Source organism: Nelumbo lutea, chromosome 6 (assembly GCF_056320005.1).
Source record: "Nelumbo lutea isolate HS-2025 chromosome 6, American lotus-T2T, whole genome shotgun sequence".
NCBI lineage: Eukaryota > Viridiplantae > Streptophyta > Magnoliopsida > Proteales > Nelumbonaceae > Nelumbo > Nelumbo lutea.
This window is the reverse complement of record NC_142689.1, coordinates 62,720,541-62,787,737: the sequence shown is the minus strand read 5'-3', so window position 1 is coordinate 62,787,737 and position 67,197 is coordinate 62,720,541. Positions and strand designations below refer to the sequence as shown.

The 67,197-nt window shown below is 37.1% G+C and overlaps 3 protein-coding genes and 1 pseudogene across 52 annotated transcripts; 1 reads left to right on the top strand and 3 right to left on the bottom strand.

The window, feature by feature from the left end:
- Positions 1–11,815: 11,815 nt before the first annotated feature.
- Positions 11,816–12,399, bottom strand: LOC148849220 (methyl jasmonate esterase 1 pseudogene; annotated as a pseudogene).
- Positions 12,400–14,302: 1,903 nt separating this feature from the next.
- On the bottom strand, positions 14,303–20,782 carry LOC148849219 (hydroxyproline-rich glycoprotein family protein). The gene is given in 5 exon segments (XM_088948197.1): positions 14,303–15,022; positions 16,366–16,836; positions 19,959–20,051; positions 20,053–20,074; positions 20,295–20,782. Coding segments are annotated over 5 exon segments (1,449 nt in total). The 5' UTR covers positions 20,570–20,782; the 3' UTR covers positions 14,303–14,434.
- Positions 20,783–27,491: 6,709 nt separating this feature from the next.
- Positions 27,492–37,914, top strand: LOC148849217 (uncharacterized). 50 transcript variants are annotated; one of them, XR_016100294.1, is made up of 8 exons: positions 27,492–27,776; positions 28,618–28,687; positions 28,817–28,920; positions 29,272–29,364; positions 32,862–33,264; positions 33,776–33,868; positions 35,123–35,229; positions 37,540–37,914. XR_016100294.1 is itself a non-coding variant. In XM_088948271.1 (7 exons), exons 2-6 carry the CDS (start codon positions 28,628–28,630, stop codon positions 35,165–35,167), a joined length of 405 nt encoding a protein of 134 aa, XP_088804397.1. In that variant the 5' UTR covers positions 27,492–27,776; positions 28,618–28,627; the 3' UTR covers positions 35,168–35,229; positions 37,540–37,914. The 50 variants fall into 50 exon arrangements, 21 of the variants coding, with proteins under 21 accessions (XP_088804397.1, XP_088804399.1, XP_088804403.1 ...); XR_016100287.1 differs by having other exon boundaries at positions 28,618–28,692; XR_016100300.1 differs by lacking the exon at positions 27,492–27,776 and adding an exon at positions 27,876–28,104.
- Positions 31,945–32,216, bottom strand: LOC148849218 (protein SODIUM POTASSIUM ROOT DEFECTIVE 1-like). The gene is made up of 2 exons (XM_088949381.1): positions 32,137–32,216; positions 31,945–32,068 (listed from the first exon to the last, which is right to left on the bottom strand). Exons 1-2 carry the CDS (start codon positions 32,214–32,216, stop codon positions 31,945–31,947), a joined length of 204 nt encoding a protein of 67 aa, XP_088805507.1.
- Positions 37,915–67,197: the final 29,283 nt, after the last annotated feature.

The window sequence follows — 67,197 nt, the reverse complement described above, 5'->3', positions numbered from 1 at the left end:
TAGGTTAATGGGTGAATTCCGACGGAATGGACATAACGTTCATCCCATTATATAATTACATCCCATTAAATTTACTTACAATTATGCACATATGAAAGAGAGAAACATACTAATGAAGATGTGTTCAAAATTTATGGTGTGGATAAGGATATGGGTAGGAAGCTGTGGGCAGAAGATCCGGCCTCGCAACGAAAACAAATTGGGCCTACTATATGCTTTTTCATATAACAAAAACAAAGAAAAAAATTAATTTTCAATTGGTTGTAAGTTGATTCCAACTCACCACCCAGTAATCATAATGAAATGTGACATGACTTAAAAGAGAAAATCCGTTCAGGTCAAAATGTCACCCATTTGGATCTAGAATGGAAAACAAGTGGCTTGTGATAAATTGCAAACAAAAGGTGAAAAGGATTTGACCAGCATTTAACAACCGTCCAATAATATATCTTGTCTTTGTTTATACAGGCACAGACCCTTGAATGATTTCATTCAACTACAATTCATTCATACGCGTTACTCTGTTATTTGACATCTGTTATTTTGAAGGACGATGATTTGTATTATTTTGATCCATTGAATGGGAATCGGACAGCACCTCACACCAATGGAAAATGTTTTCAATGCACCTAGGAGCAAATCCAAATTCCATTGAATTCTTCTTATTTTGGCTTCCAAAAAATCAGAAAATAGAGGTTAACAAAATTAGAAGGTTTAAAATAACTTGAACTTCTAGAATAAGTTGAACTGATTCCTCTAATTTGGTGGGTTTCTTGATGTTTGTCCTACAAATAGAAAGAAAAATTAGGCTGTTTGGGGAGTTTCTTTCATCAAAATTTTTGGGCATTGAGGCAGTTTTTTGATCGATAAACCTCTATTATAAAAGCTTAGTCGTGGGCAAAAATGAAATTTTCAAAAAGTTTAAAGTATTACGTCAATCCTAACTAAAAAAGGGTGTGCATTTGATGATGGGCCCGTTTGGCAAGTTTTTTTGGGAATATTTTCTAGTAGCTTTGATAGTCAAAAAACACATTGAGCTTTTGCATGAAAATCTAAGCGGCATGAAGCTAGTTTAGCATATACATGACTTTCCTTATGTCTTTTTGTGTCTTTCCGCATGAGAATAAAACGTGAAAGACTCGAAAAGTTTCATTTGGAGCTTCCCGAAATCATCCCAAAATGGGCTTCTTGTGTCTTGTCGGCGCTTCGGCTTTTGGCGGCTAGATCTTCCATGAATCAAATGGGAAGAGATCGAAAATCGATCTGCCCGACTTGTAAATAGTTGAAAGCCCATGAAGAAAGACACGCCAAATGGACCCGATATCTTTGAAATATAAAGGGAGATTTAAACAGAGGTTTAATTATTTGACAAAAATCAAATAAATAACAATGCTTTAAAAAATGACGCAAAATCGGAACCATACTAGCCACTGGTTTCTAGGTCGATGGTTCAACCGTCTAGTACAAATAGATGGCCCGTTTTGACAAAAAATTAAGCAAATTAAAAAAATACTTAAAATAAAATAGCCAAAACCATTGAACAGGTCGACAGTTTGACTGCCTGGGTCAAGGTTCGTTGATCAATTCAACGGTTTTTAGCTAAGGAATGGATTTGGGGTAAAACGGAACCAATTGCCTAGACAGTTCCTGGGCAAAATAGTCTGACCATTCGGATCAACGACGGTTCAAAAACATTGATAAATAATTTATGCCATGAAAAATATATGAATTTGGCTCTCAAAGATTTAAAAGGTCTGTAATTTCTTTGGGAGTGATTTGGACATGGAAAAGGGGAACTTTTTTGGAAGAGGTAAGAAGATAGTAAAATATTTTGACTTATACATATCATTGATTTTTTCCCTTTTAGGCACTAGAAATTGTGCACGGGCTTTACACATTACAAATTTTAATGATGATGATGATAGTAAACAATATGTTTTCAAAATTTCTTGCATTATTTTATATTTCTATATCTATAAAAATTATTTTTATTATCACACTTATTTTTGTTTAATATGATGAATATACAATACAATATTAGAGATGTGTTTAAATATTTTCAACAATTTTTTTTTGTATTTTTAGTACTTTATGTGTTTTATCTTTTTACTTTTATTATTATTTAATTATGACATCAATGAGTTGATTCACAACCCAACAAAAACAATTCCAATTTTTGGTTAGTTTTAAATTTATATTTTATTTTTATCCTTAAAACAATTATTCATTATCATATTTATCTTTCTTTAATATAATTATTTAATATATAATTCAATAATAAAAAAAATGAGAGTTAGTACTCTTTATTGGATTACGATGGCTTCGATTCCTTTAGTTGATAAGCCTGAAATCATTATTTAATTGAGATCATTATTCTTGTACCCCTTGTGAATATACACAGAGATTCTGACAAAATAGTTTTCATAATTAAGCCTAACGATAACAATATTACAATCTATCTAACAGATTTCTCAATTATAGTGTGTTCCTATCCAATAACATTATATAATATTTTCTCTAGGTATGAATTTGGATCAGGGGCGATCATGGGCCCGGGCTGGGCCTGATTTTTGCCTGTCTTCTATATAAATATATTAAATGATATATAATATTCATATAATTTTATTTTATAAATTATATAATATAACAGTATATATAATATATAGTTATAATTGCCATATTATAATGTTTATATATAAAATATATAATCTAACATAAAATAGCACACATACATATATTTAAAATACATATATTTAAATATATATAGGCTGCCCAGATGGTCCTAAAAATTTGAACCCAATGATCCTGAACACAAAACCTAAACCCAAACCTACAATTTCTGGGTGGAACTTATGTGGGCTGGGCCGAACTGAAATGATCCATCCCTAATTTGGATTACTAGAGTAGGTTCACTCAACCACCTGTTCTTAGACACGTGCTTCCTTCACAAGGGTTTATTAGAAGTCTAACTGCCCATGAAATCTTATCTTGGGTAAACTTCAAACCCACCCCACCCCACCCCACCCCCCACCCCCAAATTATATATGGGTGTGTCACTAGGAATGACAATGGCGCAGCCCGTTCCCACAAAAATCCCCATTCCTGTCCCCGGTAACAGATACAAGATTATCCCCACCCCCATCCTCACAGGGATCCCTACTTTTTGTGATTTTTTATAATCTCAATCATTTTGTTTTCATTTTGTATTGTTTTATAAAAAATAAAAAAATAATAATAATTAAAATTTACAATTATATTAAAAGATTCTAACATATTGAACCATATTTTTAAAAATATTAATATATATATATATATATTAACAGGGATCCCACAGGGTGGGGATCAGGGTCCCCGTGGAGCGGGGAATGCTCTCCCCATCCCCACCAATGGGGATGAAAATTTCCCCATGTAACAAATTTTGGGATTAACCCCTCCACCTAGAGTAAATTTTAGGATTAACGTACAATATTTCCACGGTAGAATCTGGCTTTTATAATACATGAATTGAAGAGTAAATAATTACCAGATATACACATAGCAATGCTTCAACTTTACATCTTTAGGCTGTGTTTGGTTGCTGTGCAAATTTATTTAAACTAGTACAAATGCATGGAAGTACAAATGTAAAAAAAATGCAAATTCTTGTTTAATTTTGTTTTAGATTTTACTTTATTTTACTTCATATCTTAATTTACTTCATTTATAAATGCAATCATACAAAATAAGCTAAATTTTAAATAAAAAATAAATCAGAATTTACACTTAAATCATTTGCACTTTCATGATCTTGCATCAATTCAAATTTATTTGCATTGCAACCACACACAGCATTAGCATCGATCCCCTGAACCATACTCGTTGCTGCAGGCAAGAACCTGCCATCATACCCAATTTGTTGAACTGATGAAATTGTCACGGAAGGGTCAAAACTTGTGCGATGAAATGCAGCTTGGTTTCTCCCATACCAAAATTTTCAAATGACAAGTCAAATCACAACGATAATGGATCTTTAAACACCTAACCAAGTCAGCAATTTGCATGGATTTTTAGATCTGCATTCATCTTTCTTGAGCGCCGATCAAGTACAATTTCGTTAGAAGAGTTTTGGGATGGAAAATAAGCTTGAACTAGAAAGGTAAGCCCATCTGGAAAGGGATCTTGGCTTGCAACCTCAGCAGTAAGCAATATGGTTTTGAACTGTTATTGACCCGGATTGGCCCGGAAACCATCTAGGCAATCGGTATTTTCACCCCTGACCCGGTCTTTTGTTAAAAATCATTGATTTGGTCAGTAATTTGTTGACACGGGTGGTCAAACTATCTGTTTGACCCATGCAATGGTTTTTGGCTTCTTTTATGTTTTAATTACTTTTTTAAATATCAATGGGTTGTCTGTTCAAACTGGACGATCAAACTATTGATCCAAAAAACTGGTGGGCAAAGCGGTTTTAATTCCGGGTCGGTTTTTAAAATATTGATAAGCAACGTGGTTTGATAGGCATAGTGGAAGATAAACAACTAAGAGACAATGAAAGTCCAAAAGCTAGGTACAACAATTTCAAGAGTGATGATTAGACCTGTTCATGGGCTAGGTAGCCCGATGGGCCGGCCCGGCCCGGCCTGACCCCCAGATAGGCTTGAAGAATTTTAGCCTGTGGGCTTGACCTCGCGCCTAAAAACCCAGCCCAACTTTTTAAAGTTTCTTCTAAACCCTAAATTCCTAAAACCGACAAACCCTTTCCCATTTCCCTCTTTTCATCATCTACTCAGTTCTCCTTATTCTCACTCTCAGACTGTCAAAACTGGCAATGAATTCAGGCACCGTTCACTCTCAGAGGAGAGCTCAGACTCTCAGGAACCAGCGATAACGACGAACTCAGGCACCGTTCTCAGTTCTCCTCACTCTCAGACTCTCAGGAACCCAATCGGGCAACAAACTTAGGCATTGTGCACTCTCAGAGACGAGTTCAGACTCTTAGGAACCAGCGACGACGACGAACTCAGGCATCGTTCTCAATTTTCACTCTCAAACTCTCAAGAATCAAACCGGCGACGAACTCAGGCACTGTTCACTCTCAGAGGCGAGCTCAAACTCTCAGGAACCGACGAAGATGACGAACTCAGGCATCGTTTTCAGTTTTCACTCTTAGACTCTCAGGAACCGAACCGGCGATGAACTCAGGCATTGTTTACTCTTAGAGGCGAACTCAGACTCTCAGGAACCGGTGACGAAAAAAGCAATCACTTAGTTAGGTCAAGCTTCGGGCTCAGGCCCGGGCTTTAATCTTTTTATAAGGGCCGGGCTTGGGCCCGAGTTTTAGGCCCGTTAGTTAGGCCGGGCTTGGGCACAGGCCTAAAAAATTCTGTTAATGAAGAGCAAAAGCCCGATCCGAGTCCAACCCATAAACAGGTCTACTGTTGATGAGAACTATACAAAAGAAAAACTATATAAAAGAAAAGGGAAAATTGAAAACCAAGGTAATTGTCTACACTCGCAATTATTTTTGGAGTATTGGTGAATTTTAAAGAATCCTTCATAGTTATTTATGCTTTCTTCAAAAAATTTTCACTTACAAAGAGGTTGCTCTGAAAAGAGGAGAAATTGTAGAGAACAAAAGGGCAAAACTAAGACAAGCTTATTTTTGTAACTTCTATTTATTGTCAAGTGAACAAAGTAAAGGTGGAAGGAGAGAGAGAGAAAGAGAGAGGGTGAGGGTGAGGTTGGATGTTGTTGAGCTTACTAGCACGTATTTTTGTTTAATTTTTTAACAATTTGAAAATTTTAAGAATAATTAAGGGCAAAAAAGTCTTTTACCCAATTTAATGGCCCAATGTAATGAAAAGGGAATTTTCAATCATTCAAGGGTACTTTAAGTAGGTTTTTAAACTTTAGGTATGTTAGATACTTCAGGGGTCTGTTTAAATAAGTGTATGTCTACCAAAAGCCTTTTGCACCACTGCCACACTTCAGTTTGTAATCTATCTAATGAATGATCCGGTACTAAGTATAGAGAATCAATAATGTTAAATTTATATTTTAAAATCAGTAATGTTAAATTTTCATTATGGAATCAATAATATTAAATTTATATTTATTAATTTTTTAAATAATTATTAAAATTTCAAGAAATATTTATTTCAAAAAATAGTTTTTCAATAATTAATAAAATTTGTAAATATGAAAGTTCAATTATTGATACATTCATTTTGTACTGACTACCAGGTTGATGCAAATCCAAGTTAGACCTAACCCATAAGAAAATGGTTGCTTGAGCCTACAAATATATAGGTATAGCCGGGTTAAGCTATCTATTAATACTAACTTTTATTAATTTCTTAATTGTTAATAGTTGTTAGATAAAAACTTGCTAAATTTTAATATTTTTTATTAAATTTAGTAAGTTTTTATTAATTTTATTTATTAAGTTCCAAATTAATAAAACATGAACTAATTTTAGGGTCCTTTTGATTCACGGACATAATTGAAATTGGAATCAGAATCAAAATCACCTCTTTCTAATGCTTTGTTTGAATTATGGGAATTGGGAGATAGAAGTAGAAAATGTAGGTTGAAATTATAATTTTGAGCATGTTGATGTGTCAAATTCAAGTCAATTTGAATACTCATAGATTTTTAGTTCATTCATTTAGTCGCAATTTGAATATTTTTTTATCCCATGTCTTTATTGAGTAATATAGATTAATAATATATTAATAATTATGAAATCAGTAGTATTATTATTACTATTATTTACTAATAATATATTCTTATTATGTGTGTATTGATTTTGAAATCAGTAATATTAAATTATTATTATTATTATTATTTTATTATTATTATTATTATTATTATTATTATTATTATTATTATTATTATTATTATTATGAAATAATTGATTTTTTATAATTATGATTTTTAGTTACTTCTTGAAATAATAATTGCTTTTATATTTCTTTTAGTTTAACAATAATGGATAATTGAAAGCTTATAATTTAACTTTAACCAAATGAAATATTTATTGGAGAATTGATCATCAGATTAGGGAGCTTGAAGGACAAGTTAAGGATCGCAAGGAGTGGGCCCACCAGAAAGCAATGCAAGCTGCTAGAAAACTGAGCAGTGATCTAACAGAACTTAAGATGCTAAGAATGGAGAGGGAGGAGACTCAACGGCTTAAGAAGGGTAAGCAGGCTCTTGAGGACACAACCATGAATAGGCTCTCAGAGATGGAGAATGCCCTAAGAAAGGCAAGTGGCCAAGTTGACCGTGCAAATGCAGCTGTGAGAAGGCTTGAAACTGAGAATGCAGAGATACGGGCAGAGATGGAAGCTTCCAAGTTATTAATTATAATTATTTATAATAATAATAATATAAATAAGTAACACTAATTATATATTTATAAAATAACTAATATGAATTAATATAAATATAAAATTATTTTATCCTAATTAATAATTAACATTATTAAAATACTTATTAATTATCATTAATTAATTAACATTCCGAAATAATAATTATCATTGTTATAATTAAGGAATTAATTATCAGTATGTAATTATAATCAGTAATTAAATTTTACCAGAAATCATTATTATTACTAATAATTAATTTTAATTAATAATAATAATATTAATATATAATTATATTAATTAATATAAGTATTAATTATAATGACTGATAATAATAATAATAATAATAATATAATTAATTATTTCATATAAATGTATGAATTATAATTTTTTAAAATAATTCTAATATAAATAATTAACATTAAATATTTATTTTCAAAATAATTAATATGAGTTAATATAAAGTTGACTCATCAGTAATTAAGTATTAGTAGTAATTATTATAAGAAATTATTATCAATAATTAATTATTATCAGTGAGTTAATATTATTAGTAGTAATTAATAGCTGAAATTAATTAATTAGAAGTCATTAATTATTATTAGTACTCCTCTCTTTCAAAAAGTTGACTCATCATCATCGTCATCATCAATGACAACAACTTGATAAATACATAATTTGATGAAAATAGGTAAATATCATTAATTTATATTTTGAAAAACTGAACAATAGAAAAATAAAATGGTTAGCATTGCAAATGAAAAATTATTTGGATTTTTGCAAAAAAAAACTATTGAACATAAAAAACCAATTATTCAAAAATAAGGTCGTTAATCAAAGAGTATTTAAGTAATTAAATTTTGCTATTAACATTTTTAATAATAATAATAATTAGTATTATTAATAGATTAATAATATATTAATAATTATGAAATCAGTAATAATAATAAGCATATTATTATTATTAACTAATAATATATTATTATTATGTGTGTATTGATTTTGAAATCAGTAATATTAAAGTATTATTATTATTATTATTATTATTATTATTATTATTATTATTATTATTATTATTATTATTATTATTATTATTATTATTATTATTATTATTATTATTATTACTATTGTTATTATTATTATTATTTTATTTTATTTTATTTTTATTTTTATTTTTATTAAGAAATTAATTTGTTATAAATACAATTTTTAGTTAATTCATAAAATAATATTTCCTTTTATAATTCTTTAAGTTTAACAATATTGAATAATAGAAATTTTTATAATTTAACTTTCACTAAATGAAGTATTTATTGGAGAATAATAATAGAATTAATTATAATAATAGTATTAATTATAATTACTTATAATAATATAATTAATTATTTTGTATAAATGTATGAATTATAATTTCTGATAATAATTATAATATAAATAATTAGCATTAATTTTTTTAAATAATTAATGAGTTAATATAAATATAAAATGATTGTTTCTGAATTATTAATTGCCATTATGAAAATATTTATTAATTATCATTAATTAATCATCATTTCGACTTAATAATGAGCAATATTGTGAGTAATAAATTATCAGTAATTATTATAAGAAATAATTTTCAGTAATTAATTATTATCAGTGAATAATTATTATTAGTAATTAATAGTTGGAATTAATTAATTAGAAGTAGTTAATATTAATTAATTAGTAATTAAAAATAATTATTATTAGTAATTAATAATTGTAATTAATTAATTAGAAGTGGTTAATAGCTGGAATTAATTAATTAGTTTAGTAGTTAACATTAATTAATAACACAGTTTCCTTTTTTTTAGGAAATGATTGAAAGTGGGAGCTTCCCACTTCTCAGTGGTAGGCTCCACTCTCCATGTTAGTAGGCTCTTTTCTTGAACTACCACTAATTAGAATTTGACACATGTCTAGTGGGATCTGTTCTTGAACTACCACTAATCAGAATTTGACACATGTTCATTTTGTTTAAATCTTTGGAATGACAGGTGTCTGAATGTAAATGAACCACATGTCTGACTATAAATAGCTTTGGCCTAAAATCATTACTTTAATATATGGTATGGAATGAGTTTTGATCAATCAAAATCCAACCATGAATTTTTATAAATATTCAAATAATTAGATAAATTGGATTAAAAAAATGTGTTAAATCTTATTTGGTTACTGTTTCCATGGCTACTGCTGTTCCTCTTCCTTCAATTGAAAGAAAATAAGGAGAGGTTAGAGGGGAAACAAAAGCAAGAAAAAGCTAACAGAAGTTGATGATATCATCTCTCCTATTGTTGTATGTATAGAAAGTTAGAAACTAGAGGAGATGAAGAGGGAGGCAATCAAGAAAGTTGACAGTGGCAGTGGCAATATCTCCGTTCCTTCTACCAGGGTTGGAGAACAAAGCCCTGTCACGTGCCAAAACCACAGGGTTAAAATGGTCATTTTCCTCTCACAATTAACGCCAATTAGCATTTGAATGTTTGGGAGGGCATCTGCAACTTCTCATAGTTTAGTTAGGTAGTAAAATAACACACCCCCATGGTTCATGGTGCTATATTTTTGTTCTTGAGGTTTATCCAATTTTTTTCAGTAAAAATTATTGGTTTAGCCAATGATTACTATTTGGATCTTAGGGTTCATTTGATTCAATTTAGGGGGCATTATTTTTTTTGGATTATGAGAGAGAGAAAGTTGGTCAATGGGATTTTGGTTCCCATTGACCAAGAATCGAAATACCCATCTCCTAGGTGGATAAGTAACTTTCCCACTTTGGGGAAAAGTTTTCAACACTTGAATAGGACAAAAATAACTCTTAATAATGGATTTTTATGGATAAAATAGTTATTTTTTTTACTTGGGAAATAAAAGAACATGGGCAAATACACTTACTGGGTAAGTGTTTCTCAGGAAAAACTTACCTAGATAATTACATTTACCCAGATAAATAACTTACTGAAAAGTGAACGGGGCCTTAAAATCATTAAAATCCATCATAATAAGAATTGGAATGGTCTATTTAATCTGCATGTTTGGTTCAAATAGGAACCCAAATCAGTCCCAAGGGAGGGGGAATCAAATGGACCGTGCATTATGTTCCACCAAAATGAGAATCAAATGGACCAATTCCAAGTATACAAAACATTTATAAGTTGTAGACTCTCTCCCCCCACCCCCACCCCCAATGGTAAAATGATATAAGTTCAGATTATTAGTAATAACCAATTAATATAGGAAACTTGTTTTTGTTTTGGTATTGAATAGGAGCTGTATTTCATTTTTTCTAGTATATCACTTTTTTCAGCAACAATCTGACATAGGAATGGCAATGGGACAGGGCTGGGCCGGGTTTTATCTGCTCCATACTCAATCCTGAATTCGAATTCCCTGCATCAAACCCTGACAGGGCTAAAAATCCTAACCACATCCCCGTCCTCGCAGGAAATAGGGATCCCAACTTTGTCCCACCCCGCCCCGAACATTCTAATTTGTATACTTATTAATTTTTTTAAAACCTACCTAGGCGGGGTTGGGGTCGCGGTCAAGGTGGGTGGACAAATACCTTCCCTATCCCAATCGGGATGGGACCCCACGGGGATGGGTCAAATTTCCATCCCCAATCTGACAAATCTTCTCAAAAGTATGGTGGTAGGAGCTGATAGCGGGGCTCGAAACCGCATTGCTTATGGGACTACCTAGACTAAGCATCAACCGACCCACCACTCTCTTGGCTATATAGGAAACTTGTTTAACATTAAAAAACAAACGTTTAAAAAGTCTGAATCAAAATGACTAGTTTCTGATATAGTTGCATGTAGGTCCCCTCTATTAAAATCCTCTAACACAAGAGGCACAAAAATCTCCAAAACACCTATGAAATTACTATTTAGGCTGGATTTTACAGAAAAAAAAAAAAAAAGACAAACTTAATAAAGAATAAAAAAGAGAATTTAAAGGTGCAGCTTTACCTTTAAGCAATTGATATGAATGAAAAACTTAAAAAATAAATCATTTTCAAAAAAGAGATTTGAAGGATTTGAACTAGGGATTGATATGAAAAAAAAATGAAAAATAAACATTTCAATCAAAATATACGGGTATTATAAACATTTTCATCCTCTTTAGAGAACTCTTAACAAAGGGAATCTACTGGAAACTATGTCATAAAGTTCAAGAAAGGTGATTGCAATTGGAGGTTTCACAAATTTACCCATATTTTTATTCAATAATCAATGAATGATAAACACACAATAAGATGCTAAAAATTATGGCTCATTAACCCATATAAATCAGACAATAAATTGATAACTTCTTGTCATCTGGTCTAGAGCTGCGTACATAGTGATGGGATTCCATGAAAGAGGGGAATGAGATTAATTGACAACGCAGATGACCACACGTATATGTTATCAAAGCCACACACTGAAACACAACAATTGTTCTAATTAAGCATAGTTCTCAGCAATATCCTGGAGACAGGCGTACAGTTCTAGGGGTTTAGAGGACATGACCATGTGATCGGAACCCTTGATCTCCTTCACCCCGTCCGCCGGGTTATTCTTGATCATCCACCGTTGGAAATCCACATTCAGAACTTTGCCCTCGTCAGAGATTATATAAACTCGAGTGACAAACCCGAATCTATCCTCCGACACCACCAACTCCCTTGACATGTCTTCTTCGCTGTACAGACGTATTGGTCTTACTGGCAGAGTTGCCAGCGCCAAATCCTGCAATATATAAAAATCATCATCTTGGTTACTGACTTTGATAAAAATCAGACGGGGGTTTTCTCAATTCTCATCTCAGGTGGGGAGAGCTGACACAAATGGGACGACATGTACTTGGGACCAAGGATCAGAGTGGTTGGTGGGTTCTCCGGCCCTTGACCGTATGTGCATCGACTATCCCCCAGAGAGCTCAGTCGTCGAGAGTTCTCCTGTGTGATGGTGGAGACGTTGAGGGTTGGGCCCGGCATGAGAGCGGCAACGAACACAGCAACCGAGATTTTGCGGGGGAATCTCTCCATGGTCGACGAGGATAACGCACTCCTTTGGTGGGAGAGCGGCCATGAAACTCCGCAGAGGCTCGAAGTAGTCGGAGATGGATTGCAGCTCGAGGACCCGCCTTGAATCGACCCCAGAAGCAGCGAGGTCAAGAGCTGTGACACTGCTGAGCGTAGTAAGGTTATGAGCTTGTACCAAGACCAAGCTCCATGACATGCGCCATGAACAAGCACAAAATGCTTAGATTCCTCCGCTCTGCAATTACCCAACAAGAAAGACAAGAAAATAAGGAACCGAACGAAATGCTTCCTCACCTTCCCGGTAAGGCGGTAATCATAATTCCATCAACCACAGTTGAATGATATTATCATCGGGAGATGTTCTCAATACATGGCGGGAATATGCTGTGGAATGTTGGGGGGGAATCTTATGAGGGGCTGATTTGAACTCAGAAGGATGAAGATGAAAATAAAATAAACATCTTCATTTTCCACTGTAGAACCTTCTTATATCATTTTTTCACCCGATGATGAACAATGACTCAGATATGATTGACTAAAACATTATCAAGAGGGACTAAAGATGAAGTTATTTCATTTTACTATAGGACTAAAGATGGAAGTTATTCAATGAAACGGTTTTGGATGACAGATTAGATGAACCAATAAAACATTGAATTTGACCGGTCCAAAATATTTATTGCTGGATATGATCCATCCATAATAAATTTATATTGGATTGGATCAGATTGATTCAATATCTAATTCATTGATAGAAAATAAAATTACAAGTGTCAATGGACCAGGTTTAGGTCAGAACCAATTTAAATAGAGTTGCGAGCATCATTTTCCTTTTGGGAAAACAAAAATACAAACAACTGCAACAGCTGGAAGCCTGGAACGACACCAGGTTATATACTATTCTAAATCTCAACTGTGCATGAATTGGGAGAAGGGGTGGAAACTGGAAAGTGTGATGCATGCGATCAGTGATCAACTGCAAGGTTTTATGCATGTACAAAACAAGGCTCATACAAGATCATTTCTTGTCAGGCATGCTGTTCAAGTATCAGTCAGTAGAACAGAAAACTCAGCAATGAATTTTTTTGCAACACCTGGTACAACAAACTTTGGGGAAGAAACTTGTATGAAACAAATTAGCTTTAATGAAAAAGAGAAACCTTATTTTACATGTTTGATGTTGAGGCATAATGCAAAATTCATTACAAGTTCTAATACCCCAGGTAATCTACTCAAACTCGTACTCTACAGTTGTGCATCAACATAGTCTTGCCGGCACCTATAGTTGCAAAATCAGTTATCAAACTGGAGGAACTACTCTGTTACTTCACTGTGCACATGCCGCAGCGCAAACAGAAATGAAACTCAAACTGACGAAGAGTCATTTAAGGATTTTGGAAATCATCTGTCCTTTAAGTAGAAGTGCAATTCAATAGATCTCTTGGGGAGCATCAAATTATCAAATAAATCAGTTTCTTCAGTTGCATCCAATTTTCAAGGTTCAATGAATGTAACTAGCGGCGAGCAGTGCGAGATTTTGGTTTAGCAGATTTCTGCAAAGAAAGAAACAGACAAGGGTGATTATTCAACAGATGCATTTACCACATTCATTACAACCAATTCTTTTGTGGTAGGAAAAAGTAGTCTCTTTGCCACTCCAAAACCATGTTGCAAGGACAGATTCTCTATAATTGCAACTTTTCGGAGAGGAACAAAGGGATGTTAAGAAATCAAGCCAAAGCAAATTTACTCACAGATGAGATGAAAAATATTATGCTGAAGCCATAATTTAAAGATCACACTGACAGCAACCATAATTACCAAATGTACAACTTCAATTACCAACAGAACATACTTCTCTAATGGCATAAGCCTGGACCATTAAGAATCTTTTAGAATGAACTTTGAGCTCTAAATCACACCACATGTAATATCATTGAACAATATAGATATTTTCTGCTGCAATGATATGTGCATAATTAAATCATTTTAAATTGGAGATGGGGAGTCATAATATTATCCCTCTTTAGTTTGTGAATCACACCAGTACTGTAAGAACCTGGTCCCATGGTAAAGTAAAAAATGTAATAGGTATAAAGAGCATGCCTGAAGCAAAAGATGGTGTTGAAAAGAGTGAACTTCCAGCTGGATTGGTTGAAGCAAAGGATGGTGCACCAGTACCAAACAAAGGAGCTGGGGTGGATCCAAATAAAGATGATGCAGATGCAAATTGCGGTGAAGCAGCCGACGATCCAAACAGGGAGGATACTGGAGCAGACACTGGAGTGGAGAACAGCAAAGATGATGAAGCAGAAGATGGTGCAGAAGATGGCGTACTAAAAAGTGAGAATCCACTCCCAGATGAAGCTGAGGTTCCTACAGAAGGTTGTGGGGCGCTTGATGGCCCACCTGTTGCTGAACTTGCAAATAAACCAGCAACTTGAGTAGACGGTTGTGAAATTGAAGGCAAGTGTGATGTTGGATGAACCCTCTTGGCAGCAGCTTCTTGTTTGGCAGTTTCCCGCCTATCAGCCTCAAGAAATGGATCGTTTCCATCCCCTCGGCGCCGCTGGTCAGCAAGATAAGCTGTTTTCATTGACTCAATGAACTGATGAAGGCTCTCCACCTGCAGAATACAAGACAAAACAACAATGGCCAATTTAAAATAAGCACAATATTGTCAATACTATTATAAAGCCGATACTTGCCTTGGTTTTGGTGCAGGTCATATAAGTTAAATTTGATATACAATACCAACTTAAATATTTACCATTTACTTGCACATGTGCCTTTGCTAGTAGAAACATAATGTCAAATTCAATACACAAGTATAAAATTTTTTTATCAATAAATAAGCAAAAAATAATGGAACAGATCAGAGGCAAATCAAACACCAGGAAGAAACTAATAGAAAGATGCTATGGATCAAAATAGGAAAGAAGTCTCCTTTCCCAGTTATGCCATGCAAAGTACATTCATGCAGTAGTTTTCTTACATCTTAATAGATAGATCAGTTGATTCTAAGCATATGTAAGTACTGAGGTAGAAACTGTCCAGATACCACATATTCTGGTATAGTACTTTAGGATCCACCTTCCAACCCACAAACACCGCACAGCACACACACACACACCTAAACAAATACAGGAGGAGAAAACTAAAAGAAAAAACTGAGCTTCTAGGTTGTATAGATAGCACAATTAGATTTAATAAGTCATTAGTTATATGTAAGGTAAAATTCATTAGGTATATTAATTCATAATTCTAGAGGATGAAAGTCAATCATCTTAGAGTTCAGTCATCAGCAGAATCATCAAAGCAGCAAGTAATAGTGCAACTTGGCGTAGCTGTTCCAACCAACCACAGGTTTTATTGTAGATCTCAATAGTTCACACTATCCCAATAAACTGTTTATAAGCTGCCCTTACTGCTTCTTTTAGGCCCGAAGAATTTACTCAATCCAATGCAGGAGTAACAATCAAGAAGAAGCCCTAATTAGGTAGAGCCCGTTTGGCGCGTCTTTTTGGGAAGATCTTCTGGTAGCTCTGACAGTCAAAAGACGCATGAACTTTTGCATGAAGATCTGAGCAGCCCGAAGCACGTTTGGCAGACGCACATCTTTCCCTGTGTTTTCATGGCTTTCCGTGCGAGAATAAAACGCGAAAGACGCGAAAAGCTTCATTTGGAGCTTCCCGAAATCAGCCCAAAATGGGCTTTTCACGTCTTTTCGGCACTCCAGCTTTTGGCGGCTAGATCTTCCGCAAGCCAAACGGAAATAGACCGAAAATCGGTCTGCCTGGCTTGTAAATAGCCGAAAGACCACACAAACAGATGCGCCAAACAGGCCCTTAGTTATTTAAAACAGACACACACGCTACTTAATGGGTCCATTTCAATATCAATGTGAAAAGACAGAATAATCCACATATGGATCAAGTACAAAATACAAAAGACAAGCACTTCTGTTACCTTGGCAGCCACATGAACAAAAAAATCATGCACATTGGACATGACTTTTGGTAGAGACTGCACTAATGATGAGTCCATTCCATTAGGGTTCCCATCAGAGTCTGAGAGTAGCTGCTCTAACTCTTCAATCCATTGGCCGCACTCACCAAGATACTTCTCAAATCTGGCCACTGTATGCTGCGAAAACTGAGATGGTCTCTTTGGAATCCCACTGTAGAAATCAAATACTGGTACTACAGAGGTAGACATTGGCTGACTAGTTGCATTTGGAGCCATAGTTGTTCCTGGAGCCTGTGATCGGGCAGTAGCATTTGAAGTAGCTCCCACATTTAGATGAAGGAACCTTGGACGGAGCATCATGAATGAACGAACTGCAACTTCTGTGTTTCTCATCATGGTCTTCACAACAGTCATTAGCTCTTGCAGCAAAGCCTTCTCTCTTTCCATGGCAATACCAATTCCACCAAGCTCCTGACATATGATTGATAGTTCAATCCCTTAGAATACATCAACAATGTAACATATACAAGATGGACCAATAATGATAGCAGAGGCAGACTGATAAGAAAAAAAAAATGATAGCAGTGGTCATTTATGACATTCAAAAAAAAAATCCACATGCACACATGTGGAGTTTATTAGGGGGAAGATGGAGGAGAGTTTCTGAGAATCTTAGTTTAAAGAAATCTTATTGCTTTGAGTGCGATCTCTAATTTTACTATTACTCTATATTTACCAACAAGAGAAACAAAATTGTTGCTTAGCTAGGTTACATTGTGGAGGATGTCTTGATATTTTATGTAAACCAGTTTACCAGCAACATTTGGATTAGATATAAATAGATATTCAGGACCTGTGTATTACCAAAACATGGCAGCATGAGCATCTCGATAAAATATGCCCATAGGTCATAACAAATTACAAAGTCATCATGAAGCCTCAGGATAACATAATTCAAGAAACAGCATACTACAAAAGGAAAGTGGTACAAGAAGGATAGCAGATATGGGAGCAAAAGCACCTAATATAAGTCATATATTACTGCAGTCTGCAAATGTAAACAAGATTGATGTGTGGTTCTAATGAACAAAACATGTACTACATCTATGAACATGGTATCCAACAATAGCACAACAATTGTACAACTTTTTCCTTGAAAATGTGTTCAAATAAGATTTAAAAAGGTTGAAATATAATGTTTCATAAACAAGAAATAAAAGCTTTCAGACAAGCCATACCTTGGGTGATCCCTGTATATGTCAATAAGGTCAACAGATTACATTTTAAAATGCATAATCAATTTCTGGAACTACTCTTCAAAAGTCTAGATTTTTACTGTAAAATACATATCTATGCATTGAATCCTTCAATAGACATCTATTTTAGGTGAAATTCTTAATACAAACAAGAATAAAAGGTTTGACATCAAAAAATCGTGTTCAAAGTTACATAGATCTAGATGCCCTGGATTGGGACTCTTGTAAACATGAGGGTGAGGTTATCAAAGAATTTAGGAGGATATCAACAAGAAAGTGAAAGTTATGATCATTCCAAGGACTTTCTTCTATGGTGACATAGCCAAAATGGGTGTTTCTGTTCAAAATTTTGTTTATTTCAATTAACAGTTATCAGTTTCAGTAACATTTTCTAAAATATTGGTATTTGTGATAAATCCAAAACTACAATAATCTCCAACATTTGACAAACTCATCTATGGATCCAGAAGAATAAGATGATCAACCTTTCAAGCCAAAACCCTACCTTCTCTTAGGTAGGGGTGCAACTTGCGATCCCTGTTTCTGTTTTAATGAGGGGGGGGGAGGGAGTTACGTGTGAATTCTCCAAATCAGGTACCCAACTTGCTACTCTTAACACATGTGACAACCTCATGGACCTCTAGTTGTTTCCTCCCAACCAACCAAAAGAAATGATTTAATCCCCATATATTATTAGTTCCATTAAATTAAGGATTCAGTACATTTAGACACTTATAATAGGGTCAATACTTAACACCTTAACCAATATCTAGTATCCTCCACAATGTGACCTGAAAAAATTGTGCCAATGTTGTTCCTAAATGTTCCTTTGCCCTGAACACGCTATGATTCCCAAGTGGCATCTATGAAGGTTCAACCTCATAGCTATGGAAATAGAAACTCAGCTTTCAAACTTGTTCCTAGGATCCTTCCATTCTTCTTTCCTATAGCCACCACATTATTATCCTAAACTGTATCTAGAGATCAGCTTACCCAGTCTCCTCAAAAGGAGGCAAGCAACTAGGCTAATACGAGGTTCTACATAGAATTAGAATAGGGGAAAACCCAAGTTATTCCAAACAACTGAAGAGTTAACTCCTTATGTTAAGAGGCCAATATACAATACAGGAGGAGGTGATTAACAAATTCACCTGGTTCCTTGTGCATCATGCATATATGCATGCATAATTTTCAAATAAGCATACCAAAGCAATCAAGTAAGGGACCATTTCTTGGTGCAATGATCAAAATCTTAGTCTAACAAATATAAGAACACAGGTTGAAGTCCAAGAGCAACCACTTTGTGCAAGAAAATGCCACAACTTATATCCTCCAACCAATCTCCCCTCCATCATTGCCAAAAATTATGCTTGCATCCAATCTCCCCTCCACCATTATGTGAGATGACATCAAACAAAATTCATAATCTTCAGAGGGGCTATAGATCCAAAAGTCTGTTGGAAATGGTTAGTAGCGGTGAACAGGATTTTGAAAATAAAGACTTGGAAAACACGTGCTTTGACTCCAACAACCAAAACACGTGATTTTGAAAATAGAATCCTTGAGGGCCTCAATCTCAGTTTTTGACCTCTCTTGGATAGTGATATTGATGCATGAACCTTCTAAGGGGGGTCAAGCATCCATGCCAAACACATTCAGATTATGAAAATGCATAGTTTGGAAAAAATAAGGAAAAAAGATATGCAAGATTACAAGTCCTTTAGGATACCTCATCCTTCTAGATACAATCTTATAGACACTAACATCAGAACATCAGATTACTTAGCTTGAAAACCTTTAATGTTCATAGCTCCATCTTGAAATTAAAGTTACAAGTATTGCATTTATATTCCATTCTCTCTATTGTAAGGCTCTCTGAACATCTTTATGATACCATTCCACAAGTTCCAAAAAAACCCATGAAATAATAGAAAGGACTAGAAGTAGTCATTTCTCATTTAATTTGATAAATATATGCAAGAAATTGGATATCCTAGCTAGCTGTGGGGGAAGGAGTTCCTTATTAGAGACTAAGGCTGTCACTTTAATTTTCCCACTTTTCTTTGATTTGATTACCAGTTCTTGTCGTTTTAACCTCTTACCTGCATTCCTTATAGAACGTATGGTTACATTCGCCCCTTCCCTCCCTCCCTCCCCCTTTTCTCTCACATAACATATTTTATGTGCATATGAGTTTGAATAAAATTTCTGTGCTTGATATGAAAGAACCAATGTAAGATACTAACACTTCAGGTAAGAAAATAGATAACTCTTATGAGAGCAAATTAAAGTGAACCAAGAAGAAACCAAAACAATTTTTATTTATTAAAAATGAACCTGTACAATATGACTAGCTTCAAGCTCAAACCCATCACTTGATACCGAAGAATCATAAAGACGACTACATTGATCTAGCCTCTGGCTTTCATCCCCTATACTCTAGTATCCGCTCCCTGCAGACAAAGAAATCCATTAAGGATCCAGAAGGGTAGCATAAACCTTTCCCAGGAAAAAAAAAAAAACAGAGCTCCAACAGTACCATGACGCCCATTTCATGGAAAAAACCTCTTAACCCTAGTTTATGGGCATCATATAATCACACAGTTGTCTTTCTCTTTCTTAGAATAAGGAAGAACTATGAACTCTTATAAAACAAAATTAGGGATGACATACTCGATCTGGAGAAGTACTTTTTGGGAATCGGGATGAAGATCGGCCCACTTCGTGTTGTAACTGGCCGGAGTTTTATCGTTGGTAAAGAGATAAAACTGTTGCTGCTGCTGCTGCTGTTGTTGTTGTTGTTGTTGCTGTTGAAAAAGTTGTTGCTGCTGTTGTTGCTGCTGTTGAAGGAATGGATTGGTCTGTTGGAGCTGCTGTTGCTGTTGGGGCTGGAAGAGCTGTGTGGTTTGCTGTTGCTGAATTTGGGGAGAGAAGAACTGGAATGCCATTTCTGTTACCCTTATTTTTAGTGGTTATTCTCTTCTTCACGCTCTTCAGACATTTCGAAATCTGCACTAGATTTGGGAGAAATCCCTACAACTTTAGAGGTTAAAATCTCCAGAGAAATTTTTGTTTCAGCTCTAAAACCCTAGAGTAGGGACGGACAGACGAACACAGGGAGGGAAATTCCGCTGTGTCAAATCATACTTCCATCGTTTATTATTTTCAATTTTTGGGTCTTGGATCCGGGTTATTAATAAGAGCCTTTTGAGCAGGGCCCACTGACATGCAGGCTTGGGCCGAATAGTATTTCGGGCCTTCGCCTCATGCGAGTGTTATGCTGCTTTGGCCCCATAGCCCATAGGGCGGGGTGTTTACGCTAGGATCCAGCTAATGGGGTTAGTGATGATAAAATTGCAAACGAGGATCCATTTGGTATTCAAAACTAGTGGTGTCAATGGATCGGGTTATTGAATTGGACGATTTCAGAATTAATGGGGCAAACTATTTATTGGATTGGATTGGATTGGACCTGGTACATTCATAATGGCTTTTATTGGATTCGGTCCGATTGAACCAAAATCCAGTCCATTGATACAAGATAGGAGTACAGTTATACAGGTGTCAATGGACCAGATTTGGATTAGAACTAATCCAAATTAAAACCAATTCGAATATATTTGACAGTCTAGACATTGAATTGGACAGGTCTGAGATGGTTTCAGAGTATTTATCCGGTTGAATTGGACCTGATTAGACTTGGCAATTGGGTTGGAGAGTCGGTTTGGGTTGGGTCAAGGTACTTTGGATTGATTTCGGGTTGGATTGTCAAATGCTAGATGCTAACCCTAAATTTTCGGGTTAGGGTTGACCCATGGGTCAATTCGAGTCATCCCAAAAAGTAATTGAAATTTAAAAAATAAAGAAAAATTACACGAAAAATGTCAAAATTAAAAGAATTTACCTTAAAATTCCAAATATAAAATAAAAAACTTGAACATTTAACAATTTAAAGAGTAAACAATAAAAACTAAAGACTAAATATAAAAAATTAAAGAGTGAAAACTTCTAACAATGCATAAATAATCACAATTAGACTTGACAATCGAGTCAGCAGGTTGACCCATGACCCAACCCAACCCAGATTTTTTTGGGTTGGGTCGGGTTGGGTCAAGTCATTTTCACATTCAAGTAGCTAAATGTGAGACCCTAACCTTATTTTTTTCGGGTTGGGTTGGGTTGGGTTTGGGAATTGGGTCAATTTTTTGCTAGGCATAGACCTGATCCATCTGTAATGGATTCATATTGGACCAGGTCGAATTGGACCAATTCCAATCCAATTGATACCCCCATAAACGATAACAAGAGCCTCCTAAAATGGATGATTGCCCGGTGAATTGTTCTAACTCTTGGGCCTGATGAGTAGCAGATAAATCTATTAGTATTAAAACAAAGATGGTTATGTTAAATGTCCTCTCCTTTCTCCTTTATCCCAACCTTGTGCTTCTAGCCTCTCTGTCTCATACCTTTTCCAATTCTCTCAAGCTGCCATGTTAATAGAGTTAAAATTCTTCTTCACGTTTCTTCCTCAATCTCTCCATCCCCACTTTTTTAAAATTCCCACCCACTTTACCAATTACCTAAAATCTCTTTCTCAATCTCATAATCCCCACTTTCCTAAAATTCCCACCCACTTCCCATTTATCTAAAATCTCTCTCTCAACCTAAAATTTCCATCCCAACGTCCATGGGATGTGAATGGGTCGGGTTAAATGGTAAACCCGACTTGACCCAACCCTATAGGTCAGGTTTGGTTAAAGCATATTTAGTATAGAGTTGGGTTAAGGTTTTGATTCTTTGACCCAAATTGAGTTTGGGTTTTGGTTGACCCACTCTCGTTAGGTCATGATACCCTACATATATACCAAGTACTCTTGCAATTTTTTTACTTCTAACTTTATAGGCTTAAAGTTTATAATTTATTCTTATATTAATTTTAATTTTCTTATATTTTTAAATGAAGCAATAACACCTTAGAATCTATAAAACAATTTCCTTACTTAAATTAATGTATTCTAGGTTTTCAAAATGTGATAAAAAAATACATTTGAGTTAAACCCTATAGGATCGGATTAGGTCCAAGAATCATGTATTTTTAAGTCGGGTCAGGTTGACTTTGGGGTTGGAGTGCTGGAGGGTCGGGTTAGGGTTGAGGCAAACCCGTGCCAAACCCAACCCGTTGACATCCCTACCTACAATCCTACATGCTCTTCTATTCCCCCCCCCCTCCCCTTCTTTATTTTTTTCCCTTTTGCCAACTCCATGTCACCACCATCTCAACCTACCCTATCATCTATTATTGTATAATTAAAATGGAATACAGGGTAAATATTAATTTAGATACTATTAATTTGATTAAATTTGATTTAACTAATAATGACTTTTTAAGTTACTAGTCTTAATTTGATTATGTTAAGCAAAATTTAATTATAATAAGCAAATTTAAATTTGATTACATATAGATGAATTTAAATTCAATGTAATTTATTTTCACGAATAATTATTTTATTAAGTTAGTTATAATTTTGATTACATCAGTTTAACTGATTTAAATATTAATAAATTACATTTAGATAACTTTAGTTAGTAAAAGTAAGGCACTTACTAAATTTGTGGGCAAGTAATTTAATTCATGTTAATTTGGATAAATTAATTTAGATAATATCAATATAAATTAGGGATGGCAATTTTCCCCATAAAATGAGGGCCCCCACCCCAAATGAGGTGGGTTTTCCACAATCTTAAATGGAGATGAGGCATATTGGGGACGAGGCAGGGATGGGGTTTGTATATAATTCCTCGAACCCACCCCAAATTAGGAATGGCAACGAGGCAATGATCATATGAACCCTAAGGGTGCTCACGGTTTGATTATCTGAACCGTAGGCCTTTTTTTTTTTGTAATCGAACCAGTACTATTGGTTTTTTGAAAATCAGTAACCAAAACCGAACTTAAACAAATCGGTTAACTAGTTGACTGATTCGGTTAATCGTCGGATCGGTTTGTCTTTTTTTTTTTTTTTGCTATTTTTATAATATGTATTATAAAAATACATAATAAAATTATAAATATATATATATATAATATTTTAAATAATAAATAATATATCATATATTATAAATATATATTTATATATAATGCATATTTTTAATTTATAATAAATAAAAAATATTAAATATATATAATATATAATATACATAAATATATATAAAATATATAGAAATATATATACTGGTCGGTTTGATTAATCGCCGGTTTTCTATATTGGTTATCCAAAATCGAACCAGTACCTTTGGTCTTTTCAAAACACCGAACCGACTAGTTCAATTAACTGATTTTTCAATTCATTTTTCGATTGGTTCAATTTTTTGGTTTTTTTTTTTTTTGCTCACCCCTAATGGCCCCACCCCAACCTCAACTTTAAAATAAACCCCCATCTCTAACCCTGATCCCTATTGGGGATAAAAATGACCTTCCACCCCTAATCGTCGATGAAGATGGGTTCTGGGACTCGAGTCCCTAAGATTTTTAAATTAAGTTCTATTTAGAAAATAGATTTACTTAAAACAATGAACATTTTTAAAATATAAAAATATATATATATATATAATTGAGTTGAGGCAGGGAATCTGCTCCCCGTCCCGCTAAGGCAATCTCCATCCTTGACCTTGACCTATCAAGTCGGGGAAGTTGGGTACTCAACATGGACGGGGAAAATTACCATCCCTGCCCCAAACTCAAAGATAAATTAGTAAATATCCCTGTAATTAATATTAATTTTCTAAAATACACCCGAGTTTCTCCCTAATTCCTAAAACCCTAGCAACTCATAATTATATTTCTAAAATACTCTCAAATTGCCATATCAATTCCTTAAATACCCCTAAATTCCCATGATTATATTTCTAAAATACCCCAAATTGGATGTATTTTAATGGAAATTACTATTAACTAAAGGAATTAACTTAGCTAGTGAGTGTTTGGCATTGGAGCATTTCACAAGCATTCTATTTCTGATAATGTGTCATGCATTCCACATCAACAATTAAATAGAATCATCAAGAAAATCACATTTAGTAATCCTATTTTTCAATATATATATATATATATATGTAATTATTAGCTTTGGGATTCGGGAAAGGAAGGATTTCTTAAAATAGAGTTTCTTGAATCGCCTTGGTGATCTTGAATTGCATTGGTGACATGACACATTAAAATTTGAAAAAACTGACTACTTTTCTAAGATGCCACACAGTTGTCATTATAAATATGTTATAATGTAAGTCAAATCATTTTAAATGCCCAATTAGCATGCATCTTGATTTTTGTATGTGTTAAAAAACAAGTGAAATGAAACACTTATAAATTGAGGCCCACCATGAAATGCTCTATTGCCAAATACCATGTTTATGTTTCGTATCATGATTGTTTCTAGTGAGGTGTTTTATGGAGGAAGCAATTGTTCAACACCTCATTAGAAATGGCCACAAAACAACTTTCTTGTTGTTTGGCACTATTGCTGCCATGTAGGAAATTATGCAATGTTTTCACTTTTCACCTAAATTCTATTTGGTTGAAAATGTTTTCCTGAGGGTGTTCTTCTAATACAGTGTATGTCATGTACAATGTACGAGCATAGGTGGATGGTTGTTCCATGAACAACACTCGCCTAACTTCATATCCAATGGGCATTATTTGCTTATTAGGAGATAAAACGACAAAATTGTTTCAAGCCATATGTCCAATGTTTGGATTATTTAATTACCATCATAAAGGGCCATCGATATGTTATGATGAAATGTAATAATAAAGGCTTTTATTCCATGAGAGTTAACCGTGAACACACATTATGAAAAAAATTTTCTATAAAATCGCTTGGCAAGTTGAAATGTGAATGATTTGTGGTGATAGATAGTAGAAACATCACAGAAATTATGATGATAATAATTTAAAAAAGTCTAACCTTACAAAAATTTTAAAAAAGAATCATATAAATACATACTATGAAAAATTCTTCAAACTAGCCTATAGTTTTCAAACAACCTGTCTTTTTTCACCTTTGACTACGAAATCATGCAGCCTTGTTTGGCGCATCTTTTTGCACGAGCTATCGGCTTTTTAGAAGTCTGACAACCTGTATTTTGGTATTTTTCCATTTGGTTGGGAAAAGATTTAGTTACAAAAAGCCACAACCTTGAACAGATGCAGGAATCCTGTTTCATATTATTTTCGGGAAGCTCCAAATTGAGACTTTCGTCTTTTTTTTCAACTCGTATTTGTGCAAAAGGACACACCTTAACCATATAGTCTTCAAGTTGCTTAGATTTTGATGCAAAAGCTCACATCATCTTTTGGCCGTCAGGTCTACCGGAAGATCTTCTAAAGAAGACTTACCAAACGACACCTAAATAAGGGCATGTTCGTTTCTTCTTAACTCTTATCTCTTAAAAGGAATCTTTTAACTTTAAGAGAAAAATGGTTGCGCATTTCCTCTTTATCTCTTATCTTTTAAAGTGCAATCATACAACTTTTGTTTTCCAATGATACCCCTCAAAAAAGGCAAACAACTATTCTCATGCATGGGGTCAAAATGGATATTTGATAATTTTAAGAATTCAGAATCTAGAACAACATTATTTGCATTCAGAGTTTAGAGGAAAGAAAAGTTCACCAATACCAATATACCTCTTAATGTAATTATTGCACTTTCAGATGTTAGACAAGCCCCAAATCACTTAGCAAAGTGATGTAGAAATACATCCATGTGCTAATACCACTTAAAAAATGCGATAAATAAATTTCAAATAGTGTAACCTAACATTTGCCATCTTGGAATGAACCTATTCAATGTGACATATGCTAGTTTAATAAATATATCATCGGTCTAACACGCATCACAACGAGTTCATAACAATGTTGAAGTCAACTACATGCAATGAAAAATGGTCTATTAATTTAACACCACCAACTTGAATCGTATTAGAAGTTTAAATATCAATAATGTCACCATAAGCCAAACCAATAGAATAAAGCAAATTATGTTGCAATCACAACATGCAACAAGAGTATAGTATTTATTGTTATGTTGTGCTTGAACATTGGAAGAAGTTGGCAGGTTAAGGTGAGGTCGTGATGGCATTTAGCGTACATCAAGGTATTGGCATGCCTAAATGAAGGAACCCTTATGATTTTCTTTCATTGGGCAACGTAAAATCCAATGCCTATATTTTGCTTCAATTTTTTCCATGTGCAATGTGTAGGTAGGATAGTGTTCTCGTTGGTAGACAGTTAAGTCTTCGAAAGTCTAGAGAAGGCAATGGGAAAGAGAGAGGTTATGGGGAATAAAGGAGAAGAGAAGAGAGGAGGGGGTTTCTTCTTTGTGAGAAACCCTAGGTAAAAATTGTATTGTGTTGTCTCCCTTTGGGGAAGAATTGCTCTTCCCCTTTTATAAGGAGAAAGTTAAGATTATCAAAGAAGTTATTTCCTATTAGGAAATATAATCTTTTTTGTTATGAAAAGAGATTTTTTTTTTGTTTATCTATTAAGGGATCATTATTAGGGAATTCTATCCCTTTCAAATTCTCTCACGTATGACCCTATTGGCGTGGGTAATATCATCAACGTACATACATTCATTAAATTTTCATACATAATTTTAAAACGCACACATAATTAATATTTATTCCCAATCTATTATAATTCTGCATACTACTAGAATTCCTACGTTTAGAGGCACTTGGCCCGACGCGGCCCTAAAAAACTGCCTCCGTGTCATGCCAAAGAAGGCAAGATTATTTCGTCTTTATAGAGGCAAATTTTAATGCCTTTGTAATATATTTTTATCCTTCCTTTTGATGGGATCAAAAGTAGCCACTATTTTAAAGATTCGCGCCCAAAGCCATCACGCGCAACAATCAAATTTCCTCTCAAACAAACAATTTACTCTTCACATCTTGGTTTCTACTGGACTCAAAAGAGAGTGAAAGGTAAATAGGGGCCACAACTCCAATGTCGTCACCATGGATCGTATGCACAGTTGCGGTAAGGGTATATCCTCATCGATTCTGTCGTACAAGAGGATTCCACCCTCTTTTGGTTGAAGAAAATCTCCGCTCAGGATGTTGAGGAGAACATCTGCAAGTTTGTGAAGAAGGGTTTGACTCTTTCTCAGATCGGTTTCATTCTTCATCGTTGTTTTTTTCTTTTTTTTTTTTTTATATATTTCGACCCCCAACTTCGCTAAATGTCATCTTACCAAAATATGGTTTTATCTCTTTGTTTGCATCTGTTTCTTTAGTCGTTCTAGCTGGATTTATTTTTTTCCTTTTTTACCCCATTTAGTTACCAAAAAATAAAAATAAAAACCCTCATTTTCCTCGCATGCCTTCCAAGTTCCGAGATAGCGTTAGTACACCTTAGGGTCGGACTAACAAACAAGCTTAAGTGCATAACCCCCCTACACCTACATATAACGCCAAATAGGTCACATTTGACTCCAACCCAAATGCCTCCTTTTTAAATCCAATCAAATAAAAGGGGTCAATTGGTAGTTCACATGGTGATAGATGATAGGATGAATACTTTTGGATGATTTTTTTTTGGGTATTATTTTATTATTTTACACACAAACTTAGAGTATTTTTTTGTACAGTTTTTAAGATTCTCATGGTATTGCTCTAAGTCAAGAGTATAACTAGGAGCAAGATCCTATTTATCCTAAAAGCTCATAGGCTTGCGTCTGAACTTTTGGCATTCTATGTTTGGTGGTTGAATTTCCAAATTGACTTAGAACTTTTGGCATCATTAATTGTTGAATTTAATTTTTTAATCCGGACTTCATTTTTAAAGTTTTAAGTTGCCATTCAAATCTCAAATAGATGTTTTGTATAGGCAATTCGTTAGATTATAGAAATGTCTTACCTTTTCTATGCTTTTTTTCCCTGCAAATGCACCGATTCTTATTTTTCTCTCAATGTTTCTCCTTTGCAAATCCAGGTTATCTTGCATGGAGGGCAGGTTGTTTCATGGAAGAATGATCGCGGTGAAGGACTCCTTCTCACAAGTAGTAAGGTTATTTTTTTATTCTCCTTATATCATGGTAGATCTTTCTGCTTAAATGTTTGTTTCATATTTGAACAAAGTCGTCAGATCTCTCTTATAAGAGCTTCTAAACAGCTCTATTGTGTTTCTACAGCTATTACTTTTTTGTGGTGGATTAATGAATTTATCAAGTCCTAGAGTTTACTTACAAAATCAACACACCGATTGATAGTTGGAGATAAATAGCCTTCATAATGGGTGAGTGGATTATCCAATTTTTAGGGTTCCCAATCCCAAGAAGGTCAGACAGTATTGGTTGTTTATTAATTAATCAGTAGGCATTTGCATGGCTGGTATGTTAAGCGATGCAGAACATACATACGTGTCTTTTGCAGAAGCATGGAAATTGTTCTTGTTAATTGAATGTTAAATCGTAACACTTAATTACCTGGCTTTACTAACATTTACGATTTATCTGGATGTATATGAGTAGGAAATGCCAATGAGTGGTCATTAAGCCCAAAATAATTAAAATTTTGAGAATGAAAAGCTATGTATGCTGCTAAAATTTGTTTCCTAATTTGGTTCTTGTTCTTTAAATTAATGTAGGCAATGCGAGGAGGAATACCTATTTGTTTTCCACAAGTAATTCTAGCCAAGCTCATGGATATTAAGGCATACATTAAGGGGGTGTTGGACAATGTGAGTGGTTTTGTTTTCTAAACCAAAAATGACTTCCATGTCAGCAAAAACAGCACATTTTTACTGATTGGTGATTTGATGTAGTTGTTTTGTGATTTTCAATCAGATTGAACTTCTCATGTTGCTCTTGAAGAGAGCTTGACCAATTCATCATTCTGGGATGGCCTGTGAAAATATTCAAAGGAGATTAATAAGCAATTAGTCTATTGATTAAAATAGATTAGACATTTGAAACCTTGCTTATTTTTGTGAGAAACTCTAAATAGCTATCATAAAAACCCCACACCTCCAATAAGACACAGTACCAATAATTAGAAGGAAAATTAAATATCCCCTAATTTACCAAGTACTCCTTGCTCCTGCATAAAAGAAAAATTAATTAGGTTCTATCTATATGCTCTAACTCTTTTTTTTTTTAATCTACAAAAGATGGTTTCTAACTCTGACATTTTCATTATTAATTTTATTGGTAATTAAAAAATGTTTGAAGAGAAAATTTGCTATAAAATACCACACATATATCTTTGTCATTTTTTCTAAATTTTAATTTGACCTTTTAATAAAGGGGGTACACTGGAAAATTACTTAATACTTACCATAAATTTGGGGACAAATTTTTCAATAAAGAGTGCATGGAAAATTACTGAATACTAATTACAAGTTGGGAGAGAAATATTATTACTTGGTGCTGGAAAGACATGATACCAGAAAAACTTTGACCAATCAAAACCTCTTGTAAAATTTGATGAAAACCCACCTAATTGCCACTTTTATGATGTAGGAGATTTAGCAAACACCATTAAATGGTTAAGGGATATGGAAGGGGATCCTTGGAGGTTAAGTCATTATCCCTTGATAGCCTTTCCGTAAGAGAACCTTTGCATGGCCCATTTAGGAAATTTGCTATGGGAAGATATATGATTTTTGTAAATTCTGATTTGCCTGATACGTATCACTTGACCAGAGGAGTGTCTTTTATATATGTTAGTATATCTTTAGGCTGAGAATGCTAGACATATCAGATTTCTTTGTTGTTATACATTATTTTTCAAGTATTATAATGCTAGATTGCACTTTCTAGTATGTAACCTTAACTGGAATGTGCTAGATTGTCTGAATCTCCATCAAAGGTTCTGTATCAAACAGAGTTGCAGGAATTCCTCGTAGATAATTGGCATTATTTGACCATGGCCCCATTGCTTCTTTTATCATACAATCCAGTTGTCTCTACGGTGAATCTAGCATAACCCAAAAATTACAGTTGAGTTGTACCTATCAACTGCAAATGGAAAGGATATGCCCAACTTCCTTAATGTTCTGATTGCATACACACATATTCAATGAATGACATGATGTGATCTTATTTCATTCATTTTGTTAATTATTTGTTCAGAATCTGGACAAGAAAGGTATAGGGAGAAAAGAGAGATCATAAATGGAAATATCAAGTTGTTGGGGCTTGGATAATTAGGAAGTGGGTTTAGGTAGTGAGAAAAGACATGAACACTAAAGAGTTTCACAGGGGATATGTCCCTCCATGTGCAGGATGGAAGGAAGTAAAGCATTCATTCATCATAGGTGAGGTAAGGTGTTATGGGCCCGAGAATAGGATCTCGTCACGGGTCGGTCCACGGGGAAAACCTCCTGTTTTCCCTTGTTCCTCCCTGCTCTTGATGAGCCTATCTTGGCACCCTAATGGTGATTTGTCCAAGAAATCACCTAACTCTCCTTGCTCTGTTTCTTGACTGAAATTTTCGATGCCTTTATTCAATATTCTCAGCTCCTTAAATAGGAGATTACAAGAGATAAGAGTCCTACTTTTAGGAAGACTCCTTGCTAATTAGGAAGACTCCCTACTAATCTATCCTACTGAACTGATAAGATAAGATAAGATAAGACTCCCTTAATCTATCCTACTGAACTAATAAGATAAGATAAGACTCCCTACTAATCCATACTACTGAACTGATAAGATAAGAACACTGAATAGATAAGACTCCTACTAATCCCTGCTACTGAAAGTAGATGAGGTAAGAATACTGAATAGATAAGATAGGATGAGAACACTAAATTGCTGCTGCTGAGAACACTAAATTACTGTTGTTGCTGCACTAAATTACTGCTGCTGCTGCCGGTGCCCACATCATAAGGCTACTAAAACTAGAGAGAGAGATATTTATCTTTCCTCATACACAAAAAAAAGTTCAACAAACCTCTGTAATTTTGATTCTATTAATATACAAACATCCATTGATCTAATATAGCTCTGGTTTGGAAAATTGCTACAATTCCAACTTCACTATTGTCATTGCCAAATGGTGAAAATGAATACATCAAAATTGGGCACTAGACATTAAATTGTACAACACACAGGTAGCACACAAATCAGTGCAAAGCTTACATGGAAGGAGAGACATTGTGTTTACAAACAACTGAACTTGATTAATCCTCACAGCCTTGTTTGCCTTTCTATCTATACTTTGCCCATCTAAAGCCTAGTGAATGGGAACCCACCAAATTAATTTCCAAGTGAGTCAATATTAACTGAATATATAATTTCTTTTTGGTACGATCTTTCAATCAAGAGAACTCCCAAAGCTCTGCATTCTTGACCTTTGAGACACTCTCTAACACCTCAAAGGGAAGAGCATCCCCTGTTACAACCACCTTCTTGTTCTCCAAGTCCACCTGATAGGAGGCTACACTTATAGACCAGTTTGTTAAATCAGGGAAACAGATGAGAAATCATCCAAAGTGAGCTAGGTCAGTCACATACCTCTCATCTTGGAGATGTGTTTCTCAACTTTTCTTGCACAACCATTGCAATGCATGGGCACCCTTAATACAACCATCTGTATAATCCATCAACAGAAAGTATTTGAATTAAATGTCCAATTGCAATTGAGAAACTAAAGTTCTATACAAAGTGTAACATCTACAGTAGGGTGCTTTAAAATTGATATTATGGGTCTGTTTAGGAGGGTTAAAGTTCTAGTTGAGATGCTTTTCATTGATCTCCTTTGATAAAACCACTAAAATAAGCTTTACAAAAAAGTTTTTTTTTTTGCTAAAGAAGGACAATAAATTTGGGCATTCTAGACTTTTCACCAAACATTGCTTATATGCTACTCGTATGGGGCCCACCCTGCAGAGCCAAAAGCTACTATGGGAAAGCCTCCTCAAACAGGTATTATGAGAATTGAGAAAAAATCTTATAATATTGTAAACATTTTTGTATTATTAAACATTGCAATCTATTTGTGATGGCACAAATATTTTGGTTTTACTTGGACATAACAATAGTGATTAAATTTGTGAATTGTTTTAAAATAGTTTGATTTAATTGTATTTATAATAAACTCTTTACAATGTGAAGCAATTTCATAAATCTGTATTACATCCTTCTAGATTAAACACAAGTCTTTAATGGACTTGGAGCCTTTGATTTTGGTGCATGTATTTGAAAGAATTAACAATTATTTTTTTTTTACATGGAGGAAGAGTCATTTCCTTAATAGGCCAGCAACATACATAATTTGTATAACGTCGTTCTTATCCCTCTTCCCTATCCCAACTAAGGTAGCAAAGAATTTAGAATCTGCAAAAGAAGTTCCTTTGGAAAGGTTAGGAGGAAGAGAAGAAAGTTCATCTTGTCAGTTGGTGCCATTTTGCTAGTTGCTGCCTAGGTGTGAGATCACTTTCTAAGTGCTATGGGGATTTGCTGGGTCATGCCGAAATCTGTCAAAGACCTATTACGTTGCTGAAAATTAGGGCTTTGGAGGAAAAAGGAATGTGGAGTACCATCCCTATGCTGATTCAGATTTCAAAAATAACAGAATTATCAAATGAAATGCTGAGCATTTCTTGTCTTCCCCGCTGCTGATTCAGATTTCAGAATAGGTGGGAATTTGTAGTTGTGGTTGGCTAAGATTTTCTTTTCTCCTTGTCATTGCAATAATCTATTAATTTATTGAGTATAAGAAACAACATAGTAGTTAGCAAATTCTATTAACTTTTCCAGTTATATTCAAGTTTTCTTTGTTTGGTTTGCCTTTGCATTTCTTATGTGATCTGGTTTTAATTGAAATTATCATGATAAAGTTGAGGTTATATAATTTTCATGTTTCTAGCTTTTATCAGTTATCATTTAGCTTTCTGGAGCAATCTTGTTGGTCCCAAAACAACTCATTTAGCTTTCTAACTTTGAAGGTATTATTTACATAAATTATCTTCTACTTTTAACCATCTGGTGTTGTAACTAAAATCATTTTACAGGTACCTAACTAGCATTAATTTTAAATGGCTTTCTGAGCTTTCTGGAATAGTCCTGTTGGTCCCAAAACAACTCATTTTTGGGGTCCTGTTGCAAACTAGGGGTTTGTCACTACTGAATATAGAATTATACTTACAGGTGCATGCATCTATTGGTAGCACTTGCCTCAAATGTGGCTCCTCATATGCCGCTCTGTTAGTTTCATGCTTCTTGGCACAATCCTTTTATTGGGTAGGCTTTTGGTGTGGATAACTGATTCCTGATAAATGCTAGATGTTGCACTATTTTAATCTTTTTGTTGCATGTTCTGTTTCTGTGGTATCAACTAGTTCAGGATTTAGATTGCTTTAGTCTTCTATGATACCTATCTACAAATGTTGGTATCAGAGTAAGCTGGTTGAGGATGTTATCTATCCTTCAGGACTTTATAGAACTTGAATTATTTTTTGGTGTTGCAGCATTGTTTTATTTTTATTTTTTTTAGATGTGGCTCGACCGCTCAATAGAAGTACCATTACAAAATTTGGCTTCTTATTTGCAACAGTGTTTGACTCCTATTCACTTTTTGTAGTAATGTTAAAATTTGTTTAAATTGCTAGGTCTTCACTTCTATGATCATTATTTTTTGTTTTTAAATTTTACCATGGTTGATGTGATTTTCTTGTAATTGTAATTCTCTATATATTGATTCTTTTATAACTTAAAGAAAGAAATATCCTTTTGAAGTTAAAATAAGAACTTAGCAATAAGGTGTCTGAGTATTTTTTGGTAATAAATAAAAAAGAAATTTATTGATAAAAGAAAGTGAAGCCTATAGAATGTTTTATGGGTTGTATACTTATCAATAAGACGTACTTGGAGGATAATTCTCGAATGTTTTATGGGTTGTTGATTCTATTTTTCTAGATTGAATGAGACCTAATATAAAAAATTTTGTGCCACACAACCTATGCTAAGATTAGTAAAGCATGGCTTAGTTCTATTTGCATTGTCTGAGCAATAGTGATAACAAGTCAAATAATAAATAGATGTTTCAATAGAAGAAGATTTTCCATAGCCCAAAAATTACAGTTGAGTTTTCTAACAATTCACCATGAAAGAGATTTTGTAGAACAAAATGACAAACTTGTTTAAAAAGAACTGTAATATAATTATTTTGCACTTAATAATAGAAACTAAATTTACATTACTAAAACATGCTAGAACCCTAGTATCACCTTCACTTATTCACTAAAATCACTTTCAGAAATTAAGAATATGGGTTCGTTATTCAAGATAAGGGAGGGGAGAAAGGTTTAAAGAAAAGAAAATTCCATGCATTGTTTGGATGACCTCCAAACTTGATTTTTCTTTATGGTTTTACCATTTTTCTTCTTAATTTGTCTTCTCCACTTGCCACATTTCTATTTGTGATATTTTGTGTAATTAAAGGCCATATTCTTCTTTAAATATAAATATTTACTATCACTTTTTTCTATCGTGTAGTCAGAGGAAGCTAGGTTATGTGATAGAGGAGCGGGAATAGCTTGAAAGGAACATAAGAGAAAAAAAAAGGAGTGCTGTTCGAATCTGTTCTCTCATTTTTGGGTAAGGTAAGAACTTGGATTTTTTATTTTCAAACTTTAGAGTTTAAATTGTGCATTGGACTTTGTCATGGATTTGTTGAATGGTGGTCTTGGAATGGATGGATGATGAGAGGGAGGTACTCTCGGACATTAGGGGTGGAATGGATGAATGAATGCATACATTGGAGTGCTTTTTTCTTTGCAGGTGACCTTACCCCTGAACCCACTCCCTGTAACCACTGCAACCCACCACCGAAAACTGGCACGAAATCAACCCCGAAACTATCAACCTTGACCCATACCATTGATGCAATTTGCAGCATAAAACCTACTCAAACTCAGCCCAAAACTTCACCCTTTGAACCCTTCCATCTACTGTATTTTTGCAGTAGAAAACCACCCCTGAAACCATCATCCTCGACCCATCTAAGAGCTGAAAACCAGCCCCGAAAGCCGTGGCCCATACCATTGCTGCAATTTACAATTGAATAGCTGGCATGAAACCAGCCTCGAGCCCACCTTCTTCAACCCATCTACCTGTTGTATTTTTGCAGCAAGTTTTCAGATTTGAATCTGCTCACGGAAATCCGCACCATCACTACAATTTGCAACAGAAAATCGGTGTGAAACAGCCCCAGACCCACCTTCCTTAACCTCTCTACCTGCTAAATTTCTCTCAGTAGAAACTAACCTCAAACTGGCTCCGGGTAACCCGTGCCACTGCTGCAATTTGTAGCAGAAAACTGGTGCAAAACCAGCCCCGAACCCACCTCCATACTATTGCTGCAATTTGCAGCAGAAAACCTCCTCAAACTCGGTCCAAAACCTCACCCTTTGAACCCTTCCATCTACTGTATTTTTGCAACAGAAAACCACCCCTGAAACCATCATCCTCGACCCATCTAAGAGCTGAAAACCAGCCCCAAAAGCCATGACCCATACCATTGCTGCAATTTTCATTAGAAAAACTGGCATGAAACCAGCCCCGAGCGCACCTTCTTCAACCCGTCCACCTGTTGTATTTTTGCAGCAAGTTTGCAGATTTGAATCCCCTCACCGAAACTCGCACCGTCACTGCAATTTGCAACAGAAAATCGGTGTGAAACAGCCCCAGACTCACCTTCCTTAACCTGTCTATCTACTGAATTTCTCTCAACAGAAACCAATCTCAAACTGGCTCCAGGTAACCCGTGCCACTACTGCAATTTGTAGTAGAAAACTGGTGCAAAACCAGCCCCGAACCCACCTCCGTACCATTGCTGCAATTTGCAGCAGAAAACCTACTCAAACTCGGTCCAAAACCTCACCCTTTGAACCCTTCCATCTACTGTATTTTTGCAACAGAAAACCACCCCTGAAACCATCATCCTCGACCCATCTAAGAGCTGAAAACCAGTCACGAAAGCCGTGACCCATACCATTGCTGCAATTTGCAATAGAAAAACTGGTATGAAACTAGCCCCGAGCATACCTTCTTCAACCCGTCCACCTGTTGTATTTTTGCAGCAAGTTTTCGGATTTGAATCCGCTCTCGGAAACCCGAGCCATCGCTGCAATTTGCAACAGAAAATCAGTGTGAAACAGCCCCAGACACACCTTCCTTGACTCGTCTATCTGCTGAATTTCTCTTAGCAGAAACCAACCTCAATCTGGCTCCCGGTAACCCGTGCCACTGCCGCAAAACCATCCCTGAACCCACCTCCATTGACCCTCTTATCTGCTAAATTTTTCTTAGCAGAAGCCAGCCTAAAACCCGCTTCCGGTAACCTGTGTTGCTGCTGCAATTTGCAATAGAAAATTAGCATAAAACCAGCCCAAACCCACCTCCTTAAACCCTCCTATCTACTGATTTTTTTTCAGTCGAAACCAGCCTCGAACACCACTCCCGGTAACCTAATCCAATTATGGATGGACCAGGTCCAATCCAATCTAATAAATATTTTGGATCGAAATGATCCAATCCAAAGGTCAGGTACAGCCCAAAGGTCATAGGTTTACAGCTTTGTTAAGGTCATGTGCTAATTAGACAGCTACAACCCAACAATTTTTCTTTCAGGGATTTGTGTTAGAACAAGGGTCAAGTATCATAATATTTGGTAATCCAATTTTTCTTTCAGGGATTTGACACCAGGAGGTTTTCCCTTAGGTTGTAGGAACATAATCCAAGTATCATAATATTTGGTAAATATTACAAATTTACGTATAATTATTTTTATTTCATTTTTTGTTGCTATATGTGATTACGCAGACAGTAGCTATTAATTTACAAAAATTATACCTATTTACTTTGTTTTTTGTTTTTTTTTTCTTTTTGTTGCTTTTCTTTGCAAGTTGTAGAGGAAGAAAGGATTGGATGAAGACTACAAAGAGCATTTTTTTTTGAGATGTTAAGAGGAATTTCTTATGGACTACTCTATATTTGATTTGTAGGTTGTTAAAAAAAGAAGACATCTACTCAAAAGGAAGAATGAATATAATGAGGGTTCAATGTTGTGTTTTTTTTGTTCTTAAAGTGATGATGAAAGTCAATTGGAATTTTATGGATAAGTGTATCTTTTTGGATTATATATATATTTTCATATAGGTTTTATGTTTTGATTGAATATATTTTCATACATGTGTATGAATTAGAATTTTTATGTAGCAATATTCACAATATATTGCACTTTAAAAAAATGAACCTTTTTAGAGGCGGCTAAAAGTGCCTCTAAATATTAAAGCATTTAGAGATAGCCAAAAAGTGCCTCTAAATATTAAAGCATACATATTTTTCCTTTTCTTAGATTATTTTTAGAGGCATATAAAATTGCCACAAAATCATTTAGAGGTGTTCATACGTGCATCTAAGGGGGTGTTCTTTTGTTGGATTTTGAGAGGGGGGAAAGTTGGTCAATGGGTTTTTGGTTCACATTGACCAAGAATCCCATGTTTTTTTTTTTTTTTTCAGATTTATGTGGGGACCATGGAAAGTTTATTTTCCTAGGTATCACTTACCCCATCTCCTAGGTGGGTAAATAACTTTTCCACCTAGGGGGGGAAATTGCCAACACTTGAATGGGACAAAAATGCCCCTTTAATAAGGGATTTTTATGGCTAAAATGGTCATTGCCTTATTTACATAAGAAATAAAAGAACATGGGTAAATACACTTACCTGGGTTACCTAGGTAATTGCATTTACCTGGATAAGTTACTTAACGAAAACCAAACAAGGCCTAAATTGAACTTTTAGAGACACTTTTAATTGCCTCTATATAGGACTTTTAGCGTTAGTATAATAGAGGCAGTCGTATGTGCCTCTAAAATTCCAATTTAGAGGCGGATTACGGATTTATAATCCGCCTCTAGTGCTCAACCAAGCCCCTCTAAAACATTTAGCAACAGGGCCTTTAAAGGCACTTACCTAGCCGCCTCATATAACATTTAGATGCGTTTTTTAAGCTTTTAGAGGCAGTTATGGCTGCCTCTATAGATGAATTTTTCAATAGTGGCAGTTTTGTAATGGTGTCGGGTTCATTGCAACTTCGTGCATGTTCAGGGTTCATCGCAAATCCGTGCGTGTTCGGGGTTCATTGCAAATTTGTGCGTGTCTTATAGATCATCGTAGATTCGCGCATGTCTAATCTTTATCGCAGATTTGCGTTAGCCGAAGTTTATTGTGACTTGTCCTGGGTATGAGTTAATCGTAGATTTACGATGAGTTATGAACTCATCGCAAACGTGCGATAGAGTTATGGATTCATCGTAGGTGTCCGTCTAGTGTTGGTTTGACACCTTCTATATTCTGATGGTCTTAGTAACCATTATGTACTTACACAATGTCTTCTCTTCCTTTCCATATGAGCAATTTGGTATAAATATCCCCTTTGCTATGCGTTCTCTGCAAAGTAATTTTGGATGATAAACAATTGAACATAAAATCCCAATAAGTTGTAATCTATGAAAATGAAAAGAAAAAACACATGAGTTCAATTCACTAGTTACTTGGTGAAACCAACTATCAGTGACTCCTTTGGTATCTTTTCCATTGTACATTGGCAATTTAGTCTCTGATTACATTCATCTCCATGTTTACCGGTTGATCAACTATACCACCATCACCGCCACCAATATCATTGGCTTCATCACAATTATCATCTTCATCTGATGGCATGTCCTCTCTCCCCTATTTGTTAATGTACACATTTCTGTGTGCCTCCTTTTTAATGAAATTGTATGTTATGAAACATACCATGACTATGAACCTTGAAAATTCAAGTCATAACATGACATGTTTTTCAAAATTGGGAATTTGCCTTTGAGGATACCAAAACAATGCTCGACTACATTATGCATTGAGAGAGAGAGAGAGTGTGTGTAATTGAAATATTCTTTACGTGATCTTAATCTGCCACTGTCCTTAAAAATCACTTGTGTGATACCGCTCTCCAAGGTAAGGAGTAAGAAATCTAGGTGCATTGGCAAATCCAAAATCAACAAGGCAATACTTCCCTTCATTGAATATTGATGGTAAAGATATTATGGAATGAAGTATAATTTTTTTCAAAGTTGTTATTTGCATCTTCATTGTACCTAGTAAATCATATTTCTAGTCTAGCATTTACTTCCTCAAGGATTCTAGAGTCGTGTGCCAAACCTTCCCATCTAGTAAACTAGCCGTTGGGACCCCCTCCAACATCTAGCTTTTGCTTTTTGAGGGGTTTTTTACAAAAATACCCCCAACAACTATAAACAACTATATAAGGATATTTATGTATTTAGGCTTTGGGGGAAGAAAAACTGAAAAAAATGCCCCTAATAGCTATATAACAATTAGTTTGGGGGGCATTTGGGTAAAGTAATAAATGGTTTTATAATGACCAAAATACCCCTCCCAACAACTAAAAAATAGCTAGTTTTAGGGTATTTTGGGCAATTGAATTATTTTAATTCCTATAAATACTCCTATCCTCCACCATTCTCATTACACAAATTCTCATACTCTCTTATATACAACCATACTCTCTCTACTCTCCAATTCTCAAGCTTATTTAAGTTTCAAAAAGAATGAGTATTTCTTAAGTATTTCAAGTTAGCAATTTGGGAGGCTTGGAGGTTTCTACCGTTGAAATCAAGTTGAGATTCCGAATTGGAAATCTAGGTAAGTTGTAATTAAATTAATTTTTATTTGTTTAGCATTTAAAAAAATGGCTAGCTCCTCCTCCCAGAATCAGTTCCCTAACATGTTCAATATTGACGATGTTCGGTTGCAGTATGATAGTGTCAACATCGATATGGATGCTACTAATGTTGTCAGAGTTCCCACTCCTACTACTACTATGGGAAAGAAAAAGAAGGGCACTAAATTGATTATCCCTGTCTAAAAATTATTTAGCATAGAAGAGGTTGAGGGGAAGGGAAAAATAGTCATTTGTTGTAAATGTAGGAGTGACTTTAATTATAGTCACAAGGGTGGTACTTTCCACTTGGGCAGACGTGCTAGCTCTCCAATGAGAAAAATGAAGAGGAGGAAGAAGAAGAAGAATCACAAGCACAAATTGGGTGTGGGTTTTTTTTTGGTACTTTTAAATATTCTCAAGAAAAAAATGAGACGAGTTATCAAAATATATTGTATATGATGAACAACCATTTTTATTACCTATACATTCTAAAGAAAGCTGCAAATTGAGTCGTGTCGCCCACGGCCTGGCACGATTTTCCACCGGCTTGGCACAATGACATGCGGACCGTGCTAGACTGCCAAGCACATCACAATCATGTGGGACGTGGTGGGCCAAGGGTTTCATGTCCACAGGCTGGCACCGTGTCACCCGTGAGCTCGCAATAGGCTGAACATGGCTTGCCCGAGGAACTAGTTTTAGTTTTTTGGTCTTTTTTTTATATAAAAATTCCCCCCAACAACTATAAATAACTATATAGGGGTATTTATGTATTTTGACTTTGGAGGAGAAAAATGATGAAAATGCCCCCACAAACTAAAAAACAACTAGTTTTTAGAGCATTTTTGGGTAATTGAATTATTTTTAATTTCTATAAATAGCCCAATTTTCCACCATTCTCACCACACCAATTCAACAATTCTTTTCTCATACTCTCAGGCACTCATACACTCTCTCATACTCTTAATATTCTCTCTACTCTTTAATTCTCAAGTCTCAACTTTTTCCAAGTTTCAATAAGAAGAAGGCTTGCCCAAGTATCTCAAGATAGTAATTTGGGAGATGTGGAGGCTTCGACCTTTGAAATCAAGTTGAGATTCTGAATCAATAATCCAGGTGAATGTAATTAAATTAATTTTTATTTTTTAGAATTAAAAAAATGATTGGCTTCTCCCAAAACCAATTCCCTATTGTGTTCAATGCCAATGATATTCAGTTGCAACATGATAGCAGTAGCATTGATATGGATGCTACTAAAATTGTCGGAGTTCCCACCTTAGTACCGGTACTACTGCTGGGGGTAGGAAAAAAAAAGTAACTAAATTGACTAGCCCAATTTGGAAACTATTCAAAATAGAGGAGGTTGAAAGGAAGGGAAAAATGGTCATTTTCCAAAAATGTAGGAATGACTAGCTATTGTAGTAAGCAAGCATGGTATTGGCCACTTGGGCAAGCATTTGCTCACCCATGAGAAACAAGAAGGGGAAGAAGAAGGGAAAGAAAAATACCAAACACAAATTGGAAAGGGGATTTTGGTACTTTTAAAATATTCACAAGAAAAAATGATATAATAATTGGAAAAATATATTATACATGCTGAACAACCATTTTTATTAGCTTAGGATAGGTGAAGTTCACACAAAAACAAAATGTTGACACAAGGCCATGTGGCCCATTCCCTTTTGAATCTCCAAAAGTTATAATATTTTCCTTTATTCTACCTATGCAAACTTTGTAGGTAAATTGGATTGGATGGGCTTTTAAAATTTGTTAAATTTTGAAATGCACCCATTGATAAGAAACATCACGGCTAGACTAAATAAATATTAATTGAAAGATTTCAGCTCACATTTTGAAAATACAGTTTGGCATCACTAATAAGAAAAAACGGGAAGGATAAAAACATCATCAAACCATGACGTAATTGTTAGAAATGTTTGTACTAAAATTTAACTTGGTTAATAACAAAAAGAATAATCTAGGTGGTGCTTGGCAATTTTTTTGTGTAGTCTTTTCGCTTTCGCAAGCTTTTAGAAGACTGAAAATAGGGTTTTTCCGTTTTAGTAACCAAAAGCTGATAAGGCTAGAAGACATGTGTGCAGAAAGTGTAAGAGGGTGGCACACAATTCGACCGACCCAACCCAGATCGATATGAACCATTTTAGTGTTGAATATTTCAAAACGCTAAGGGATGAATATTCTAGGAACCAAGAAAGCATTCTTCAATAAGAATAAACATGTGCAAATGAGCATTGTAGAACTAAATCTAGCTAAGCATATTCAAGAATGGAAATTAACATGTGTGAAAGGAGCATTCTAGAATAAGAGGGTAAAATGGGAAGAGCATAACTTAAGAAAATTCTGGAATGTGCATCCAAAAATTATAAATAAGTGCTTCCATCCATTTCAAGGGGCCTTGGAACCATTCTCGCCCCATCACTTTGTTGTCAGCCCATTCTCTCTCTCTCACATACACACATTCATATCAATCATTTTCCATCTTCCCATGCACCCATCCACTATTCTCCCTCTTCTCATCAGAATTTCAGCTTTGGTGAACTACATTTGCCTACTCCCTCACCAGAGGGTATGTAGGCTACACCTTTGGGGGTCCGACCACTTCCTTCTCTCCTCTCTCTTTTTGTCTCTGTTTTAGCCACCTAATCAATTCCTTAGAGTTCGGAGTATAGACCACCTCACATCTATGCCCTTGTAGAAAGACCCAAATTTAGTGTGTGTTTGGCAAGTCTTTTATAGAATATCTATTATGCTTAAAAGACAATGTGAGCTTTTGCAAATAAATATTGGAAGATCGAAGAGTTTGCTTGAAATATTTTACATAGATCTCACAAAAAACCATAAAAGCTAGAAGGCTGTTTGGTAATGTGATAAAAAATGTGTTATGTATATATGAATGTCTTGTGTGTGTGCCAATAAATCTTTCATTTAACACGTGGGACCCACATACATTTTCTAAGGTGGGATCCACATACCATTGGTGGATATGTATGTGGGGCTTATGTACATTTTACAAGATGGGCCCAACATACCATTGGTGGACATGCATGTGGGATCCATGTGTTGATATGTATGTGGGGTCCACGTACATTTTACAAGGTGGGCCTAACATGTCATTGGTGGATATGCATGTGGGTTCATGTGTGACCATGTATGTGGGGCCCACATACATTTTTCAAAGTGGGTCCACATACAATTGGTGGATATGTATGTAGGGCCCATATGTGGACATGCAAGTGGGGCCCACATACATTTTGCAAGGTGGGCCCCACATACCATTAGTGAACATGCATGTAGGGTCCATGTGTGGACATGTATGTGAGGCACACATACATTTCACAAGGTGGGCCTCACATGCCATTGGTGGACATGCATGTGGGGCCCACATACATTTTTTTAAGGTGGACCCCACGTACAATTGGTGGACATGTATGTAGGGTCCATGTGTGGACATGTATGTGGGGCCCACATATTTTGCAAGGTGGGCCCCACATACCATTGGTGGACATGTATGTGGGGCTTATGTACATTTTACAAGATGGGCCCAACATACCATTGGTGGACATGCATGTGGGATCCATGTGTTGATATGTATGTGGGGTCCACGTACATTTTACAAGGTGGGCCTAACATGTCATTGGTGGATATGCATGTGGGTTCATGTGTGACCAAGTATGTGGGGCCCACATACATTTTTCAAAGTGGGTCCACATACAATTGGTGGATATGTATGTAGGGCCCATATGTGGACATGCAAGTGGGGCCCACATACATTTTGCAAGGTGGGCCCCACATACCATTAGTGAACATGCATGTAGGGTCCATGTGTGGACATGTATGTGAGGCACACATACATTTCACAAGGTGGGCCTCACATGCCATTGGTGGACATGCATGTGGGGCCCACATACATTTTTTTAAGGTGGACCCCACATACAATTGGTGGACATGTATGTAGGGTCCATGTGTGGACATGTATGTGGGGCCCACATATTTTGCAAGGTGGGCCCCACATACCATTGGTGGACATGCATGTAGGGTCCATGTGTGGACATGTATGTGGGGCACACATACATTTCACAAGGTGGGGCGCACATACATTTAACAAGGTGGGTCTCACATGCCATTGGTGGACATGCATGTGGGTCCATGTGTGGACATGTATGTGGGGCCCACATATATTTTTTAAGGTGGACCCCACACACAATTGGTGGACATGTATGTGGGGCCCATATATATTTTGCAAGGTGGGCCCCACATACCATTGGTGGACATGTATGTTGGGCCCATGTGTGGACATGTATGTAGGGCCCACATACATTTTACAAGGTGGGCCCCACATGCCATTGGTGGATATGTAAGTGGGTCCATGTGTGGATATGTATGTGGGGCCCACATACATTTTGCAAGGTGGGTCTCACATAATAATTAATGTGGGCCCCGCATACCAATTGGTAGGTCTCACTTACACATTCAAATAGTTTTTGTAGAAAGATAACCCGTTTTCTCCCGAGCATGTGCATCGTACCACACATTCGAAGACATGGTGCTAAAAGATTGTAAAAACTTCATTTGATGCTTCCTGAAAAAGCTCAAATTCGGGCTCCTGATATCTTTTATGGGCTGGAGCTTTTTTGAATAGATCTTTCTATTGTTAAAACAAGAAAAGCCCAAAATTCAGACTTCCGAACTTCTAAACAGCCCAAAGCCCGCACGGAAAGACTTGCCAAACACGGCCCAGTCTTTTTATATCGTATCTGAATCTAAGAAGCACACTGCTGCCACACTCCTTTAAAAACTCTAGTGAAATAAGTCTAAATGGGTTATAAACAAAGTAGACTAGGCAACTTATAAAGAATGCACATACCAATGTTTTGTTCCCATATGTAGAATAATTAGAGCACCAACTGCTCATAGGAAATATCTCCCATGTACATATATCGGGAGATGTTCCCAGCGGTGCAAGTTGGGCGGGCTGGCCTAGTTTTTAGCTCTACCCAGGCCTAAAGTATGAGCCCAACCCAAGCATAAGGTTAAACTTGAACTACCCAATCCAAGCTCAGCCTGCAATAAAATTTGATGCAATCAGGATAGGCCTAAACTGGATTCAGATTTGTCAATCAACCCGTATTAAAAGTTGATACACATGTATACATGCAAATCGGTCTTTTAGTGGCTAGATCTTCCACGAGTTAAACAGACCGAAAATCGGTCTTCTCGACTTATCAGAAAGATTACGCAAAAAGACACCAATCGGACTCTAAGCTTTTGGGTCTACACCCAACCCGAAGATAAAAAATGCAAACCCAACCCGTATAAAATTGATTGCGAACTGAATCAGTCTGGAGCCCATATAAATTTCAACCATCGTATGATTATTACTTGTTAGGTGTGTGCAGAAGTTTTGTTTACTTACGAGTTGCGCGAATAATGAAACATGGATACGCCAGCGATGGATGCAAGGTAAGGTCGGGGCCGGCAAATAAGAACTCTTCAATCTACAAATGTGAAGTTAGAACAATAATCTTTCGACGTGAGGACAAAAAAACGTTTCCCACCATTGATAAGGGATCTGCACGTCAGCGCGTATAACGGGGATGCATGAGTTTGGAGCCACATTTGTAGAACTGGTCAACAATATCGGACAAATGGAGAGAGTTTGGGCTGCTCCCGACTCCCGAGTCCTGTCCACCTTACACAAGCTTAGACAATTTGAAGGGCGACAACGCACACTTCACTGCATAAGCCCAATGCAATAATGAAAAGCCCAAAACAAGCTGATCAAAGCCCACTGCTTGTTCTCGATGACAAAAACCGACCCATCATAAAAATAAACCAACCCATGCCTACTTTATGAATCAGTATGAGATTGATGTCAGTCAAAGGCCAAGACCCAAGACCAGAAAGTAGGGATTGAACTGTTGTGTTTGGATGTGTCCTCACTTCACCCTACAATCAACCATATATTTTTCACGTTTTAGCGGGGCTATTCTTCTTCCGTGTTGTTGTATTTCCCCGACAATAATAATATATAAAATATCATTCAGTCAGTCAGATGAGAAATTCTGCAGTTCCTATTTATGATTATATGCATACTTTAGAATTTAGATCACCCGCTTCCTTGCATAATTCTTTCGGAAGTTTCATACGGCAATACTTCTGTCTCTACCTTAAGTTTTTTTTTTTTGGTCTAAAGGGTATTAAAAGAAATTATAACATGATTAAATGATTAATAATACTTTTTTTTGGGTATTTAGTGATACATCCAAATCCACCATAAGGACCGTTTGTGTAGTACAGTAGTAGTATAGTTAGAGACGTTTTTTTTTTTTTTTTAGATTTCGAGAGGAGGAAAGTTGGTATGGAATTTTGATTCTCATTGGCGAAAAAATCCATGTTCATTTTTCAGATTTATGTGGGCACTAGTGAAAGTTTATTTTTCTAGATATCACTTACCCGGATAAGTAATACCCATCTTCTAGGTGGATAAATTAACTTTCCCATCCAGGGGAAAGTTGTCAACACTTGGATGGGACAAAAAAGTCCCTTTTAATAATGGAAGTTTTATGGGTAAGATGGTCATTGCCTTATTTATACAGGAAATAAAACAACATGGGTAAATGTACTTATCCGAATAAGTCTTTACTGGAAAACAAGGCCTAGATAAATAAATACATTTACCCGGATAAATGACTTACCAGAAAGAAAACAGGGCATTAGTCCCTCTCTCTAAATTTGATAATAGTAGGATTTGAATTCCTATCTTTATTGAAAGCGAACCAGACTAACATACCACCTGAGCCATCCCTTAGTTGGTATGTGGCTAAGAATACTGAATCCAATATAGGAGAGTACATTTATTGGATATGGATTTCATAAAAGCAAAAATTCTACACATACTCTGAGAACATAGGGACATTCACCTCGGGAGATATTTTCAATGTGTGACTAAATGCCTTCTGCAATTGTGGTGGCAAAACTCCCATTCCATGAAGAATGGAAATCAAAATCCCATTTTAACCAAACAAACAGATGGAAGTGGAATGGAAAATTCCCACTCCAATTCCAAATACCTATTAATTAAGGGAATTTGATTGTATAATATTATTTGTTACTCTGTGGACTATAAACACGTGACACTGGTGGATATATTAGATAACACGTACTATAACACAACTACACAAGTCAAGTAGTGTAGGGACAAGTTCGAGTCTTTGACTAATAAGTAAACATTTATTAAGAAGTGGGCATCCCAAGAACTGATTTTGATCTGCCGGTTTCACTTCACGATCAAAACAGTGGAGTCCCTCCAAACATTAGTACAAACTACAGACACAAGTATTTTCATTTCATGGCAATGACGTAGGCGTAGCACCAGTCAACCAGACGGGATCTGCCGATCTGATCTGCTGCCAAGCCAACTACCAAAAGACTGGCGTTTGATTTGAGCCAGGCTATGAGTGTGGCGTGTTCAGTTCATTCGTGATTGGTCACGTAGCTTGGTTCACACACTTTGCGTTTGCAGCAGTTCCCAACGCCCACTTAACTCTCACTGCATTCCAAGTCATTTTTGACATGCTTGAATCCGTCAACTTCAAGAAAGACGGTCTGTCGGTCTGGTTTGGTAGAACCGACCGGGGAATGCAATAATAAAATGTGGGTTCGAGGATGACGACTTGAATCAGTCATACAGTCTACGGATTCACATAAATTGACACTTGTATGTCAAATCCGTAAAAGTATACGGGTCATTAAATTCAACTTGAACCATTTATTACTTTAATTTAACCATTCTTCTTCTTATTATTATTAATTTATTTTAATATTTAATTTAAAAATTTTTGTTATATAGTAATGATATTAACTAAAATCGTAATTATTTAAATATTTACTTAAAATATTTTTTTCCAACCGACTATAATTATTATATAATAGATTTGTTAATTCATATTTTTCATTTAAGAACAACCATTAATGATTTGGCTTAACAATTTTAATGACTGTTAATAAACATTGATTCTTATTTAAGGTTTAATTACTGTATTCGGTAATTATTATGGGGCATGCTTTGAATAAACATTAACGATAATTGATTATTGTTATTTCGTTTTTTATTATTTACTTAATTAAGTACTTGGTTATTATTATTATTAATTATTTCTATAAATAATTGATTGTTATTATTATTTACTTAATTCAGTAATTTTCAACAAGTAATTATTTGATTTAATTTGAATTATTTCATTTTTTAATTATTTATAATAGACATTTAGGGTAGTCTATTTATTTGTTTTAAGAGACTTACCATGTTTTATCTAGACAATTACCCCATACTAAGTAAGGGGAAACTACATTAGCATTTAATTTGAAATTTACTATTTAATAATAAAAAATCAATGTCCTATTGAGCAATCCACCTCCAAAAAAGTATCAATAACTTTGAAATCATTAATCTATTTATAAAATAGTAAAATTAGATGGATGTTTACAACAATATCACCAATACTGGTTAATATTTAGGGACATATGAATGGATAAAAAACATTTAAATGATATCCATTCAAAGAGGCAAAGAAGGAAGAAAATCATTCAAAGAGTTGCTAAGAAAAACAATCCATGCCAAACAACATTTGGAGATGCATCCGTCCTCTAAAGTAAGAGATGAAAAATATATGACTACAATCAAATCATCATGTACGGCTACAATCAACTGATAATTTAATTAGGACTCCAAAGCCCATCCAATAGAGGAAACATGAAAGAAAGGAGAACAATGGGACTATCCTAAGTATGGAAGTCACCTCCAAGTTAGGTGGCAATGTTTCTTTTGGTTGATCATGGTTACGGATTTTAAGTCTAAGCTCCCCACAGTGCATGTAGACTGGCTAGAATTTATCTTTAGGAAAAAGGTAGGAAAGCATGTACATAACATAATCGTATCTTTGAATTATGGGAATTGGAAGATAGAAATAGGAATGTAGGTTGAAATTATAATTTTGGGCATGTTGATGTGCCAAATTCAAGTCAATTAGAATACTCATGGATTTTTAGTTCATTCGTTTGGTAGCAATTTGAATATATTTTTATTCCATGTCTATTGAGTAATATAGATTAGTAATATATTAATAATTATGAAATCAGTAATAGTATATTATTATTACTATTATTTACTAATAATATATTCTTATTATTTGTGTATTGATTTTGAAATCAGTACTATTAAATTATTATTATTATTATGAAATAATTAATTTGTTATAATTATGATATTTAGTTAATTCCTGAAATAATAATTGCTTTTATATTTATTTTAGTTTAACAATAATGGATAATTGAAAGTTTATAATTTAACTTTAACCAAATGAAATATTTATTGGAGAATAATAATAATATTAATTATAATTACTTATAATGATAATGTAAATAAGTAACATTAATTTTATATTTATAAAATAATTAATATGAATTAATATAAATTAAAATAATTTTGTCCCGATTAATAGTTGACATTATTAAAATACTTATTAATTATCATTAATTAATTAACATTCTGAAATAATAATTATCATTGTTATAATTAAGGAATTAATTATCAGTAAGTAATTATAATCAATAATTAGATTTTATCAGAAATCATTATTATTAGTAATAATTAATTATAATTATTGATAATAATAATAATATAAATTTATATTTATATTAATTAATATAAGTATTAATTATAATTTATGATAATAATAATATAATTAATTATTTCATATAAATGTATGAATTATAATTTCTAATAATAATTCTACTATAAATAATTAACGTTAAATATTTATTTTTAAAATAATTAATATGAGTTAATATAAATATAAAATGATTATTTTTGAATTATTAATTACCATTATGAAAATCATTATTAATTATCATTCCGAATTAATAATGAGAATTATTATCAGTAATTATTTAATATTAGTAATTAAGTATTAGCAATAATTATTATAATAAATTATTATCAAAAACTAATTATTATCAGCGAGTTATTATTAATAGTAATTAATAGCTGAAATTAATTAATTAGAAGTCATTAATTATTATTAGTACTCCTCTCTTTGAAAAAGTTGACTCATCATCATCATCATCAATGACAACTTGATAAATACATAATTTGATAAAAATTAGGTAAATATCATTATTTTTTTTTATCTTTTGAAAAATTGAATAACAGAAAAATAAAATGGTTAGTGATGAAGGAAGATTTGGCCTGACCTATCTATTACGTGACACGTGGCAAAAACAACAGCTCGACAAAAGGGGCCAAGGCGGGAACAAGGGGACACGAGCGGACTGAACTCCCTACCGGGGGCCCGAACTCACCCTTTGTGTCAGCTCGGGATACACTTCGCCGAACTGACCCTTGTAACAGCTCGGGATACACTTCGCCGAACTGACCCACCTTGCAACAACTCGGGATACACTTCACCGAACTGACCCTTGTAACAGCTCGGGATACACTTCGCCGAACCGACCCCTTGTAACAACTCAGGATGCACTTCGCCGAACTGACCCTTGTAACAGCTCGGGACACACTTCGCCGAACTGACCTGCCCTATAGATACCTCCGAGCTCAAGACTGCCTCACTCAGCACTTCGCATCACTTGGCACCAAAACCAAACAAGTCGTACCACGCCTGACACTAAGGAAGTTCGTGCCCTAGGGCGCCACGCCTGACTGACTTGGGATCTGACGTTTGGCGGTAGTACCCTAAACGGCCACCTGCCACCGCCACTGACACCGCCATCTCCAGTTAGATGACGGTTAGGCAGCGACGGTTCTGTCTTAGCAGAAAGAACGACGGCCGAATTGACAAGCACAAGGGTAATCATACTTGACTTGACAAGGGCCCCGGGACGAGTGCACGAGGTGACTATAAGAGCCCTCTGCCCCCCGACAACGAAAGTATGCAAACTTTGCGCTATCTGGTATTACCTTGCTTTTGAAGGATTCTAACTTGAGCTTCAGAGCCTCTACACCGGGTTCCCCCCGGAGCTTTCCCATCTCCTCCGTTTCAGGTTCCCTGCTACCCCGTTCGGAAGCAAGGCAGTGGACAGCTAAGACCAGCCGGATCGCGCTCCATCAATTGGCGTCGTCTGTGGGAAACCGCATCAAAAAGCCTCCCTCCAAACTTCGATAACCCCTTTTCTTCAAAAAACCCAACACTCATGGCCTCCTCCAGCAACACCGGACGTGGCACGGAGACAAACGCCACCGGGGAGCAACTTCAGGTCCCCGTAGTGTGCGTTGGACAGTTCACCATCCCCCTTTCGGCGGATGGGATCCCCATCTTGAACGCGCCGCAAGCAGCGGCACCCGTAAACCCTCCTACCACAAGCATCCCCTTTCCTCCCCCCATTGAGACAACCTTCACTGAACCAATTGCCGTCCCCCTAGCAGCTAGCCAAAACCAGTTGGAGGACCTGATGCAGTGCATGCGGGCAATGCAAGCCCAAGTGCAACAGTTCCAGCAACACCAGCTTCACCAGCACCAAGTGCTGCACAACATCTCCCAGTATCACTATCAACAGCAGTTCCCCCAACTGCCACTAAACCAACCACTACTTCCACCTCGTCACCTCGCTCCGAGGCCGGTCAAGGCCTCCCCGCAGGATGGACGCCCCCACTAGGCGAAGGCCTCCCGGCCCCAGAAACACCCTAACAGCCAGGCCACGTCCCCAGGCCGAAGAGAGAAAAGTGTCATCCCCTCCTCGCAACCCGCGGGCGGGTCAGGAACCTCACCCGCGAGGTCGGCACCCCGGCGCTCCAAGCCCGAGCTCCCGCTCACCGAAAACCGATTCAGTGCACTAGCGACGGACTACAGACTTTCCGGGCTTATCGAGCTCGGTAACACGGAGGCCAGCAGCGCCAGTACAAGGCCCGCTCAACGGCGAAGGCGCCGGCGAAGTCGCCGAACCGCCACCCGCGCCTTGTCAAAATTCGGAGGCAAAGACATGAGCTCGGACGAGGTAGGGGCTGCCCCGGTTCTCTCGGTTCCTTCCCCCCTCGCATCGGAACTCCTGGCGGTCCCCTTACCCAGAGACTTCAAACTCACACCTCTGGACAAGTACGATGGGTCCATCGACCCCAACGACCACGTTGACGCCTTTCAGTCCCAAATGCACCTCCCCAGGGCCAGCGAATCGTGCATGTGCGTGGCCTTTACCACCACCCTCAGGGGGGTAGCCCGCACTTGGTACAAGAACCTGGCCCCCGGGTCGATAAAGTGATGGGCCCAGTTCGTGCAGATGTTCACCGCACACTTCGTCACCAGCCAACGGTGCCCCAGAACAGAGGAAAGCATCTTCGGAGTAGTCCAAAGAGAAGGAGAATCCATTCGGGGCTTCATCAAGCGATTCAACGAAGCATGCTTGCAGATACCGCGGTTGGACCCCGTAGTGCAGCTTGCGGTGGCCAAAAGAGGGGTGACGCACACAGAATTCAAATGGCACATGGTGGCCAACCAGCCCGCAACCGTGGCCGAATTCCTCAAACTCGCGGATAAGTTCATGAGGACAGAGGAAGAAATCAACCAACGAACCAAAGGCGGGAACGAGAAAAGAAAGAGAGAAGGTGAGCTCTCCAACCCGGTGAATAGAAAAAACCCGACCCGGGAGCCAAAGCCGAACCAGTCATTCCGGGCCTCCCTAGCAGTTCGGACAGACTACACGCCGTTAAACACGAGGCGGACAGAGATCTTAATGACGATCAAAGACGCTCCGTACGTTAAGTGGCCACCTCGCCTAAAGGGAAATCCGAACGAGAGAAACAAGAGTTTGTATTGTAGTTTCCATAGAGACCATGGTCATAGCACCGAACAGTGTAATAACCTCCGAGACGAGATAGAGGGGCTCATCCGTCGCGGATACTTGAGAAACTTTGTACAGCACAACAATAACAATAAAGCAGGCGGCAAGGGGAGCACGAAAATTATGCCCCTGAGTCTAGCAACAGACCTACCGAACCGTTGCAGAAGCAGCCTCCGGAAGAGAGGCCAGTTCGGGGAACCATCCATGTAATAGTGGGAGGTTCGGTGGTAGCGGGGTGTACCTCGGCAGCAGCCCGGACTTCAGTTCGCGAAGCGGCCCTTGAAGAACGGAACCCCCCAAAGAGACCAAAGACCGAAGAACCAATCTTTTTCACGGAGGACGACGCGCGAGGAGTCCACTACCCCCATGATGACGCGCTTGTCATTAAACTAAGGATCAGCGACTTCGAGGTCAGGCGCGTACTCGTAGATTCGGGCAGCTCAGCGGACATCCTCTTCAAATCAGCATTTGACCAGCTGCAGTTACAGAGGAGCGAGCTGAAGCCCGCGAACACTCCCCTGGTAGGTTTCAGCGGAGAGGAAGTCAGGCCCCTCGGAAAAGTAACTGTCCCTGTGGAAGTCAGCACATGGCCTTGTGCGGTCAGACTCAACCATGATTTCCTGGTAGTCGCCACCCCCTCCCCATACAATGCCATTATAGGGCGGCCAATCACGCATATCCTACGGGCGGCGGTCTCCACCTACTATTTGGCCATGAAGTTCCCTACGGACTTCGGTATAGGGGTAGCGCGGGGCGACCAGCTCGAGTCCCACAAGTGCTACGTTGCTGCCCTGAAGGGAAAAACCAAGGCGGCCGACGACCTCGAACTGGAGCGGCCTGCGGAGCAAGGTGAAGAGCGAGTTTCGCCCACGGAGGAAACTGTCGCAATCCCGACTTCAGCTACGGACCCAGCTCGCACATTAAGCATCGGAGCTTCCATCGAAGACCCCCTACGAGCCGAACTGGTGAGTTTTTTACTTCAAAATTTTGATATTTTTGCCTGGTCCGCGGCCGACATGCCCGGCATTAGCCCCAGACTGATAACTCACAAACTTAATACTGACCCTGTAGTCAGACCCGTTAGATAGAAGAAACGCAACTTAGCCCCAGAACGCTGGAGAGCGGTCGACGAGGAGGTCGAGAAGCTCCTCGTAGCAAACTTCATAAGGGAAGTCCATTACCCGAGCTGGGTGGCCAACCCGGTGTTGGTAAAAAAGGCAAGCGGCAAGTGGCGCATGTGCGTCGACTATACCGACCTGAACCGAGCTTGCCCGAAAGATTGCTTCCCCCTCCCCAGAATTGACCGCCTAGTGGACACGACCTCGGAAAATGAGTTGCTAAGCTTCCTGGACGCCTACTCGGGCAACAACCAAGTTAGGATGGACCCATCCGATGAGGAAAAAATCAGCTTCATAACCGAGTTCGGCTTGTATTGCTACAAAGTCATGCCCTTCGGACTAAAAAATGCCGGTGTGACTTTCCAAAGACTTGTAAATAAGCTATTTCGGCCCCTGATTGGTACGAACATAGAGTGCTATGTAGACGACATGGTCATCAAGACTCAGTTTTCACAAGAATTAATACAAGACTTAGATTCTGTTTTTCAAATCTTGCGTCAATTTAGCATGAAGTTGAACCCCAACAAGTGTGTCTTCGGCGTCACCTCGGGCAAGTTCCTAGGCTACATTGTCAATCAGCGCGGTATTGAGGCCAACCCGGACAAAATAAAAGCCATTCTAGATATGAAACCACCTCGAAAAGTAAAAGAGGTTCAGAGGCTAAACGGCCGCATAGCCGCTTCTTGTCTAAGTCAGCAGACCGCTGCCTACCCTTCTTCAAGGCAGTCAAAGGCAAAGGGTTCGAGTGGACCCAGGACTGCCTGTTCGCGTTCGACGAACTAAAAGGTTACCTCGCTAGTGTGCCAACCTTAGCCCGGCCCAACTTCTAGGCTCACATCGTCATCGTCCTAACTGACAAACCTCTTAGACAAGTTTTACTCAAACCCGTGGTCTCCGGTCGACTAACAAAATGGGCCATCGAACTCAGCGAGTACGACCTCCAGTACAAACCGAGAACCGCTATCAAGGCCCAAGCTTTGGCAGATTTTATCGCCGAGTGCACTTTCAGCCACGAAGCCCCACAGGTCGAGCCCGAGGTCCCTAGTTTGGGCGAACCCGGAGCTCCTGAGCCCATAGAGTCTGAACCCTGTGAAGTAGTAGCCAGTGTGGCATCTCTCCTGGTCAGGCGAAGCGCGAACTGGGATGAGGAACCCTGGATCCTTCACGTGGATGGTTCCTCGAACCGGCAAGGCAGCGGAGCTAGAATAGTCTTGTGTGGCCCGAGCGGCACAAAATTAGAATACGCACTATGCTTTGAGTTCGCGGCATCCAACAACGAGGCAGAGTACGAAGCACTGATCGCCGGGCTGGACCTAGCACGAAAGGTAAAGGCAAAACACTTGGTCATCTCCAGCGATTCTCAGCTCGTGGTGAACCAAGTTACCGGCGAGTACGAAGCACGCGATCTCTCCATGATCGCATATTTGGCCAAAGTAAAAGAAGCCCTGCTCAACTTCCGGTCACACATCATCAGGCAAATCCCGAGGTCAGAAAACACTGAGGTCGACGCCCTATCCCGGTTAGCCAGTACGAGTCACAACAATATGAGAACTGTGTACATAGAGGACTTACCTCGGCCTAGTATTCTCGGGGGGACAGAGGAGGTCGCTCCCGTCTTAGAAGCAGAGCCGAGCTGGATCGATCCACTCGCGAGCTTCCTAATAGACGAAACCCTCCTTGCAGAACGCAATGCGGCTAAGAGGGTGCAGCACCAGGCGGCCAAATACGTCATAATAGACGAACGGTTATACCGACGGTCATACACGCTCCCCTATTTGCGTTGCCTGCGACCTACCGAAGCCGAGTTCGTACTCCGCGACACTCATGAAAGCCTGTGCGACGGACACTTGGGGGGCAGAGCACTCGCCCAAAAGGCACTTCGACAATGATACTACTGGCCAACGATGAAGGCAGAAGCTGTCGAGCTCGTCAGAAAATGCGACAAGTGTCAGAAGCACGCTAACATCCACCATCAACCTGCCTCCGACCTCAAATACCTCGCCAGCCCGTGGCCCTTTGCACAATGGGGCATCGACCTCCTAGGGCCATTCCCACCAGCAACAGGCGGAAGAAAATTCTTAGTTGTTGCGGTAGATTACTTTACGAAGTGGATAGAAGCCGAACCTCTGGCAACTGTTACGGCTCGAAACATACAGAACTTCTTTTGGAAGAACATAGTATATCGGTTCGGGTTACCTCGGGTTCTAATCTCCGACAACGGCAAACAGTTCGAGGATATCAAGTTCCAAGAGTGGTGGCAGAACATGGGGATTCGGCAAAATTTCACGTCAGTCGCGCACCCGCAGGCAAACGGTCAGACGGAAGTAATGAACAGAGCCATCCTGCGCGGACTGAAAGCACGTCTGGATCGAGCTAAGGGATTGTGGGCCGAAGAGCTACCAAGAGTCTTATGGGTTCACCGAACGACCAAAAAAGCAGCCACGGGAGAAACCCCCTTCAACCTCACCTACGGCACTGAAGCAGTGATCCCGACGGAAATCGAAATACCAACGTTGCGATTAGAAACATACGACGATCGGACGAACGGAGACGAGTTACGCACCAACCTCGACCTACTGGACGAGGTAAGGGACCTCGCGCACATCCGAACAACGGCATACCAGCAGCAGGTAGCTCACTACTACAATAGCAGAGTAAAGCAACGAAGCTTTCGAGTCGGCGACCTGGTCCTCCGTAAGATTATGGTGCCCGAACCCGGCATCGGCAAGCTTGGACCTAATTAGGAAGGGCCCTATAAAGTAAAAACAACGCTCGGGGGCGCATACGAACTCGAAACCTTGGAAGGCAAACGAGTACCTCGAATGTGGAACATCGTGAACTTAAGGCGATACTACCTATAAACCACCTAGCGAAGTGGACGAAATCAGGCCCTATGTGCCACAAGGCAAGCCAAGGAACTTCGGCGTAGACAACACATTATCAGCTCAGCAAAAAATTAGTTCGCGGCATAAAAGACCGCGGAAATTTAAAAACCCGGCAAAGAAACAGTTCGGGGAAGATGAGCAAGGGGAAAAAGACACTCCATTGCAAGAAACGGTACATTGGAAAAAAAAATTTACATGCCCGGAGCCACTTCTTCGCCATCGGAAGGCACTTCAACAACACCCGAAGGCCCTGCCTCTCCTTCAGAGTCCGGCTCACCATCGGCAACATTGGCCATCTCCTGAGTTATACGCGAAGTGGTTATGGCACTTACATCGAGGTCGGGGTACGTATTCCGGATCATCCACCGGCTCAACTTGAACCCCTTCTTGTAAGAGTCCACCATCAGATCGTCAAAACGCGGAGATGCAATGTAGTCTTCAACTGCCTTCTTCTTGGCATCTTCAATGCCTTGGGAAAAAATCTGTGTTCTCTCCCTCTTGTCCTCCTAAAGATATTCAACTTGATGCTGCAAATCCAACTTCAAGTCTGCCATATGCTTGACAACTACCCCCATGGCCTCGGCGTCACGCTGAGACCTCGCCTGTCTGGCCATCGCGATGCGAGCAGCCTCTTCAGCAGCATAAGCAGCCGCCTCAGCAGCCCGGGTATTTGCCTCTGCAGCACGGAAGGCTTGTTCAGCAGCATGAGCGGCAGCCTCAGCAGCTCGCGCCTGTCGCGAGCTCCTCTCCACTTGGGCCGCCAAGGCATGAATCGAAGAATTCACCTACCAAAAGAAACAAGTGAGCAAATGACAGCAGAAGCAACAGAATAAAAAAGGAAGACAAAATCTAACTTACCACCACGGCATGTGTTACGGCGCGGCAAGCGACCTGATTCAAGAGAATATTGGTCCACGCCGCGACCTCCTCAGGGAAAGTAGCGTCCCTACTCTTCTAAAGAGCGTAGTTCGGTGTCAACACGCTCCTAAACTCCCATTGAGATCCCGAGCCTGAGGGCCCAGCCCGCGTATGAGCAGACCCGGAGTGAGCAGGAGCACTTGAGTACGCAGGAGCACCCGTATGAGTGGTTTCAGCGTAAGGCGCCCCGGCAGTCTCGTGCACCGGTGGAGTCACTTTGGGCTCCCTGGGTAGATCCTCTGGCGTATGGTCTGGGGCTTGGGGCTCCTCATCCAGGGGCAGCTCGGTACGAGTTCGCTTGGTGACCCGCTTCCTCCTCTTCATACCTTGGAACAAATGCCCCCCACGAGTTCTCTCCGCATCCATCACACCTACAGAAACGAGTTCGACATCAGAAAAAAATGAAAGAACAAAGCAAGCAAGAAACCACATAGCTAGAAACCTACCCAAACTCAAGCCGGCTGCAATAAGCTTGGCCTCCGTTAAGTAGTGGTGGCACTTTAAGCCTTGCCGTGCCCATTGCCGGAGACCCTTCACCGTCTCTTTATCAAGAGTTACGCCCAAATCGGGAGCGGCCTCACCCCACCCGGTCTGAAAGGGCCATCCTTGTGCACTTCGCACGCCGAAGTAGTCCCGCTTCCAAGCCGGGACCTTATTAGGAAGATCGTGCAGAAGCTTAAAACCCTGGCGAGGAGAAAGGTAATACGCCTGTCTCCCCCCAGGAAGAGAACCCGCCTGTCTCTTGAGCATCAAGATAGAGGAGAATATCTCTAAGTCTGAGGGGAAGTTCTGCTCACAAAAAAGGGAAACTGTCCCCACCAGGTTCCGAATAGAGTTCGGATGAAGCTGGCCAATGGTGACACCGAAGTGGTTTATGACTTCGACGAGAAGGGGATGGAAAGGAAGTCGCAACCCTGCAGCGAGCTGCTCTCGAAAAATCACGATCTTGTAAGACAGAAGTATGGATTGAAGCCCCTCAGGCGTCATGGTCGAAGGACCAAACCTGTCTAGCATCCGACCTCGGCGGGAGGTAGACGCCAAACTGCCCGAAGCAACTCGGCCTACTGGTTCATAGTCCTCAAGCTCCATCTCAGGATCACTGAGGTAGTCTGGGGACACGGCTCGGTTGGTGGAACCTACGTCGGCCCTACTCGAAGAATCGTCTGAGCTATCAAAGCTAGACATTGGGGAAAAGATGGATTCAAGAAAGTACTCACCGGAAAGTTTGAGAACAAAGCCAAAGAACCGTGAAGACTGTATAACCAGCCTTGACGCGAGCTGGAAGACTTGGATGCGAGCTGAAAGGTTGGACGCGAACTCAGTAGACAAACCGCAGAAGTGACAAACCGACTGGGGTCCCCCACTATTTATAGCTACAGTAACCAAGAATCAATCGTGCAGACCGAAGACGATCCGACGGCCCACGTTCTTATTGACCGCACGACCCCTAAGGTCGAGACGTGATTAGCACACGTCTTTCCGAAAAAAGCAAAACGTCAGCGCACGTCTTTTTGAAACTGACATTGCTTCGACACGCGTCTTTCCGAAACTAACGCACCGCACGTCTCCCTGACAGTCGCCCGCGCACGTACAACAGTGGCGCGCCTTTTTGAAATGACCCGCTGTCACGTCCCAGCGGTGCGAATTGGTTTGAAATTTAAAACACGTGCTGTCACAACCACCAGCATTCTTGAGTAAGCACGTTTCCAGCCTTCTCGGAAACTGAAAGAACCCTAGCAAAAGCAACTAGCGCAGTGAAGATTCGAAGGACGGGACAAATCCACCTGCTACCTCGCGAAACTCCCCGCACCATGGCAAGACCACAGGCGCAAGGAGTGGGGGGCAATTGATGAAGGAAGATTTGGCCCGACCTCTCTATTACGTGACATGTGGCAAAAACAACAGCTTGGCAAAAGGGGCCAAGGCGGGAACAAGGGGACACGAGCGGACTGAACTCCCTACCGGGGGCCCGAACTCACCCTTTGTGACAGCTCGGGATACACTTCGCCGAACTGACCCACCTTGTAACAGCTCGGGATACACTTCGCCGAACTGACCCTTGTAACAGCTCGGGATACACTTCGCCGAACCGACCCCTTGTAACAACTCGGGATGCACTTCGCCGAACTGACCCTTGTAACAGCTCGGGACACACTTCGCCGAACTGACTTGCCCTATAGATACATCCGAGCTCAAGACCGCCTCGCTCAGCACTTCGCATCACTTAGCACCAAAACCAAACAAGTCGTACCACGCCTGACACTAAGGAAGTTCGTGCCCTAGGGCACCGCGCTTGACTGACTTGGGATCTGACGTTTGGCGGCAGCACCCTAAATGGCCACCTGCCACCGCCACTGACACCGCCATCTCCAGTTAGATGACGGTTAGGCAGCGACGGTTCTGTCTCAGCATAAAGGACGACGGTCGAATTGACAAGCACAAGGGTAATCATACTTGACCTGACAAGGGCCCCGGGACGAGTGCACAAGGTGACTATAAGAGCCCTCTGCCCCCCGACAACGAAGGAATGCAAACTTTACGCTATCTGGTATTACCTTGCTTTTGAAGGATTCTAACTTGAGCTTCGGAGCCTCTACACCGGGTTCCCTCCGGAGCTTTCCCATCTCCTCCGTTTCAGGTTCCCTGCTACCTCGTTCGGAAGCAAGGCAGCGGACAGCTAAGACCAGCCGGATCGCGCTCCATCACTTAGCATTGCAAATGAAAAATTATTTGGATTTTTGCAAAAAAAAAATATTGAACATAAAAAACCAATTATTCAAAAATAAGGTCGTTAATTAAGGAGTATTTAAATTATTCAGTAAATAATAATTTTAGGAAATTAAAATTATTAATTAATTATCTATCCAAATTAAAATGGGTAATTTCGGAAAACAATTTTAAGTAATTAAACTTTGCTATTAAAAATTTTTAATAATAACCAGTATTATTAATAGATTAATAATATATTAATAATTTATGAAATCAGTAATAATAATAAGTACATTATTATTATTAACTAATAATATATTCTTATTATGTGAGTATTGATTTTGAAATCAGTAATATTAAATTGTTACTATTATTAATAATACTATTATTATTTAATTTTATTTATTAACTAATTAATTTGTTATAAATACGATTTTTAGATAATTCATAAAATAATATTTGCTTTTATAATTCTTTAAGTTTAACAATATTGAATAATAGAAAGTTTTATAATTTAACTTTCACTAAATGAAGTATTCATTGGAGAATAATAATAGAATTAATTATAATAATACTATCAATTATAATAATAGTATTAATTATAATTACTTGTAATGTAAATTAGTAACACTAATTATATATTTATAAAATAATTAATATGAATTAATATTAATATAAAATGATTATATCCCAATTAATAACTAACATTATTAAATTACTTATTAATCATCTTTAATTAATTAACATTCCAAAATAATATTTATCATCATTAGTATTAGTAATAATTAATTATAATTATTGATAATAATAATAATAATAATATAATTATTTTAACTAATATAATATTATTAATTATAATTACTTATAATAATATAATGAATTATTTCATATAAATGTATGAATTATAATTTCTTATAATAATTATAATATAAATAATTAATATTAAATTTTTATTTTCAAAATAATTAATATGAGTTAATATAAATATAAAATGATTATTTCCGAATTATTAATCACTATTATGAAAATATTTGCTAATTATCATTAATTAATCATCATTTCGAATTAATAATGAGCAATATTGTGAGTAATAAATTATTAGTAATTAAGTATTAACAGTAATTATTATAAGAAATAAATTTGAGTAATTAATTATTACCAGTGAGTAATTATTATTAGTAATTAATAGCTGCAATTAATTAATTAAAAGTAGTTAACAATAATTAATTAGTAATTAACAATAATTATTATTAGTAATTAACAGTTGTAATTAATTAATTAGTTTAGTAGTTAGGATTAGTTAATAACTCATTTTCCTTTTTTTTTTTAGGAAATGATTGAATGTGGGAGCTTCCCACTTCTCACAACTCTACATGGTGGTAGGCTCCACTCTCTATGTTAGTGGGTTCAGTTTTTGAACTACCACTAATCAGAATTTGACACGTGGCTATTTTGTTTAAATCTTTGGAATGACAGGTATCTGAATGTAAATGAGCCACATGTCTGACTGTAGGGGCTTTGGCCTGAAATCATTACTTTAATATATATATATATATATTTAGATGTGGTAAGTTCATTTTCTTTTTTTTTTTGGGAAATCATTTACTTGGATAAATGTATTTATCGGATATGTGGATAAGTGCATTTATACATGTTTCTTTATTTCTTAGATAAATAAGACATATTTTAATTTTAAAACATAATTATTAAAAGAGGCAATTGATTCCTAAGGAAACATTATCCAAGTAATTAAGGCATGAGAATTCATGTGATTTGAATTTTTTGTGGGTGAAGAAGTGTTAGGGCCATACCCTAGCTGGTCAGCCCGCCACGTTGCTACCGCTATGTCCCGATGTTTTTAGCCACGTTAATAGGCAAAACCTGTCATGCATCGCAATGACTCTACACTACTGATAGCATCCACACTGAAGAACATAGGATCATTTGAAGACCTCAACGGCCTGTCCCCTTGTTCGAGTGTTGAGCATTCCTACAAGGAACATGATCAAGTGCACCACGACACTCAACTATTTAAAGACACTCCCTTTGAGGTCTCTCTCTCTCTCTCTCTCTCTCTCTCTAACCCTTCAATACTCTAGCCTCCTTTATTACTCTCATTCTCTCCTCAACCTTGCATGGCCTGGACCAACTCGCTTCCAATAGCTTGGCCTGGCCGACCTCTTCACCTCTCACTGACTTGAACACTAGAGTGCCTCATCGGGGACCTCTTCCTTGAGGCCTTTGATTGTATTTGGTTGCAAGTTCTACTCGGTACTGCACCACTTTATCCTTCCACTTCAACTCATCCAAGTTGGCAGAACTTTATCTACTTCTTGTCCATCTTAGTTTGCACAACATCAAATAAGTAACTTACCCACCCTTCATGGTAACCATTACTCTTCCACAAATAAAATTTTCTATGAGCGCCATTATAAAATGCTAGTTGAACTCATGATTATTACAATTCCATGGAATCCACCCCACTTATCCCTCCATTTTTACTAGAAAATGACCCCCACCCTCTAATAAGAAAAAAATATTTATTCACCTAGGAGATATTAGGGGTGTAAAACGGGTCGTGCTGCCCTCCCTAGGGATAATTTGGGGGGTTGGGCTGTGTTGTGCTGTGGGCCTAGGTTGGACGGGCTGCAGGCTGTGTCGGGCTAAGTGTTGGGCATGGGCCGAAGTGGGCCAAACTTTTTTTTTGTTTTTTGTTTTTTGTTTTTGTTTGACATTTTTTATTTTTTAATTTCTTTGCTAAGTAAAACTAAAATATTTAACTTTTCTTTGGAAACTATTTGAAAAATAAGAAATCTAACAAAGAAATGAAAAAAAAAACTTAACCAAATAAGAAATCAAAGAGACAAAGACTCAAAGTGAATAACAAATTGGAAGAAAAATAAGAATTTTATCTCATTTAAATTTGAATGGTATAAAGCATACAATGGTTGGATGAATGAAATATGGAAGATGGAATAAATTAATAAAATAAAAAAAATACAATATAGTTACAAATTGAAAATAAAAACTATGTTATTAAAAATCAAATAAATTAAATAAAATTAAAGCAAAATTTACAATACTTTGAAAATATGTTATACAACTTGAGTATACAAAAAATATTGACTTCATCATTTTCTCCTATTGTTCTTGACTTTGATCATATGCTTCAGGTGAAACATCAGGTGTAGTGTCATGCCCTCCTTTGTCTTGTAATCTATCCTCAACATCCAGCTAATCTTTAAAGTATATGTACATCTCTGCACTTTCATCATTTGTACATCTTCTCTTGTCGTCTAACACCCTACTACCTACATTAAAACAAGACTTCGAAGAAATGTAGACATCAAAGGGGTTAGTAGATCATGTGCCATGGTGGCGAGAATTGGATATTTTTTTTTTATGTTCACTCCACCAGGGTAAAATATTAAAATTATTTATTCCCTCCAAGGTGAAGGAAGAATCAGATAAAGTAAAAAACAAAAATTGCTTGTAAATAAAAATTAAGTTCAGTAAATGAACTTGTTGTCAAGGTAGTGGATTTCTGCATCTTACTCATTAAATATAAAAGTTTTTATCTTCCATTACTGGACTCAAGTTCAAAAGTGGAACACGTAGCTGCACAAGTTGTAGAATTTTTATTATTCCCTATTACTTCAGATTCATATAAACTATACATTTCAAATACTAAACTATTAATTTCATCTTCCTAATCCTAAGATCTAATATTGTAGGTAAGCAATAAAGAGGAGAAATGTTCTCCCAATATTTTTTAAATTTACTTTCCATTATTTTAACAATACTTTTAAATTGTGGATTCTTTATATATTTTGCAAAACAATCACTAATTATCACTAACCAATAAGCCAAATTACAATTACTTGGATAATAAATACTCGATAATTCATTAGTTGCATCATAAAAATGTTTTAAATAATCTCTTATACAGATTGTCATTTCCTAGTCTTCCTCAAATATAATATCAATAGGCATTTTTTGCATTATAAAAATCACTAAGAATTTGTTTATGAGAAATACAATTTTTTAACATAACATAGGTAGAATTCCATCTATGTTTAACATCTAATATAAAATGTTTATATTTTAAACCATAATTTTGACATAAATATTTAAATTATTGTTTTCTTTGCTCTTGAACTTTTAATATATATATAATACAATTTATAATTTTAAAAATATGAGTATAAATAATATTTAAAGCATCCTGAATACATAAATTTAAGATGTGACATGCACATATGACATGAAATAATTTACCATTTAAATATGATTTGAATTGAGATTTTAAAATATTTATTGTTGAATCATTATTACTAGCATTATCAAAACTAATAGGAAATAATTTATTGTCAATTCCATAAGCATGTAAAGTATTTAAAATACTTGCAATAATAGTTGGGCCAATATGTGGCCATTCAAGCCTAGTAAAATTTAAAATATTTTTATCTAAAAGCCATTTTTCTTCAATAAAATGGCCGGTAACACAAATATAATTTATGTAAAGTTTAGAAGTCCAAATATCAGAAGTAATTGTAACTTTAGAATGAAAATTTGATAATATATAAATTATATTTTTTTTTATATGAATAAAAAAAATTTAAAGCATGTGATCTAATAGTATTCCTAGAAACTTTTTTAGATTGTGGATATACAGGACTACGTAACCAATTTTCAAGTTTAATATCTTTAACTAACAAAAATGGTTGTTCAACGTGTACAATTTATTTTGCTAATTCTTGTCTCATTTTTAATTGAAAATATTTAGAAGTACCAAAACTCCTCCACCCAATTTGTGTTTGTGTTGTTTCTCTCCCTTCTTCTTTTTCTTCTTTCTCATGGGTGAGCAAATGTATACCCAAATGGCCAGTACCACTCTTACTACAATAGATAAAAGTCTTTTCTACATTTTTAGCAAACTCTTTTTCCCTTCTCCTAAACTTCTTATGTTTTAATATTTTCCAAATTGGGTTAATAAACTAAGTGACCTTTTTCTTTCCTCTAGTATCAGTACTAGGGGTGGAAATTCCATCAATATCAATAGCATCCATATCGGTGCTAATACTACCATGTTGCGGCTGAATATCATCGACATTGAACATGTTGTGGAATTGGTTTCGGGAGGAACCAACCATTTTTTTAATTTAAAAAAAATTAATTTAATTGCACTTACCTGATTGTCGGTTCGGAATTCCAACTTGCTTTCAATGGTTGGAGCCTTTCAACTCCAAGAGTCCTAACCTCTCAAATTGCTAACTTGAGAGTTAAGATACTTGAGTTGTTGAGCAAACCTTCTTCTTGTTGAAAGTTTAGTGAAGTTGAAAAGTGGAGAACCAGAGAATGTATGAGAGGTTGAAAGATTGGGACTTGAGAAAGTATGAGAACTAGAGAAGAGATTTAAGAAAACTATTGAATTGATGTGATGAAAATGGTGGAGGATAAGGCTATTTATAGGAATTGAAAATAATTCAATTGTCCAAAATACCTTAGCAGTAGTTGTTTTTTAGTTGTTGGGAGGGGTATTTTGGTTACTGTAAAGTTATTTATCATTTTACCCAAAATACCCCCAAACTACTTGTTATATAGCTATTGGAGGGCATTTGTGTTGTTCTTTCTCCCCCCAAAACCAAAATACACAAGTACGCCCTATATAGCTATTCGAGTGCGACCTACGGGCCATGCCGGCACATGATCCACAAGCAGCATGACATGCAGAATCGTACCATGCCATGCGGACCCATAAACCTAAAACCCCAAACCTAGCATGCCCCGCACCCGACACGACCCAATTTACACCTGTTCAACTTTGACAAGTAAAATGAGATGAAAGGCAACTAACCGAATGGTGTGTAACTGTGCAGCTGCTGTAGCAGCAGGCCAACACGCTACACTTGAATCGGTGAATCCGAAGGAGCAGGAAAAGTAACCACAATACATACAGAGAGTTCCTTTTGGACCGTGAATCTGTGACCCGACTTCTCCGGCCAGAGTCTAGGCAGGGGCCGCACATGCATTGGTGAAAAATAAATAAATTAAAAGTGTCATTTATATATACTTTACAGTCAAAGCGTCAGTTGAGCAGATTCTTGGCAAGGACTAAACTGTAATGATTTGCACGTGATATCTCCATTAAATTTGTCGGAATTTTGTTTGAAAGCTACTTGTAATTTCAGTACTTTTTTATTTTTATTTGGAGCCCGGCTCGGGATATAAACCCAGGCCAGTTAGTATTTACTATTTTACTATTTTACTATTTACCTTTGCTTTTGCTTCACATTATTCACTTCTCCCAATTTCCAATTAAACGTGACTTATCGATCTC

Bases quoted from the DNA above. Each gene is read 5' to 3' on its own strand.
- LOC148849217 (XM_088948264.1), top strand. From the start codon at position 28,534: ATGTCTTACCTTTTCTATGCTTTTTTTCCCTGCAAATGCACCGATTCT. The intron at 29,365-32,437 runs GTGAGTGGTTTT...TTTTTGCTAAAG, and splicing joins TTAAGGGGGTGTTGGACAAT to AAGGACAATAAATTTGGGCA. The intron at 32,552-33,775 runs GTATTATGAGAA...TTATACTTACAG, and splicing joins GGGAAAGCCTCCTCAAACAG to GTGCATGCATCTATTGGTAG.
- LOC148849218 (XM_088949381.1), bottom strand. From the start codon at position 32,216: ATGGTTGTATTAAGGGTGCCCATGCATTGCAATGGTTGTGCAAGAAAA. The intron at 32,069-32,136 runs GTGACTGACCTA...CTGGTCTATAAG, and splicing joins ATCTCCAAGATGAGAGGTAT to TGTAGCCTCCTATCAGGTGG.